Source organism: Adiantum capillus-veneris, chromosome 10, assembly GCF_014529385.1.
Source record: "Adiantum capillus-veneris isolate H3 chromosome 10, ASM1452938v2, whole genome shotgun sequence".
Taxonomy (NCBI): Eukaryota; Viridiplantae; Streptophyta; class Polypodiopsida; order Polypodiales; family Pteridaceae; genus Adiantum; species Adiantum capillus-veneris.
In genome coordinates, this window is record NC_140940.1 from 113,135,003 (window position 1) to 113,207,091 (window position 72,089).

Sequence of the window (72,089 nt, forward strand, 5' to 3'; positions counted from 1 at the left end):
ATTTGTGAATGGATTTGTAGGGAGAGAGCTTCAAGTGTCTCCATTCAGTGACTACTTTGTCTTTGTCCATCGGTGGCCAAAGACTGCTTCGTAATGGAAGCTCTTAAAGCTTTCCATGTTTGTGGAGCTTCACCGTTGGCCCGTAGGCTAGACCACCATTGCCTGGTGGACTTTTGAAATTTCATAGCCACATGGTGTAGCTTAGAGTACTCCGTGAAGCCCTCGTCTCCAAATGCTGCATTGAATTGTTGAATAAAGGCCAAGACTTTTTCCATAGCATCAAAGGTGCCATTCTAGGTAAGGAAAGAGATGCTCTTCCCTCCCTCTTTGAACTTCTTGAGCTTGGATGACCTCTTCCATGTGGCATAGGATTTCCTATGGCCTCTTCTTCTTTATGGTTCAGAGGTTGCACCATCACTTTCTTCAGAAGATGAAGAATTTGAGGAAGATGGAGAACAGGGTGACCTCTTTCTCGCCTTTTTCTTGCCTTGATCTTCTTTGTCGTCACCATCACTTTCATAAGAGAAAGAGGATGAAGAAGATGGAGAAGCCGGTGTCCTATTTCTCTTCTTTTTCTTCTCTTGCTTTTTGTCATCCCTCTTTGAATTATGGTGTGGAGAAGTGTGTGATGGTATTCTCCGTTTTGGAGGTGATGGAGAGCGTTTAGCCCGCCGTCTTTGTGGAGCCATCTCTGCCGAGGTGGTGGGAGACTCTCTTCTTTCTCGTTCCTTCGCTGGAGGCTCTTGAGTTCTCATTTGAGAAGGAGATGCATCATCAATGTGAGGTCCCCTCCCCATCTCACCATGACGGAACTGGAGGACACCTGACGGTTGCTAGATCCTATGCGGAAGCAAACAAAAATTGGCTAAGAAGAAAAAGAAGACCAGTGGATGGTCTCTCGTCACTTAGTGAGTTGAGTCCAAGCCACCAGTGAAAAGGAGTCTAGCTCCGCCCCATAGGGGAAGCGTGATTTCATACTATCGGTCCTATTCTCATCTTCAAGGAGGGGAATTAACCTTAGTTCCTTTTTCATGGGCATGTACACCGAGTTCCTTCCGCTCTGGCGTAATGAGCGATCTAATGACGTACTCTATTGTGCAGAGCAGAGAGTTCCCGACTAATCGAGACCACCCGTCTCGTAGGCTTTGGAAACCTGACCCAAGCCCCCACTTTCCACCCTGCACTCACATAGAGTCTTTGTGTGGCCTAATTACTAACACATTGTTGTTCAACACTTAGGGTTCTTTTTTATATTTCCTCGACACAAGTTCGTTAAGACAGCCCTTCAAACATTGTCAAATCGGCACCAAAACATATATTTCCTAGGAAAATACTCAACAAACAATACTTTATTAAAAATTCCAATGTCCTAGAGTCGTGAGGACCTCCAGCGAGTGTTAACTCCACCCGTTGTCAATTGGATGCCCATACAACCAGTCCATGCTTCCACCCAATTCATGGAGTAACTCTCTAGGTAAAAATCATGTATCCACCACATAGAAACCAAGCCATGGACATATCCACCACATAGAAAGCAAGTCGTGGATTTAGCTTATGCGATAACTTTGCGAGCTACCGCCCTGTGATGGGGTTCAGACTAAATCGACATTGGAATAATGAATGAAACTTGTTTGAGATAGTTTTTCCTACCAACCATTCTTTGCTACTTCCAAGCAGTCTTTCCATAAAGCAATTCTTTCCTATTTACTTCAACTTAAACTTAAATAAAATCTTTAAAAAATACCAATGCCGTTGTCTCAGTTGGATTTCTGACATAGTTTGGGGATTTTAAACATTCCTAAGTTATCGTAATGAAATGTTTATGTAAAATACAAAAACTAAATTCATCCAACCTCATGAATTTCCTCCTCGATGCCTTGTGAGATGGCCGGATTTTCTTCTCTCATCGATGCTTTACCATTGTTCACCATGTTGCTAGTTCCGCCTCGTGGTCATTAGCACCAACAAACAGGGTTCTCTTGGGGGCCATATCTCACTACTAGAATTAGTTCTTTCAGAGAAACCAGAGACTAGGCGTAAATCCCACAACAACCAATGAGAAAACTTGACAAGTAATAACCTTATTCTTACACATAGTGCTAGATTAAATGACAAGCCTTCACAACTGCAAGTATGCAAACTAACTCAAGGATGCAATGAGATGAATATGCCTTAATTACTAATAAACTCATCATAAGATTATCATAACCAAACTTCCCTCGTATGCAACATGAGATCAAGATTAATGTACTAGCTAGATGCATCATTGTAACATACAATGGTAGATTATAACCATGCAAATACCCAATATAATAGATGATTAACTTCCACAAATCATACACAATTTGTTAATGCAACACAATACCCTAGTTGTACATCTTGTTTTGTATGCAAGAAGTCTCATAATCATGTCCTAATTTCATGGACAAATCAAAGGGTTTAATTCTTTTATTACTCCTCAATTTGGGTGCACAAAAAAAAGTATCACCATATCTTAGAGAATCATAGGTGATATGCATAAACTCATGCTTAATTAAAGAAAAACTAACTACCTTTAAGAAGCAAGGTGCTCCTTAACCCAACAATGGAAATACAATGGAAAATTAACTATCTTTAGGAAGCAAGGTTCTCCTTAACCCCACAATGGAAATACAATCAATGGATGGAAACCATTGGCAATACCCCACATATATTAGAGAATAGATTATTTAATGTTGTAGCGAGCTAATATAATTAAGGTCAACATAGGAATCCTCTAAAGAAAAGAGGCTATGGAGCAACTAGAATAATATAAATTGAATTTCTTACCTCGATTAAATCTCCTTGTGTGTGCTAATTGATGTAGGTAAGCTCCTTCAATGGAAGCTCCGATAGCAACACTTTCTTATGAGACTTGGGGATTGTGTGTAAATTTGGGTGGGAATGCTCCTTATAAAGGCTTCTGGGTTGCTTGATGGCCAAGGCATGCCCATACCTCCCTTGCTCGCCCCCTCTTGCCAAAAGAAGAAGTAGAGGTGTCACAAGACTCTCACTAACCCCTAGAGGTGTCCCCTTTTTACCTAATTAAGTGATACACCTCTCTAGTCCATACTTAGCCTCCATGCCACACTCCCATACTTGACCCAACACTTGGCACAAGGCTACCTATACCCATGACCCATGGAAATACTTGATGGGGTTACATGCCCATGCATACCCATGACCATGCATGCACACCCATGACCATGCATACCCATCCATGCACATCCTCATACATGCCATACACATACCTTAGGAAATGCTAACCTTAGGCTAACTTGATCTATACTAACCCAAATTCAATTCTGAAACTTGCTAACTTGAGAATGACCTGCAGGTAACAGATACAGCTACCTGCCATAAATAGCATCTTTCGACGTCCGGACCCTATTTTTAAGGAGACCTGGATCGGTGCATAGTTTGACGAGCCGATCATCCTAGACCATGCAAAAACTTTCTATTTTTGGAAATTTTCACAAAAACTGAATTTGTCAAGAATTAAAAGTCCTACAAGGATCACAACTCAAAAATGACATCTGATCACTGAAACCTGCTAAAACTAGCATCTTTTGTCAAACTGATAATTTAGACTTATAATTTTTCATAGGTAACCCTCTTCTAGGGCAGGTGGAGACCTTACATTCTACCCAATATGAAAGAATTGAGATGCCCTCATCTCAAGGGTAAGTCTAGGTAATCCTTTTGAAGTGTTAGTTGATCTTCCCACATTGCGTCTTCTTCTGAAAAATCCTTCCACTTGACTAGATGTTCGATGTTGTTCGTATTCCTTAGTTTTCTTTCCCGCATCTCAATGATGTAATCAGGTTGGAGCTCGAGAACTCCTTGAGTAGGAATAACAACTTGCTCTACATTGACAAGATGATCGGGATTGGGAATATAGGGTTTAAGAAAACTCACATGAAAAACGTCATGAACTTTAAGGTTTGAGGGTAACTACCCGGTAACTGCAACTTGTAAGCTTGGTCACTTACAACCTTTACAATCTCATAAGGTCCATAGTATCTTGGGCTAAGCTTCTTGAATTTTCCCAATGATAGATTACTCCTCTTGGGTCTAACCCTAAGAAATACTTTATCCCCTAACTTAAAAGTTCTTTCAGATCTTTTCTTGTCTGCATAATGCTTCTGTCTGTCCTGAGGTGCTTGAATATCTTTGCGAATTGCTCTAATCTGTGCTTCCATGTCTTCTAACATTTGCTTTGAGGCCTCCACTTTAATAGTTGGATCAGAAAAGTTCAGTGGATCTATACACTCTTGTCCATAGAGTGCCTTGAATGGTGACATTCCTATGCTTTTATGATCAAAAGAATTATAAGCATATTCTACTAAAGGAAGATATTGAATCCATTTCCTTGGCTCTTGTGAGCAGTAATCTCTAAGAATATCCTTGATTACTTGGTTCACCCTTTCACTCTACCCGTTGGTCTGAGGATGATATGCTCTACTGAAGCATAGTTGAGTTTTAATTGCTTGAAAAAGAGAAGTCCAAAACTTTGAAGTAAACTTCGCATCTCTATCACTGACAATTCTTCTCGGTAAACCGTGAAGTCTAAACATTTCCTTGATGAAAACCTACTGATGTCAAAAGCACAGTAGGTCATCTTGACAGGTATCAAGTGATTCACCTTAGTGAGCATATTGACAACCACAAATACAGAATCGTAGCCTCTGACAGAAGGTAATCCGGTGACAAAATCCATACTGATACACTCCCATTTCATTTGAGGTATATCAAGAGGTTTGAGTTCCCCGGGAAGCTTGATTTGTTCGGCTTTAATTCGTTGACCAGATAAACACTGCTTTATGTAACGAAGAACATCACCTTTCATTGTTGGCCAAAAATAACTTCTTCTGACTGTATTCAAGGTTTTTGCATACCCTGGGTGTCCAGAAGTCGGGCTGTCATGAGCCTCAAATAAAATTTCTTTCTTTAGTGATGGATCCTTAACTATATAAAGTCTTTGACCAAGATAAAGAAATTCCCCTTGAAGAGAGTAGTCTTTAGCCGGTCTAGAAGTTACTTTAGATCCTTCGCCTTGTTAAATTTGTGTTAACAATCTTCGCTGATACTCTGGGTCATTTGAAGAAGGTTCTTTGATCCTTTTCAGAATAGGATTACTGGATATAGAGATAGCATTGAGGAAAGACTTACGACTGAGTCCATCTGCAACTACATTGTCCTTCTGCAACTACATTGTCCTTCCCAGGTTGGTACTTGATATCAAAATCGTACTCTTGAAGAAGTTCAATCCACCTCCTTTGTCTCATGTTGAGGTTGGGTTACGTAAAGATCCACTTTAAGCTCTTGTGGTCGGTAACTAGCTAAAATTTGCGATGTCGGGGGATAAATGTGTGAAAGGTGAGCCGAGAAGGCACCGGGCCCCTGGCTGTGAGAGGTGCGGGAAAAGAGGTGCAGCAGGCACAATTAAGGGCAACACTGCTCAAAACAAACCGTTCTCTTAATTCTAGTTAATCAACTGTAATCATCACTAATCAATCATTAATGGAGGTTTAATTCTCCTTACAAGATGAATCATGGCTTAAACTAGGTGCTAATGAAGACAAGTGATAATGACCTGCTTAACTCTTCCTTCTGCTTCTTCCCGTTATGGCTTAGGAACTTTCTCTTCCAATGGCCATTTGATTTGTCTTAAGGTTTATGGCTTATATCTCTGATTTAAATGGATTTATCATGATCCTCCTTAAGTTCAATTGGGATTTGAATGGCTAAGCAAGGCTAAATGATATCAAAGCTTTGGCTTGGGTGATCTGAGAAGCTTCCCCACAATTAATGAGAGTTTATGAGGTTCCGAGTAGGTTTAGGAATGGCTTAAGAGAAAAATAGGTTAAGCTTGGGAGGTTAGGGAGCTTTAGGGATGACTTCAGGGACAGATTTTCTTAGGCTTTAGAAATTAAAGAGCTTAAGAGCTCAAGAGCTTCAAGATATGTGGAGGAGATTAGGAGGATTAGCATCGAGCTCATGAGGAGGATTAGCATTTAAGAATATCGAGCTTATGAGGAGGATTAGCATAATAATATCGAGCTTATGAGATGGATTCACCAAATGATGAGGTGAAAAGAAAATCCCCCGACATTCTGTTAAGTATGGAGCCTGATTTACCCTTGTAATTTTCTGTGGTAAAAGCGCACATTTGTAAGGCCCCCATTATGCGGACAAGTCATCGTGCGTGAAGGAAAATCACTCACCGGAAACCAAAATTTTCACGGACAAGAATCAGGGACAACTTTAAAGGCCTCGGGGGCGGAGGCCCCCGAGACCTTTTTTTCGCCGGAATATTATGGCCGGCCGACGGCCGGAAAGTGGTCGGAAAACAACCGGTTGGTTGGCCGGTGGCCGTCAATGGCCGACGGCCAGTGGTCGGAAGTCAATGGCCGGTGGCCGGTGGTCGGAAGTCAATGGCCGGTGGCCGGTGGCCGAATTCAATGGCCGGTGGCCGAATTCAAAAGCGGACTTGTCTTCTCAAGGGCGGCCACACATGGGCGGATTGGAGGGTCCGATTTGGACTTATTCGCACAAGGGCGGCTACACATGGCTGTGTCTCATAAGAGAGGGAAGCCTTTTGGCCTATAACAGGAGGCCATTTCTACACACATTTCATAGTGTGAAGTTGATGCAACAAGGTGAGTGTGAGGTGGTGAGAGTGAAGCAAGGCGGGAGCTCCATTAAGGGTATAATCCCTTTGTAAACTACTTCTTGTTTTGAAGTACTAAAGCCATTGAGTGGCTGCTTTCCCGTGGACGTAGCCCACATTGGGTGAACCACGTATATCGTGTGTACTCTCTCTCTCTCTCTCTCTACTCTATAATATCGTGTATATAAATCTGTCTCTCTCCATTAAGTAATCTACTCAATTATCTATTTAGCTACGTCTTATTTCCTAACAACTGGTATCAGAGCAAGGTTTGCTCGTAGCTAAATTATCTCAAGGAAATGATTCCTTGAATTGAGTGGGAGTTATGGCGGAGGAAGGGAAGCTCAAGATTGAGAAGTTCAACGGCAAAAACTACCAACATTGGAAGATGCAGATTGAAGACTATCTCTAACAGAAGGACCTCTATTTGCCACTAGGCGGTCTTGCGAAGAACCCCGCAACAATGGCAAATGAAGCATGGATTGTCCTTGATCGAAAGGCACTGGGAACAATCCGGTTAAGCTTGGCATCAACGGTGGCCTTCAATGTTTCGGAGATGAAGACCACGGAGGACTTGATGAAGTCACTTGACGATTTCTACGAGAAACCATCGGCATCCAATAAGGTATTTCTTATGAAGCGCTTGTTCAATCTAAAGATGTCAGAGAATGGTTCAGTTGCAGAACACCTAAATGACTTTAACACAAACATAAGTCAACTTCGATCAGTGAAAATCAATTTCGATGACGAAGTGCGAGCTCTCCTTATACTATTATCTCTACCGGATAGTTGGGACAGCCTTGTGATGGCTGTAAGTAATTCTATCTCTGGCACAAATACTCTTAAGTGTGATGATGTTGTGGGTGTTCTCCTAAGCGAGGAAATGCGAAGGAGAAGCACAAGAGAATCATCAAGTGTTGCACTATCAGTGGAAACAAGAGGAAGGCTTAAGGAGAGGTTCAAAAACCAAAAGGGTCGTGATCGCTCAAGGCGGAGCAAGTCACGCACAAAGTCAGTTCTTGAATGTTGGAACTGCGGCAAGAAGGGCCACGTCAAGAAGGATTGCTGGTTCAAGAAGAAGAAGGAGACAGAGTCTCAAGACAACAAGACAACATCGGAGGCCAATGTGGCAGGTAAAGTAGAGCAAGATGCTCTAATTCTCTCATTAGACAATGTGTCTAATTCCTGGATAGTAGATTCCGGGGCTTCATTCCATGCGACACCACACAAGCAACATTTCCAAGACTACACCAAAGGTAATTTTGGGTATGTATACTTGGGAGATGATGAAGCTTGTGAGATTGTCGGCAAAGGTACAGTTTCTGTCAAAACTGCTAACGGAAATGAATGGAAGCTTAAAGATGTTAGGCATGTTCCTTCTCTTCGCAAAAATTTTATCTCTACAGGACAATTGGACGATGAAGGTCACAACATTGCATTCGGAAACAAACGGTGGAAGATCTCAAAGGGATCTTTGGTGGTTGCCAAGGGTGAAAAAGTCGGTACACTTTACTTGTGTACGGTTAGTACGCAACCTTCAGCTTGTGCAGCAACTACAGAAGTTGACAGTGCGGTGTGGCACTACCGACTTGGGCATATGAGTGCCAAAGGAATGCAAATCCTTCAAACAAAGAAGCTTCTACCAGGTTTGAAAGAAGTGGACTTAGAGTTCTGTGAAGATTGTGTTTATGGTAAACAAAAGAGGGTAAAATTTCAAAAATCAGGAAATGAAAGAAAAAATAAAAAACTTGAGTTGGTTCATTCTGATGTTTGGGGTCCTGTAAGTACACCATCACTTGGTGGCTCATTGTACTATGTAACATTCATAGACGATGTGGCTAGAAAAACATGGGTTTATGTCATGAAGAATAAATCCGATGTATTTTTCATATTTGAAAGGTGGAAAGTCTTTGTGGAGAATGAAACAGGTACCAAGGTTAAATGCCTCAGATCCGACAATGGAGGCGAATATTGCAGCCAAGCTTTTGAAAGCTTTTGTGCTAGCAATGTCATTCGGAGGCAAAGGACAACCCCAAGGACACCTCAACAAAATGGGATTTTGGAAAGGATGAACAGGACAATCATGGAACGAGCACGAAGCATGCGGCTACATGTAGGCCTACTGCTTGAGCTTTGGGCGGAAGCTGTAAGTATGTCTGTGTACTTAATCAATCGGTCACCCTCAACGGCATTGGATGGGGGAGTTCCAAAAGAGGCATGGACATGTAAACCGGTGAATTATGCATTTCTCAAAGTGTTTGGGTGTGAGGCTTTCATGCACATAGATAGAAGCCTAAGATCAAAGTTAGATGCAAAGTCCAAAAAGTGTTTCTTCATTGGCTATGGAGAAGGAGACTTTGGGTATCGCCTATGGAATCCTGAAGATGGTAAAATCTTAAGGAGTAGGGATGTAATTTTTAACGAACAAATATGTACAAAGATTACTTGGAAAGAAAACAAACAAAAGAAACAGGTGATGAGTACATGGAGCTTGAGGACGGTGAAGACTCAAGGACTGCAAACGGTGACAATGTGCAACAACGTCAACCAAATGAGGAGCCTCAACCTATTCCCCGAAGATCTACAAGAGCAAGTAGACCTCCAGAAAGGTTTGTTCCTTCCTTCAACCATTTCTTGATCTCAAAATCAGGAGATCCGGAATCATATGAAGAAGCTATGCAACATGAATCCAAAGAAGAATGGACGAAGAGCATGCAAGTGGAGATGGACTCACTACAATGCAACCAAACATGGGAGTTGGTTGAGTTGCCTAAAGGTAAGCGGGCACTTCAAAACAAATGGGTGTACAAGCTAAAGGAAGAAGAAGGTGGAAAGAAAAGGTACAAGTCTAGGCTTGTGGTAAAAGGTTTTTCTCAAAAGAAAGGTATTGACCTCAATGAAATATTTTCTCCTGTTGTAAAAATGAACTCAATTAGGCTTGTCTTAAGCCTTGTGGCTGCTCATGATCTAAATCTCGAGCAAATGGATGTAAATACGGCATTCTCTGACAGTGACTTAGAGCAGGAAATCTACATGCTTCAACCAAAGGGGTATGAAGTAAAAGGTAAGGAGAAAATGGTTTGCAGATTAAAGAAGAGCTTGTATGGTTTAAAGCAAGCATCAAGACAATGGTACTTGAAGTTTGATCGATGGATGTTGGATCGATGGATGTTGGATCATGGATTCACAAGAGGAAACTCGGATCACTGCGTCTACACGGAGAATTTGGGAGATGGGAAATTCATCATCCTAATGTTGTATGTTGATGACATGTTGATTGCAAGTGCTAACATGCAGGACATCAAAGACCTAAAAGAGGAGCTGTCCAAATCTTTTTCAATGAAAGATTTAGGTGTTGCAAAGAGGATACTTGGTATGAAAATATCAAGGGACAGGACGAAGAAGACAATAAAGCTATCTCAAGAAGATTACATCAAGAAGATACTAGAAAGGTTTGCAATGCAAAATGCAAAACCAGTTTCTACACCTTTGGCTGGTCATTTTAAACTAACGAAGGATATGTGTCGAAAGACACAAGAGGAGATAGCCTATATGTCTAAAGCTCCATATGCTGCAGCGGTAGGTTATCTAATGTATGCTATGGTCTGGACAAGGCCAGACATTGCACATGCAGTGGGAGTTGTGAGTAGGTTCATGGACAACCCAGGTAAAGAGCATTGGCAAGCTGTGAAGTGGATACTTAGGTATCTAAAAGGGACAACAACAAATGCTTTGTATTTTGGAAGAACTGATATCTTTCTAGAAGGGTATGCTGATGCAGATATGGCAAGTGACAAAGATACTCGAAGGAGCACTACTGGCTATGTGTTCACGGTTGGAGGCACAGCAGTAAGCTGGGCTTCAAAGCTGCAGAAAGTGGTTTCACTTTCTACCACGGAAGCAGAGTATGTAGCAATGACGGAGGCAAGCAAAGAAATTATGTGGCTTCACAGATTCTTAGAAGAGCTTGGATTCAAACAAGACAATTGTGTCTTGTACAGTGATAGCCAAAGCGCTATCCATCTTGCGAAGAACTCAGCCTTTCATTCAAGGACAAAGCACATTGAGGTGAGATATCACTTCATACGCACTCTTTTGGAAGAGGGACAACTAAAGCTAGGAAAGGTGCATACAAGTGAAAATCCTGCAGACATGTTTACAAAGGTGGTCAACAAGGAGAAGTTAAGCTTTTGCTCATCTTCAATAGGCATTCAAGGATAAGAATCCAGAATGGAAAGCAGTCACTGGTTTGGTTTGGAGATCAGTCTCCAAGTGGGAGATTGTTAAGTATGGAGCCTGATTTACCCTTGTAATTTTTTGTGGTAAAAGCGCAAATTTGTAAGGCCCCCATTATGAGGAGAAGTCATCGTGCGTGAAGGAAAATCACTCACCGGAAACCAAAATTTTCACGGACAAGAATCAGGGGCAACTTTAAAGGCCTCGGGGGCAGAGGCCCTCGAGACTTTTTTTTTCGCCGGAATATTATGGCCGGACGGCGGCCGGAAAGTGGTCAGAAAACAACCGGTCGGTTGGCCGGTGGCCGGTGGTCGAAAGTCAATGGCCGGTGGCCGGTGGCCGAATTCAATGGCCGGTGGCCGAATTCAAAAGCGGACTTGTCTTCTCAAGGGCGGCCACATATGGCCGGATTGGAGGGTCCGATTTGGACTTATTCGCACAAGGGTGGCTACACATGGCTGTCTCTCATAAGAGAGGGAAGCCTTTTGGCCTATAAAAGAAGGCCATTTCTACACACATTTCATAGTGTGAAGTTGATGCAACAAGGTGAGTGTGAGGTGGTGAGAGTGAAGCAAGGTGGGAGCTCCATTAAGGGTATAATCCCTTTGTAAACTACTTCTTGTTTTGAAGTACTAAAGCCATTGAGTGGCTGCTTTCCCGTGGACGTAGCCCACATTGGGTGAACCACGTATATCGTGTGTACTCTCTCTCTCTCTCTCTCTACTCTATAATCTCGTGTATATAAATCTGTCTCTCTCCATTAAGTAATCTACTCAATTATCTATTTAGCTACGTCTTATTTCCTAACACATTCTTGGTGAACCTGACGCGAAACGAGCCGGGGTGGGAGATGCAGATGGAGATTGCAGAGGAGGTAAAGAGATTATTTGAAGAATTCATCACCCATGTTTCTGATGGCGAGTCAGGAGTTCCAATTTTTTCAAAGATGATCAAGTGATGCAAGGATCACTGCTTGATGTAGAAGCCATGATGACGAAGGAGCAGATGAAAGAAGGTTTGAATGCATCATTGGATGTAGTATACGATGAGAGATCAATCTTTGATGGTGAATATGATCCAAAAGGTTACCTAGAGTGTTACAATCAGCAGATGAAGCGTCAAAAAATGCCAGATGTTCAGATGATTGCAGAATTTGAACAGCTTAAGGATCAAATTCAAGTTCTTGCAAGAACTCATGCAGACAATTGGGATTCTTTTGCAGAAGCAATTATACAGGAGTTCTTATTGAGTGAAGACCTAGAGCTTCAGCAGATTGAAAGCATACAAGATGAGGAGCCATCTATTTTAATGCAAAAAGCCGATCATGCAGGTGGTCAGAGTTCTATCCGAGCTAAGCTAGAAGCTGTTATCGATGCATGTCTTTTGGAAGACAAATCATTGTTGTATGCAGATGATGATTTCATAGTGGATACAGTTTATGTTCAATTGAGATTGAGTTCTTTATTTCAAAGAAAATGTGACTTTGTGGATGTAGTCATACCCCCTCAAAGTGACATAAATGAGAAAAGAGGTTTCTCAGAGCCAGTGCATGCTATGCAAGCATAGCCTCTAACAGTGATCAAGCAACATAGCCTCTAACAGTGATCATGCAAGCATAGCCTCTAACAGTGATCAAGCAACATGTTCCTCAGAGTCAATATGTGATGTAGATGCCCATTTGGAGTGCTCTTTGGGTGTAGACCATGAAGAGAATGCTTATGCAACAGTACATGCAAAAGCAACTATTTTGGCTAATGCTATGCAAGAGGGTTTTATGTCTATGGCTACATTTCAGCACATCGGTGATGATGCATATGTATTTGATGCTAATCCATATGTATTTGATGTAAACCCAAACAAATATTATGATTATGGAGATGCGTATTTAGAAGGGGTGCATCATGATAATCAGTCTATGCCTGCTACATGTGACAGGGTTTGCTATGATGACTCTATGGAAAAAGAAATTGATGCTATCTTTGTAATGCATGCTGAGACTTGTTCTATTGAAGTGGAAAGATAATTGAATGGGAGTTTGAAGCTGCCAGAACAATTTGTGCCTATGTATGAAACAAGCCATGAGGTTTCCTATGATAATACTCACAAACTAGGTGGTTCCTTCAAGGAGGAAGATATGGAGCTTATGGATCTACTTGATGATGCGCTAGAGGAATTTCGAGTTCCTTGTGACAAGAGTAGTGAAGAACATCCTGCAACATATGAGGAAGAGCTTCTGTTTCTTTTGGACGAGGCTCTAGAGGAGTTTTTGTCTACTAGAGAAGGCAACCATGCAGCATTTGTGGTATCAAATGAAGTGATGGCATTCAATGACTCACAAATGCAAATTGATATTTTAGAAACCTTAGTGATTGAATTCATTTTGCCTCTGGGTTCTGCTATGCTGGGAATTTGGGACTTTTTGTTGCTATGCTATGGAAAGTTTGTGGAGATGCAATATACTTGAAATTTGATTTTCTACTAACTTATGACCCAGGAGGCTATCATGCTAGTTATGATTCTTGCCAGTTACTATATATGCCTAATGACCCAGGAGGTTATCATGCTAGCTATGATTGCTGTGAGTTACTTTATAAGCCTTTTGATCCTGGAGGATGGTGCAAAATTTTTAAAGGAATGCTCACAGTGGGACAGATGATTAGTTTCCCATTTGATCCTGGGGGACCACTAAAGTCTAAAGTTGCTGATTTGAAGAGTACCAGTTATCAGTTGTAGCAGGTTGCATGGTACAAGATTTTATTTTCTAGCTTATGCCGAGTCAGAATAGTTTTTGTTATGCGGTCAATAAGCTTACATGGTTGGATTCCAGCTGACTTCTTTGGACAATTGTTGAAGTCTCTTTACATATTTTGAGTTTTTCTGCTACCAGAACTTGAGGTAAAGGACTTGACCTCCATTTCGTGTGCAGACAGAGTAAGGCATACTTGAGCTTGACAGGGTTCCTTAACAAGAGCTTAATGGTCAAGCCGTGTGCATCATTAACTGGAGCACTTGAGTCTGGAGGAGTTCACTAACAAATTATCCATGATTGAATTGGAGATACAGCAGATACAGTTCAAAGATTTTTGATGGACAGCTACCTAATGATTAAGATAGAACAGTGATGATAGGGTATAATCCTTATTTCATTTTTTTATATGTTTACCACTAATGTGAGTCTGATGATGGCAAAGAGCTTAAGGTACCTAAAGAAGATGCAAATTGAAGTGCAGTTGGCACAGACCGGAGGCTGTGCAGGATCAGAGGGGATGGATGTCATGCAACTGCGTTTCCATGAACAGAAAAAGAGCATAGAAATGCAAGCTAAGCTTCTTTGAAGCCTACACATTTAGTGAGAAATGATCAAGGCTTGCTAACAGATCAAGTTTAATGATTAATGTATGCCAGATGCGGCTTAAAAGGGCCACTTGATGCCTTAATAATGACAAAAATGGACTATGCTTGAAGTGAGCACATATGGGATATTATGGTCTAGAATTGTAGTGATTGAAGTGCTCTACTAGCCTATCTTTACGGCTCATCGATTGGAGCTACGGTGAAGAAGTTATGGCAGTTTAAAGTTCAAGTCGATTGCAGATCCGTATCGGATTGGGCAACTGCAGCTGAGGTGACTGCACGGGCTTGAAGTGCTAACTTTGTGGAGCGCGTCGGTCTTTTCATATCAGCGATCAGATTTACGGTTGCGAAGATATTGGCCGTTAAAGATTCACCGGGGGCCGGTTCCGCACCAGTCCGATATGCTCAGTCGGTGTGCCATCTGTGAATTTTGCAACCTCAGCAGGGTTTGTATGCATTTTATGCAGTTTGAGAAGCCTAAAGGGATTTATGGCTTGGCAAGTAGAGTCCGGTGTCAGTTGTCGACATTGCTAAGCTGGGTAACTCTGGCATTATTCAAGATGATAATATGGGCAGTAAAACTCACGATGATATTGTCAGTTCAGGGCTAATGAGAGCCTTGATGAGGATGGCTAGCGTGTATGCCTAATATGGTGCCATTATGAAAGCACAAAAAGTTTGTTGAGCTCTTTGTCCAGAATGTCGTCACCTAGAGCATGTTGATTGCGGGATTTACCCCAAGGTGAGAGAATCCCTGATGAGATTGTTGGACGGGGCTTCTGGAGAAAGTTGTGGAGCTTGGTGATGCTTTAGTCGAAGTGTAAGCCAAATAGGGTGACCTTGAGGAAACCGACCGCCCACTTATGGCCGCCCACTTGGTGAATTAAAAGGGGCTACTGTATATGTTTTAAAAGAAGTGTAAAGCCAATAGGAAAAGAGCAATGGCATCAAGCAGGCAGCGAGCAACTGCTGCGCAAGGGGAGGGCACGGTCATGGAGGCCACAAGACAGCTTGAACGAGCACGATGAAGAAACGGTGGTTGCTCAGGAGGCGATTGCGAAGATTTTTGGCCCAGCCTCCACAACATTTGGTGTTGTCGGATGCCCCGGGTGCCACGTAATCAAGGACCCATTTTTGCACTCCCTAGCAACGACGGCGCCGTCGTTGCTAAGGGAGGCAAAAAGGCTATTAATAGGTTTATTTTTTTTTGGCATGAGGGCAAGCCATTACATGCGAGGAGCTTGAGGAGGAAGCAAGCAAGGCGAGAAGAAGCAAGCGAGGGAGAAGAGCTTGAGGCAAGCAAACCAGAAAAGCTTGGTTAAGGCAAGCAAGCAAGGCGAGAAACCTCAGGTGAAGAAATCTATCTCTCTCTCTCTTGTCCTCGGCTCGTCCTCAGCATGAAAAAGGGAGAAGCTTTCTCTTGTTCTAATCCTCGACAAGCAAAGCTCCCTCTCTCTTGCTCTCATCATCAGCTAGCAAAACGAGCAAAGCTTGGAGGGAGGAGGAGGTGAAGAAAAGCACTAAGGAAAGGCTCTCTCTCTCTCTCTCTCTCTCTCTCTCTCTCTCTCTCTCTCAAGAGAAGCAAAAAGCAAGAAGGATAGGAGAAAACGAGGGCAAGAAGAAGTAGGGTAACGAAGGACTCCAACCGAAGCAAAGGGGGGCAGGGCGTGACAAAGGAAGAGGAGAGAAGGCAAGGGAACTAGAGAGCTTGGCTCTCACTCTCTTCGCCCTTGTCGTGGGCTAGAAAACAAGCAAATCTTGCTCTCTCTCACTTTCATCCTCGGCTAACAAAGGAGAAAGGGAGAAGAGGGAAGCGGAAAAAAAGGAGAACAAAGAGGCAAGCTTGGGCAAGGAGCTTGAGCAAGAAACTATCGAAGCTTGAGCAAGCCGAGGCAAGAGGACATTCCAAGCAAGGTCGAGATTAAAGAAGCAACCAAAGGCGAGAAGCTCGAGTCGAGGTCAAGGAGGGAAATATCTCTCTCTCTCTCTCTTTCGAGCTTGGACAAGAGAATCTCTCGTTCTTGAGCTAAAGAAGGGGCAAGAAGGGATTTGAAGACAGTAATTGAAGACATATCAAGCAGTAGAACAACCGATCTAAGAAAACCAGCACATAAGGATTTTGTTCGTCACAGGTAACTTAAATTAGTTATTTCTTTTTTATGAATTGCGGAGCCGTTAACGGCCCGAGTAATTGTAAAAGGAGCCTAAACTCCTTGATTTTAGTGAACGTAAGTGTCGGTGTTGTTAATAGCCCGACTTGGCTATTGCAGCAGAATGTACTCAGAGCTTAAATTGATTAATTGAAGGTTACGGTGATTGACAAATCCTTTTTCACCTGTTGTTCTTTTTCTCTTGACACCTCCCACAGTGAGAGGCCCGATGCCTGCCCGGCTCATGTTTCGAACGGATATCCCCCGACATCTTTGGTGAACACATATCCAAAAGATGTCGGGGGATATGTGTTCGAAACATGAGCTGGGGCGCCGGGCCTCTCGCTGTGGGAGGTGTCAAGAGAACAAGAACAACAGGTGACATTAGGAAAATTTTGAACTCATTTTTGGGCCTTTTAAGAGTTCCACATCATCAAAGTTGTACAAAAGAAAGCAACCCGGTAGACCCCTCTAAATATTGCTTAGAACCCCATGATATGACCTATCATTGGAAAGTTCTTGAAAAATGGATTCTAAAGAGCCAAGGTCCGAAAAGTTTGGATGACTTCTATGAAAGTTATGCCATTTTTTTCAATCAGCCAGGTTTTGTTACCGTTACGGTAATCTAAAATCACCTTTTTCTAGATCTACATGAAGGCAATGTCCGATACATGCATGCTATATATCAATAGATAGCATTTGAAGAGTAGATTCTAAATATCCAACCTCCAACAAGTTTGGATCTTATTTGCAAAAAATTTACCGATCCCCACTTTTTCAAAGCTATGCCACATCACAATTCTTACAAGGCCCATTTTTGAGTCAATCACCGTAACCTTCAAGTAATCAATTTAAGCTCTGAGTACATTCTGCTGGCAATAGCCCAGTAGGGCTGTTAACAACACCGACACTTAGGTTCACTGAAATCAAGGAGTTTAGACTCCCGTTACAATTACCCGCGCCGTTAACGGCTCCACGATTCATAAAAAAGAAATAGCTAATTTAAGTTGCCGGTGAGACGAACAAAATCCTTCTGTGCTGGTTTTCTTAGATCGGTTGTTCTACTGCTTGATATGTCTTCAATTACTGTCTTCAAATCCCTTCTTGCCCCTTCTTTAGCTCAAGAATGAGAGATTCTCTTGTCCAAGCTCAGAAGAGAGAGAGAGAGAGAGAGAGAGAGAGAGAGAGAGAGAGAGAGAGAGAGAGAGAGAGAGAGAGAGAGAGAGAGAGAGAGAGAGAGAGAGATTTCCCTCCTTGACCTCGACTCGAGCTTCTCTCCTTTGATTGCTTTGACCCTGGTTGCTTCTTTAATCTCGACCTTGCTTGGAATGTCCTCTTGCCTCAGCTTGCTCAAGCTTCAAGATTCTTGCTTAAGCTCCTTGCCCAAGCTTGCCTCTTTGTTCTCCTTTTTTTCCGCGTCCCTCTTCTCCCTTCCTCCTTTGTTAGCCGAGGATGAGAGCGAGAGAGAGCAAGATTTGCTTGATTGCTAGCCCACGACAAGAGCGAAGAGAGTGAGAGCCAAGCTCTCTAGTTCCCTTGCCTTCTCTCCTCTTCCTTCGTCATGCCTTGCCCCCCTTTGCTTTGCTTGGAGTCCTTCGTTACCCTACTTCTTCTTGCCCTCATTTTTCTCCTATCCTTCTTGCTTTTTGCTTCTCTTTCTCGAGAGAGAGAGAGCCTTTCCTTAGTGATTTTCTTCACCTCCTCCTCCCTCCAAGATTTGCTCGTTTTGTTAGCTGATGATGAGAGCAAGAGAGAGGGAGCTTTGCTTGGCGAGGATTAGAACAAGAGAAAGATTCTCCCTTTTTCATGCTGAGCACGAGCCGAGGACAAGAGAGAGAGAGATGGCTTTCTTCACCTGAGGTTGCTCGCCTTGCTTGCTTGCCTTAACCAAGATTTTCTCGTTTGCTTGCCTCAAGCTCTTCTCCCTCCCTTGCTTCTTCTCGCCTTGCTTGCTTCCTCCTCAAGCTCCTCGCATGTAATGGCCTGCCCTCATGCCAAAAAAAAATAAACCTATTAATAGCCTTTTTTCCTCCCTTAGAGAGGACGGCACCGTCTGTGCTAGGGAGCGCAAAAACGGGTCCTTGATGATGTGGCAGCCCGGGCATCCGACAACACCAAATGTCGTGGAAGCTGGGCCGAAAATCTTAGCAATCCCCTCCTGAGCAACCCCCATTTCTTCATCACGCTCGTTGGAGCTGTCCTCTGGCCTCCATGACCGTGCCCTCCCCTTGCGCAGCAGTTGCTCGCTGCCTCCTCGACGCCATTCCTCTTTTCCTGTTGGCTTCACACTTCTTTTAAAACATATAGGGTGGCCCCTTTTAATTCACTAAGTGGGCGGCCATAAGTGGACGGCCGGTTCCCTCAAGGTCACCCTATTTGGCTTACACTTCGACTAAAGCATCACCAAGCTCCACAACTTTCTCCAGAAGCCCCGTCCAACAATCTCATCAGGGATTCTCTCACCTTGGGGTAAATCCCGCAATCAACATGCTCTAGGAGATGACATTCCGGACAAAGAGCTCAGCAAACTTTTTGTGCTTTTATAAAGGCACCATATTGGGTATACACACCATCCATCCTCGTCAAGGCTCTCATTAGCCCTGAACTGACAATATCATCGTGAATTTTACTACCCATATCAGCATCTCAAATAATGCCAAAATTACCCATCTCATCAATGCCGACAACTGACACCGGACTCTGCTTGCCAAGCCATAAATCCCTTTAGACTTCTCAAACTGCATAAACATACAAACCGTGCTGAGGCTGCAAAATTCCGAGATGGCACACCCATCGAGCAGATCGGACTAGTACGGAACCGATCCCCGGTGAATCTTTAACGGCCAATATCTTCGCAACCGTAAATCCGATCGCTGATCTGAAAAGACCGACGCGCTCCACAAAGTGAGCACGTCAGGCCCGTGCATTCATTTCATCTTTGTCACCTTAGGTGCAGTTGCCCAATGCGATATGGATCTGCAATCGACTTGAACTTTAAACTGCCATAACTTCTTCACCGTAGCTCCAATCGACGAGCCGTAAAGACAGGCCAGTAGAGCACTTCAAGCAAGTCTACAGTTCTAGACCATAATATCGCATCTATTCTCACTTCAATCATATTCCATTTTTGGCATCATTAAGGCATTAGTTGGCCCTTTTAAGCCGCATCTAGCATACATTAATCATTAAACTTGACCTCTTATCAAGCCCTGATCACTACTCACTAAATGTGTAGGCTTCAAAGAAGCTTAGCTTGCATTTCTCTAGTCTTTTTCTCTTCATGGCAGCACAGCTGTACGACAGCGACTCAAAAGATAATGTCTCCATAGCTTCATTGCATGGATGAGAGCAAGAAGATCTAGATCGTGAGTCGGATAGCTCTTCTCATGGTCTCTGAGCTTGCGAGAGGTAAAAGCTATTGGTCTCCCTTCTTGAGTAAAAACTCCTCCTAAGGCAAGACTGTTGGCGTTGGTCACAACTTCAAAATCCTTACTGAAATCTGGAAGCTTTAGAATAGGAGAAGACACCAAATATCTTTTTAACTCAGCAAAACTAGCTTCATGTTCTGCTTTCCAATCAATTCGCATTCCTTTCTTCAGAAGTCCTGTCAAAGGTGCTGTAATAAGAGCATAATCTTTGACAAAAATCCTGCACCACCCTAAAATTCCAAGAAATCCTTTGACTTCAGTGACAGAAGAAGGTTGAGGCCAATCCACTATATCCTTGATCTTCTTGGGATCTACTGAAATTCCATCAACAGATATAATAAAACCTAAATAACTAACTTGGGGGGTACAGAAAGTACACTTACTTTCCTTAGCATAAAGCTGATGCTGACGTAGAATTTCCAACACTTTCCTGACATGTCCTTCATGCTCTGATTCGTCTTTAGAGTAAACCAAAATATCATCAAAAAATACGAGCACAAAAGTTATCCAAGTAAGGTCTATAGATATCCTACATTAGTCGATTGAAGCTTGCAGGTGCATTAGTAAGACCAAAGGACGTAACTGTGAATTCATAATGCCCATACCTAATATTAAAAGTTGTCTTTGGTATGTCTGATTCTTTGATTCTAATCTGATAATATCCTGACCGAAGATCAATCTTTGAAAAGATCCTGGATCCATGGAGTCTATCCAACAATTCATCAATTCTCAGAATCGGATACTTGTTCTTGACAGTCACTTGGTTAAGTCCACGATAATCTATGCATAGCCGCAAATATACATCCTTCTTCTTTTGAAAAATAACTAGTGCACCCCAAGGAGAAGTAATGAACCCTTGTTCAATCAGTTGCCTAAGTTGTTCTTTAAGTTCTATAGCTTTGGGTAACAAAATTTTGTATGGTCTCTTAGAAACAGGTTCACATCCTGGCATAGTTCTATCTCATGGTCTACTTCATGATATGGTGACAGATTGGTCAAGTCTTCTGGGAAAACATCGGGATATTCCTTCAACCATTCTAGGTGAAAGTTTGAATCTGATTGACCCACCTTGTTAAGCTTCACAACATAAATCTGTTGTCCCTTCTTAAGTCCCTTTAGAAGTCTACTGGCTTGAACTAAATGAGCCTTGGGTATTCTATTTTTCCCTTGAACTAGAACTTCATTCCCAAGGTTATCTGTGAGCATAATGTTTCCCTGAGGACAATGAATGTGGGATTGGTTCGTTTTCAATGAGTCCATTCCTAAAATTCCGTCATAAATTCCTAAAGGTAAGGTACGGAATTGCGCAGAAGTAGCATAACCCCCTAATTCAAAATCTATCAAGCCTGCGGAATGTTGAGATAACACTTCCTTCCCATTAGCTAGTTCTACTACTAGTCTATTCGCAGGATACTGGTTTAGCTTTAACTTTCTCATGCATCTAGGAGATAGAAATGAATGCGTACTTCCACAGTCTATGAGGAATTCAACTTTATCACCTTGGCGCATTCCAGGAGCTTGAATTACAGCGAACTATTGACAAGCATGAGGATTATCTATGGCAGCATGCAGCACTACCCTTTCATCTGCTTCATCACCTACAGTTGGTTGTCCAACTGCAGCATTAGCCCTAGCAACTGCACCATGTCCTCGTCCTCCACCTCCTCTTCCTCGTGCTCCATGATTGTTCGATTGACCTCTTCCGTTGGCATTGAGAGGTACTGCATTTGCACTGGATGCACGAGTCTTCTTGGGACATCTGTTCCTATAAATGGTCGTACTCTTGGAAATCATAACATCGCACATTGGGAAATTCGATAGCGGTTGAAGTAGCTACCACAGGACGATCCTGATAAGCAAGGTTTGCCGATTTGTTATCCCAATTATTTGGTTTGGCCCTCTTCGCTAAGTAATTTCTTCTGCCTTGAGCAACTTTCATGATTTCCATAGCTAACGGCTTAGCTCTTAACAAAGCATCTTGCAATGTTGTTAGTCTAAGAGCTTCCAAACTACTGTTCAATGGTTCAATGAGGCCTTGACCGAACCTAGCCACTTGTTGTTCCAAGGTCATCTTCGGCGCATATCTCTTCAGAGTCACAAACTTGGAGTAATATCCTTCTACAGTCAAGGATAGCTGCTTGAGTGAGAAAAACTTGCTCATTTTGATGGCCCTATGAGCTGGTGGTAAGTAGCGTTTGGTCATTGCAGTCTTAATCTCTTCCCATGGCTGAGAAGATCCAACAATGTCGGAGTCTCTGCAATGTTGTTTCCACCATATTTTGGCATCTCCGGTAAGTTGGAACATGGCAAGCATAGTTTGATTCTGCGGATGAGTTCTTGCAGCTTCAAAATAATCCTCCATGGCTTTTATCAACACCTTTGCATCTTGTTCCACGTTAACCCCTTCACCTTTGAAGTTGGGGGGTTGCGCTTGCTTGAGAATAAGTTTTTTCTCCTGAACCGCGGTATAAAGAGCAGAAGCAGATACCTACATGACTCATAAGATCGATAGACTGACAAATTTAAAGACTTATCACACGGCTAAGATTCAACTTCAAAATAGACACAAGATCAAGATACTCAATTCAAAAGACTGGATTCTTTATTCACAAAGTGAATATTTACAAGGATGGCCTTACAAAAGAGGCTTAGGGTATCTCATCCTAACTTATTGTAAATTTTTGCAGCCTCTAAAGAATCTGCATAGCTGGATGACTTGGAATATGGTGATACAAAAGATGGGTGTTTGTAGTCACATTTTTACAATCTTCTAACTAATTGGTATAATACTTCTTATACTCATTGGAAATCGGAAAGTAAATTACAAGATCCAAATTCTTAGGGGTATTCTAAGAAAAAGTTCTGATTCTTTGATATGGTATTATCTCCACCACTTTATCCCATACCCATTCGTTCAGGGGTTTCCCCGTTGTTGTGCAGTTCCGCTTCCATGAAAGGAAAAAGAGCAGAGAAATGTAAGCTAAGCTTCTTTGAAGCCTACACATTAAGTGAGCAGTGATGATCAGGGCTTGATAACAGGTCAAGTTTAATGATTAATGTATGCCAGATGCGGCTTAAAAGGGCCAACTCATGCCTTAATGATGCTAAAAAGGAGTATGCTTGAAGTGAGCACATATATGGGTTTATGATCCACAATTGCAGTGCTTGAAGTGCTCTACCGGCTTGTCTTTACGGCTCGTCGATTGGAGCTACAGTGAAGAAGTTATGGCAGTTTGAAGTTTGAGTCGATTGCAGATCCGTACCGGATTGGGCAACTGCAGTTGAGGTGATAGAAATATAATGAATGCACGGGCCTGAAGTGCTAACTTTGTGGAGCGCGTCGGTCTTTTGAGATCAGTGATCGGAGTCTTGGTCGCCTAGATATTGGCCGATGAAGATTCACCGGGGGCTAGCTCTGTATTAGTCCGTTCGGCTCGGACGGGGTACCATCTGGGAAATTTTGGCTCTCGATCGGATTTCGAAATGCAACAGAGTAAGTGCTCGACGAGAATCTTGTTTGAAATGTTATCTCATGTAGTGCATTGATAGTAGGGTATATTGTCAGCAGCAGTACTATGATAGTCTACATGTAAGTCAAATGTGGTGTACGTCTCATAAAGTACAAAAAAATGCTTGAAGAGCTTCGTCTCTCTTCGAATGCAATGATTGCGGGATAACTCCAACAGAGGCAAGGCCAGGAAGCTAGACAAATGCAATCACGTACCCTTATATCTTGAAGGCAAGCATCACCATGCAAAATGATGCGGGCATCAAAATTCATGAAGATATTGTTAGTCAAGGACTGCTGAAAGGAGTTGTGCTTGGCAATGCTTCGGCCGATAGGTATGCCAAATGTGATGCCCTTCAATGGTGTCCAAAGACAACCAAGCAAAGGCTGCCCAAGGGCTAGTGGCCACCCAAGGCCTGGAGGCCACCCAATAAATAATAGGCACTATGGCCGCCCGAAGATATAGGATGGTCGCCCGCCAATTAAACCCTTAAGGGTGTGTGAAAATCAAAGGAAAGAAAAAGCATGGCGTGTGACGAGAGACAGCGAGACGAGTGCAACATGGAGGAAATGAGCTCGCGCTGAGCAGCAGAGGGCTCGAATGAGGACGAAGCAGGAGAGAAAATTGCTCCCCGTGCCACAGTGCATAAATGCGGCACCACGAGTGGCGGATTTCGCGCTGGTCGGTTTTGGACTTGCCACGTCATGGAAGTCTCTCCCATGCCACGTCAGTCATGGCGCTGTGACTGCGTGGTGGGGCAAAACTAAGGAGGGCTATTATAAGGGGGGCATCAACGAAAAGAGATATAGAAGACAAGACGAGAACGAAGGGAGAGAAGGGAGGAACCTCGAGCATAGCAAGCTCTCTCTCTCGAAGTGGGGGAGATGAGGTGTGCTCTCTCTCTCTCTCTCTCTCTCAAATCTTGGAGAGACGGCGTGCTCTCTCTCTCTCTCGGGCTTTTGCATGAGAAGGAGAGACGGCTCGATCTCTCTCTTGTCCTCATACAATCAAGATGCTCTTTCTCTCGTGCTTGAGAGAGCAAAGAGCCCAAGAAAGCAAAGCATTCGGGAGGAAGACAAGATCACCAAGCTATCTCTCTCTCGTACTCGGTTAGTAAAGGAAAGGAAACAACGTATCCCTCCCTCTCAAGCTTGAACTAGAAGCTTGAGCAAGCTGAGCATGAAGGAAAATTGGGAAGTCTAGAGCACGATGAGGCGAGCAGAACTAAGAAGCAAGCATAAGCTTTAAGCCTACATAAGTCGAGATTGAGCAAGTATAATACAAGGGAGCATAAGAAAAGGGATTCGAGTTGAAAAGGAATCGACCTAATTAAAGAAGCAGAAGGAAAGCACGAGGCAAGCCCAGCAAGGGTTAAGGAAATCGGAGCAATTGAAGAGCATGAGGAAGTTAAAGCCTGTGTGCGGCAATTAAGCCAGTGCAAAGCATAAGGAGCAGAAAGCTACGGAATAATTGTTGGTAATTGAAGCATGAAAACTAAGGCATCGAAGTGAATTGAAGCTTGCAGAATCTGCGAGGTATTTGAAGCAGATAAAGCGCCATGAGGAAATTTCCATAATCGTCATCAACTAGAATTTGATTTAACATTTTGTTAAGTCCGATGTTGTTAACGGCCCGGTTAATCCTGGAAACGGGATCTTAAACTCCTAGTTAGAAGATGATCCAAGTGACGGTGCTGTTAACAGCCCGCCTTCGCTAAGGACTAAGTAGTACTCAAAGTAATATGCAATTAATTGATGATTGCGGTGATTTCTAGATTCAGTTACATCTGTTGTTCTTGTTCTCTCTCTTTCACACCTCCCACAACCAAAGGCCCAACTCCTGCCCGACTCACTTAGGGAACACATATCCCCTGACATCTTTGGTGAACCCGACGTGAAACGAGCCGCGATGGGAGGTAAAGATGGAGAATTTAGAGCAGATGATGAAGATGATTGCAGAGTTAAGTGCGAATGGTTTTGATGATAAGTCAACAATTCCAGATTTTTTGAAGATGCCTCAATTGGTTCAAGGATCTCTGCTTGAAATGGAGACCATAAAGAAGAAAATTCAAATGGATGAAGCTTTGCATGCAGCTTTAGATGCAGTATACGACGAGAGAAGACTCTTTGATGGATACGATCCAGAGGGCTACCTTGAGTGCTATGAAGTGGAGACCAAGGTAAGAGTGATACCAGAAGAATTGATGATCAAATCTTTTGAGCAGTTAGTGAGTTCAGATGTGAAGGAGTAGATTCAAGAAGTTACCAAAGCTTGCAACGATGACTGGGAGTATTTCAAAGAAGCTATTGTGCAAGTACGTTATGAGAAGTATGAAAACTATCAAGAACACAGTTCAAGTCTACCAGACTACGTAGATATTCGAGGACAAATACGATCAAAGTTAGAAGCTGTGATTGATGGGTTTATTGTGCAGGATGCTACCTTCTTACAGGCTAATGATGAAGACATAGTTCAAGCTGTGTATGCAAAGTTGGGTTTTGCAGATGTTGTGCATGAAGTAGAAGTCTTTGAGGGTGAGGCTTTACATCTTTGGGATACACAGAATGAATTTTGCAAAGAGACTATGCATGCAGTACATGAAGAAAAGAAATCAGGGGATTAAAATAGTGAAGTGGCTAAAGCTCAAGAAGAAATTTTGCAGGTAAATGAGTGCAACCAAATTCAAGTAGACATGCAAGAAGATTCAATTACAACTGATACTTTTGCTATTGAACCAGAATTAGAGCAAAATTTTTCTGGTGAAAATTCTACCATAGAGGTGATTGAAGATACTGGTACAGGTTTTGCCAAAGAGTTGATTGATGATACAGATGTCATAGGTCAAAGCAGGGCTATTGTTGAAAGCAGCAAGACCATGGTTTGTGGTATACCAGATTTGCCGAATTTGGATGTACCAGATTTTGAGGACTTGGCTAAGCAAGAGTATGTGCTTGATTCAGAGGGGGTCGAACTCCTTCATTGACAAGTTTTTGTGAAGCACAACTACAGAAGTGGGAAATTGGTCTTGAATGTGATGATAATGAATCAGAGGGGGTGTAGACTCCTTCTTTGAAAAGTTTCTATGACCTTGAGCTACCGATTTGGCATATTGGTCCTGAATTTGTTGATGGTGATTTAGAGAGGGAGCAAACTTCTTCTCTATCGAGAATTTGTGACACAGGGCTCACACTATGGCATAATGATCATGAACTTGATGATGCTGATTCAGAGGGGGTGCATAGTGAAGTGCAATCTCTTGTTGTTAAATATGATTGGTTTCATTGTGCCGATGATACAGACAGGGCAGTAGATGAAATTTTTAATGTGCATGCAGAACTTTGTGCTATAGAAGTGCAAAGATATCTGGTTGAGGGTGAAAGACTTGAAGAGCAGTTTACTGCAGATGCGTTTAGTATGCATGTCATATGTGAAAATGCTCGTTTATTGCAACAACCTAGGGTGTACATGATTGAGGAACCTTCTCAAGTGGTGGACCTAGATCTTATGTTCTTATTGGATGAAGCTTTGGAAGGGTTCTCAAATACAGATGCTAAGGATACCAATCAATCTATAATCATGCATGAGCAAGTTTGTTCAGATGCAGCTGATGATGAACTTATGCAACTGTTGGATGATGCTCTACTTGATTTTAAGCCTCTACAAGATAGAGAATTGTTTTCTGATGCATCTTTTGAGCCTAATAAAGAAAGTTTTTCCAGAGACTTGATGTATTCAAATATGCATGATTGGGATTCTAATACTAGTGAGAGTGAAGGTGAACTGCCAATGCTTTTACCTATGATTGATGATCGACAATTGGATGAGACAATTGCACAGGGGATATGGCAGTATCTGATGCTATATGGAATCTGATGTTACCTTATGATGTAGGGGATTTTGAGCTAGATTTTGACCCAGGAGGTGATAGATATATGCATGATCCTAGGCAATTGACTTATATGTCATATGATCCAAGCGGTTTGTATAAAGATTTGTGGGCTAATTTATATTTATGCTTTATTGAGTGGAAATTCTTGTACTTTCCCTATGATCCTGGAGGATGGTGCACTTCTTTTAAAGGAATGCTCACAGTGGGACAAATGATCGGGTTTTCGTTTGATCTCGGGGGCTACTGAAGTGCAAGTTCCAAATTTGAAGAGTACCAGTTATCTGTTGTAGCAGGTTGCATGGTACAAGTTGTCTAGATTTATGCTGAGTCAGGAGAGTTTTGGTTAGGCATTCAATAAGATTACATGGCTGGCTTCCGATTGACTTCTTTGAACAATTGCTGAAGTATCTTTACATCTTTTGAGTTGGTTCTGCTACCAGAACTTGAGGTAAAGAACTTGACGGCCATTCTGTGTGCAGACAGAGTAAGGCATACTTGAGCTTGACAGGGTTCCTTAAAGAGAGCTTAATGGTCAATCCGTGTGCATCATTAACTGGAGCACTTGAGTCTGGAGGGGTATTAAACTGGTTTTTCATAATTAAATGCTTTGAAGATACGGCAGATACAGTTCAGAGATTTTTGATGGACAGCTACCTAATGATTAAGCTAAAACATTGATGATAGGGTATAAGCCTTATTTTATTTTTCATATGTTTACTAGTTACGTGAGTCTAATGATGGGAAAGAGCATAGGGTACCCATAGCAGATGCAGATTGAAGTGCTATTGGCACAGATCGGAGGTTGTGCAGGTTCAGACGGGGTGGATGTCGTGCAGTTTCGCTTCCATGAAAGGAAAAAGAGCAGAGAAATGTAATCTAAGCTTCTTTGAAGCCTACACATTAAGTGAGCAATGATCAGGGCTTGATAACAGATCAAGTTTAATGATTAATGTATGCCAGATGCGGCTTAAAAGGTCCAACTCATGCCTTAATGATGCTAAAAAGGAGTATGCTTGAAGTGAGCACATACATGACTTTATGATCCACAATTGCAGTGCTTGAAGTGCTCTACCGTCCTGCCTTTACGGCTTGTCGATTGGAGCTACAGTGAAGAAGTTATGGCAGTTTGAAGTTTGAGTCGATTGCAGATCCATACTGGATTGGGCAACTGCAGCTGAGGTGACAGAAATATAATGAATGCACGGGCCTGAAGTGCTAACTTTGTGGAGCGCGTCAATCTTTTCAGATCAGTGATGATCGACGTCTCGGTCGCCAAGATATTGGCCGATGAAGATTCACCGGGGGCCGGCTCCGTATCAGTCAGGTCGGCTCGGACGGGGTGCCATATGGGAGATTTTGGCTCTCGACCGGATTTTGAAATGCAACAGAGTAAGTGCGCGATGAGAATGTTGTCCGAAATGTTATCTTCTGCAGTGAATTGATAGTAGGGTATATTGTCAGCAGCAGTGTACTATGATAGTCTACATGTAAGTCAAATGTGGTGTAGGTCTCATAAAGTACAAAAAAATGCTTGAAGAGCTTCGTGTTCGGAATTTCATCTCTTGGAATGCAATGATTACGGGATAACTCCAACAGAGGCAGGGCCAGGAAGCTGGACAAATGCAATCGCGTACGCTTATATCTTGAAGGCAAGCATCACCATGCAAAATGATGTGGGGATCGAAATTCATGAAGATATTGTTAGTCAAGGACTGCGAAAGGAGTTGTGCTTGGTAATGCTTCGGCCGATAGGTATGCCAAATGTAATGCCCTTCAATGGTGTCCAAAGACAACCAAGCAAAGGCCGCCCAAGGGCTGGAGGCCGCCTAATAAATAATTGGCACTATGGCCGCCCGAAGATATAGGATGGTCGCCCACCAATTAAACCCTTAAGGGTGTGTGAAAAGCAAAGGAAAGAAAAAGCATGGAGTGTGGCGAGAGACAGCGAGACTGCTAGGAAATAAGACGTAGCTAAATAGATATTTGAGTAGATTACTTAATGGAGAGAGATAGATTTCACAAACAGAAGATTATAGAGTAGAGAGAGAGAGAGTACACACGATATACGTGGTTCACCCAATCTGGGTTATGTCCACGGGAAAGCAGCCACTCAATGGCTTTAGTACTTCAAAACAAGAAGTAGTTTACAAAGGGATTATACCCTTAATGGAGCTCCTGCCTTGCTTCACTCTCACCACCTCACACTCACCTTGTTGCATCAACTTTACACTATAAAATGTGTGTAGAAATGGCCTCCTTTTATAGGCCAAAAGGGCTGCCCTCTCTCATGAGAGGCAGCCATGTGTAGCCGCCCTTATGTAGATAAGTCCAAATCCGACCCTCCAATCCGCCCATGTGTGGCCGCCCTTGAGAAGACAAGTCCGCTTTTGAATTCGGCCATCGGCCACCGGCCATTTACTTCCGACCACCATCCACCGTCCATTGACTACTGGCCACCGGCCAACCGACGGTTGTTTTCCGACCACTTTCTGACCGCGCCGTCCGGCCATAATATTCCGACGAGGGGGAAAAAAAGTCTCGGGGGCTTCCGTCCCCGAGGCCCCTAAAGTTGCCCCTGATTTTTGGCCGTGAATTTTGGTTTCCTCCGAGTGATTTTCCTTCACGCACGATGGCTTCTCCTCAAAATGGGGGCCTTACAAATGTGCGCTTTTACCACAGAAAATTACAAGGGTAAATTAGGCTCCATACTTAACAATCTCCCACTTGGAGACTGATCTCCAAACCAAACCTGTGACTGCTTTCCATTCTGGCTTCTTATCCTTGAATGCCCATTGAAGATTTGAAAAAGCTCAACTTCTCCTTGTTGACCACCTTTGTAAACATGTCTGTAGGATTTTCACTTGTATGCACCTTTCCTAGCTTTAGCTATCCCTCTTCCAAAAGAGTGCGTATGAAGTGATATCTCACCTCAATGTGCTTTGTCCTTGAATGAAAGGCTGAGTTCTTCGCAAGATTGATAGCGCTTTGGCTATCACTGTACAAGACACAATTGTCTTGTTTGAATCCAAGCTCTTCTAAGAATCTGTGAAGCCACAGAATTTCTTTGCTTGCCTCCGTCATTGCTACATACTCTGCTTCCGTGGTAGAAAGTGAAACCACTTTCTGCAGCTTTGAAGCCCAGCTTACTGTTGTGCCTCCAACTGTGAACACATAGCCAGTAGTGCTCCTTCGAGTATCTTTGTCACCTGCCATATCTGCATCAGCATACCCTTCTAGAAAAATATCAGTTCCTCCAAAATACAACGCATTTGTTGTTGTCCCTTTTAGATACCTAAGTATCCACTTCACATCTTGCCAATGCTCTTCACCTGGGTTGTCCATGAGCCTACTCATAACACCCTGTCTGGCCTTGTCTACACCATAACATACATTAGAGAACCTACCGCTGCAGCATATGGAACTTTAGAAATATAGGCTATCTCCTCTTGTGTCTTTGGACACATATCCTTTGTTAGTTTAAAGTGACCAGCCAAAGGTGTAGAAAGTGGTTTTTCATTTTGCATTGCAAACCTTTCTAGTACCTTCTTGATGTAATCTTCTTGAGATAGCTTTATTGTCTTCTTCGTCCTATCCCTTGATATTTTCATACCAAGCATCCTCTTTGCAGCACCTAAATCTTTCATTGAAAAAGATTTAGATAGCTCCTCTTTTAGGTCTTTGATGTCCTGCATGTTAGCACTTGCAATCAACATGTCATCAACATACAACATTAGGATGATGAATTTCCCATCTCCCAAATTCTTCGTGTAGACGCAGTGATCCGAGTTGCATCTTGTGAATCCATGATCCAACATCCATCGATCAAACTTCAAGTACCATTGTCTTGATGCTTGCTTTAAACCACACAAGCTCTTCTTTAATCTGCAAACCATTTTCTCTTTACCTTTTACTTCATACCCCTTTGGTTGAAGCATATAGATTTCCTCCTCTAAGTCACCGTGAGGGAATTCCATATTTACATCCATTTTCTCGAGATTTAGATCATGAGCAGCCACAAGGCTTAAGACAAGCCTAATTGAGTTCATTTTTACAACAGGAGAAAATATTTCATTGAAGTCAATACCTTTCTTTTGATAGAACCCTTTTACCACAAGCCTAGACTTGTACCTCTTCTTCCCACCTTCTTCTTCCTTCACCTTGTACACCCATTTGTTTTGAAGTGCCCGCTTACCTTTAGCCAACTCAACCGAATCCCATGTTTGGTTGCGATGTAGTGAGTCCATCTCCATTTGCATGCTCTTCGTCCATTCGTCTTTGGATTCATGTTGCATAGCTTCTTCGTATGATTCCGGCTCTCCAGAATCTGAGATCAAGAGATGGTTGAAGGAAGGAACAAACCTTTCTGGAGGTCTACTTGCTCTTGTAGATCTTCGGGGAATAGGTTAAGGCTCCTCATTTGGTTGACGTTGTTGCACATTTTCACCGTTTGCAGTCCTTGAGTCTTCATCGTCCTCAAGCTCCATGTACTCACCACTTGTTTCTTTTGTTTGTTTTCTTTCCAAGTAATCTTTGTACATATTTTGTTCGTTAAAAATTACATCCCTACTCCTTAAGATTTTACCATCTTCAGGATTCCACAGGCGATACCCAAAGTCACCTTCTCCATAGCCAATGAAGAAACACTTTTTGGACTTTGCATCTAGCTTTGATCTTAGGCTTCTATCTATGTGCATGAAAGCCTCACACCCAAAAAGTTTGAGAAATGCATAATTCACCGGTTTACCCTTCCATGCCTCTTTTGGAACTCCCCCATCCAATGCCGTTGAGGGTGAACGATTGATTAAGTACACAGACGTACTTACAGCTTCCGCCCAAAGCTCAAGCGGTAGGCCTGCATGTAGCCGCATGCTTCGTGCTCGCTCCATGATTGTCATGTTCATCCTTTGCAAAATCCCATTTTGTTGAGGTGTCCTTGGGGTTGTCCTTTGCCTCCGAATGCCATTGCTAGCACAAAAGCTTTCAAAAGCTTGGCTGCAATATTCACCTCCATTGTCGGATCTGAGGCATTTAACCTTGGTACCTGTTTCATTCTCCACAAAGGCTTTCCATCTTTGAAATATGGAAAATACATCGGATTTATTCTTCATGACATAAACCCATGTTTTTCTAGTCGCATCGTCTATGAATGTTACATAGTACATACTACAATCAGCCACCAAGTGATGGTGTACTTATAGGACCCCAAACATCAGAATGAACCAACTCAAGTTTTTTATTTTTTCTTTCATTTCCTAATTTTGAAATTTTACCCTCTTTTGTTTACCATAAACACAGTCTTCACAGAACTCTAAGTCCACTTCTTTCAAACCTGGTAGAAGCTTCTTTGTTTGAAGGATTTGCATTCCTTTGGCACTCATATACCCAAGTCGGTAGTGCCACACCGCACTATCAACTTCTATAGTTGCTGCACAAGCTGAAGGTTGCGTACTAACCGTACACAAGTAAAGTGTACCGACCTTTTCTCCCTTGGCAACCACCAAAGATCCCTTTGAGATCTTCCACCGTTTGTTTCCGAATGCAATGTTGTGACCTTCATCGTCCAATTATCCTGTAGAGATCAAATTTTTGCGAAGAGAAGGAACATGCCTAACATCTTTAAGCTTCCATTCATTTCCGTTAGTAGTTTTGACAGAAACTATACCTTTGCCGACAATCTCACAAGCTTCATCATCTCCCAAGTATACATACCCAAAATTACCTTTGGTGTAGTCTTGGAAATGTTGCTTGTGTGGTGTCGCATGGAATGAAGCCCCGGAATCTAGTATCCATGAATCAGATACATTGTCTAATGAAAGAATTAGAGCATCTTGCTCTACTTTACCTGCCACATTGGCCTCCGATGTTGGCTTGTTGTCTTGAGACTCTATCTCCTTCTTCTTCTTGGACCAGCAATCCTTCTTGACGTGGCCCTTCTTGCCACAGTTCCAACATTCAAGAACTGACTTTGTGTGTGACTTGCTTTGTCTTGATCCATCACGACCCTTTTGGTTTTTGAACCTCTTCTTAGGCCTTCCTCTTGTTTCTACTGACAGTGCAGCACTTGATGACTCTCCGGTGATTCTCCTTCGCATTTCCTCGCTTAGGAGAACACCCACAATATCATCAAACTTAAGAGTATTTGTACCAGATATAGAATTACTTACAGCCATCACAAGGCTGTCCCAACTATTCGGTAGAGATGATAGTATAAGGAGAGCTCGCACTTCATCATCAAAATTTATTTTCACTGATCGAAGTTGACTTATGTTTGTGTTAAAGTCATTTAGGTGTTCTGCAACTGAACCATTATCTATTATCTTTAGATTGAACAAGCGCTTCATAAGAAATACCTTATTGGATGCTGATGGTTTCTCGTACAAGTCGTCAAGTGACTTCATCAAGTCCTCCATGGTCTTCATCTCCGAAACATTGAAGGCCACCGTTCACGCCAAGCTTAACCGGATTGTTCCCAGTGCCTTTCGATCAAGGACAATCCATGCTTCATCTACCATCGTTGTGGGCTTCTTTGCAAGACCGCCTAGTGGCAATGACGGGAGCAAAGCGAACCCCGAACCCTGACGGCCTCTAAAACACCGGGGACCGAATGGCGCGCCTCAAGCATGTCATGGTAAAGCAAACAGGGGCACCACCTAGCTTCAGCGGCTAGGACGCAAACAACACACCACCATAACAAAGTTTTCATCCAAGAGAGATGGATGCTTGGGAGTAATGATGAAGAGGAAAGGGAATGAGATCAAGTGAGAGAGAGAGAGAGAGAGAGAGAGAGAGAGAGTGAGGGAGGGGGTATAGCGGCTTAGTTCTTAGGCACCACAAAAGGATGGCGAATCCGCACACCCTTCACACATACACAAGCTCACTCCAAACACAAGACTAGGTGGCGATTCCGCACACCTCACATGGGCAAAACATTTCAAGAAAACATAATCACAAAACCTCAAGCTTTATTTAGAGAATTAGGCGATGAAATGGGGAGCATAGGGTAGGGGAATGAGAAGGGAGAGAGTGGTAGAGCACATGGCGGATAGGTGGGAGTTAATGGCGAAGACTCGTACGAGGATTATGGCCATCATCCTTCATTTAGTTGCCGTTCATTTTCCATAGCCAAGGGTGTAGAGGTCATGCTCAAGACAAGCATGGTGATTGCGGTGATGGTGATGGTGTGGGTGTGTGTGTGTGCACTAGGCACACACAGTGCATAGTGTGTTCTTTGGTGATGTTGTGTGTATATTTAGTGTGATGGTGACCCCTCTTTATATAGGGGAGGAGGGGGGAGGAATTCTAGAATTTAGAAATGAAGAAATCATTATCTACATAGGCCATGTGACTATGGGCCCCACTCGTCTGGCTGTGTGTATATGTGCCAGAACAGCAGTCTCATGAGAGAGAGACTAAGAGAGAGAGATGGGTTGATGAGAAAAGTGAGAGGTGACATGGAGAATAAAGTAATTAAAAGAGGGGAGAGAGGAGAGTGTGTTCAGAGGTGAATCTGTGTGCAGATGTGTGTGAACACAAGAAAAATCAGGTAACCACCGGGTGGGGATGGGTCTGTGGGCACCTTTTTCAGTGAAACTGAGTGTGTGTGAGTGTGGGGGAGGTTATTTAGCTACAAGACAAGAGACATGGCACCCTTTAGAGAGAGGGGGGGGTATTTGGGTCATGGGATATGATAGGAGAGAGAAAGAGGGGGTGGGGTATAGTATTTTTGGAAGATAGGGTAAGTTGCATGTGAGTTAGGGTGCATTATTGGTGAGTTATAATGCATTATTGGTGAGAGGTGGGGTAGCTTGAGGGGAGAGAGAAAGGAGAAAGGACAAGGGGAAGAGAGAGGGGGTTGACCTTTTGAGTGGAGGAGAGAAAAAGGGACACCCGGCGGGGCAACAATGAGAAAAAAGGAGGCAAGGTGGGGATGGGCTACCCCGCAGGCATGAGGTGGCCTATTTTACCTTTCTTATATATTTACATAATCATACTTTTTTTTTTTTTACTTTTTCCAATGCCTTTTATCACTCCCTCCATAAGAGGGGTTTTCATGGGGTGGGGACGAGAGAAGAGGGGTATGGGAGCTTGGCTTGTGAAAAGCCCCCATCATTAGCCCTCTTCTTTTGGCTAGAGGCATTCATGTCTCTAGCTCATCTGTTTGATCATTATCGTCGGAGGTGGCGGCTGATGGTGTGTCCTCATCTGGAATGTCAATTGGTGGAGCCTGGTCAAATCGAATAAAATAAGGTTTAAGTTGCCAACCATTTACCCTGGTTTTATGAAGTTTTCCATCAGCCTCCATAAGCTGGTAGCTTCCATTGGCATACTTTTTCCTGATGATGAAAGGGCCTTCCAATCGGAGCAGGAGTTTCTTATCCTTGCGCGTGTCGAAGCGATTGTCGTAGCGGAGCACCAACATTCCTTTCTTCAATTCTTTTTCCCGGAGATGCTCGTTAAAGCTAAGCCGTCTATGCTCTGCTTGTGCTGCATAATAATTTATTGCTTCTTCTCTGTCCAGCTGTAGTCTTTCCAAGTTGATGATGTGATCTCTCAAATGCATGTTGGGTTGTTGAAGTTGGCTTGCCATTACTCTGAAACTTTGTAGTTGCACTTCAATGGGCAAGATTGCTTCCTTACCAAATACTAGATGATACGGTGTGAATCCCAAGGATGTACGAAATGAAGTTCTGTAGGCCCATAAAGCTGGTAGTAGATACTTATCCCAGTCTCCGGGATGATTGTTTACCTGCTTGGTAATAATTTTAGAAACCATTCCATTTACCTTTTCAACTAGGCCATTACATTGAGGGTAATATGGTGAAGAGTGCCTCCTTGTAATGCCCAATTTCTGCATTAATTCTCCTACCAAGTCTACTCTGAAACCTGGCCCTCTATCAGAGATGATCTCTAAAGGTGTGCCAAACCTACAGCATATGTGCTCGTAGATAAATTTAGCTACCTCTACCGCTGTGATTCAAGTGGTGGCTGTAGCCTCTCCCCATCTAGTCATGTAGTCGACCCCCATGATAATGTAGAATTTTCCTGAGTTGGCCCTAGGTAATGGCCCAATGGCATCGATACCCCATTTTTCAAATGGGCCATATGAGAGAATAGGTGTCTGTGGTTCATGCATAAGTGACCTAGTGCCGGCCTTTTGACACAACTTACACGTTTTGCACCAATGGTGTACATCACGGTTGAGGCTAGGCCATATGAAGCCTGCCTGCAAGATTTTCCTACTTGTTATGTCTAGGGCAAAGTGACCACCACAATCCCCGTCGTGACAGCTAGCAATTACTCCCGTGATTTCGTGAGAGAGAGGGACCTTCCTGAGTATTTGGTCCTTACCCTTACAGTACAAACCATCATTGATGATTCGATACCTTGTGGCCTTCCACGTCAGCCATTGCTTCTGTCCCTTTGTTAAATCTGATGGGCATTCCCTGTTTCCAAAAAATGCATGATGTCAGGCAAGGCATCACTGCCTTGAAATAGAGGGAGCTTTAGTTTTATTGCTCCAACCACCACTTCCTGTAGTCTTTCACTTGCTAGGGCATCTGCTTCTTGGTTTTGAGCCCTTGGGATATGGTGTATTTGAACTTCTTCAAACTTACCCAACAAGGTTTTTACACCACTTAAGTGAGTCCTTAAACTAGGATTCTTGCATGTCCATGCTCCATTTACTTGCCTTACCAGAAGTAGAGCATCCCCAAATACATTAAGGCGTTGTACACCTTGTGAGACGCACCATTGTAGACCCTTGGTTAGTGCTGCATACTCAGCTTCATTGTTAGAATGTGAATCTAACAATTGGCCCAACGAAAATACCTTTGTCCCTTTGTCATCAAAGACCACTATGCCTGCAGCTGCTTTGTCGGACGCTCGCTTGTAGGCTCCATCAAAGTAGAGAGAGTATGCTCCTTCTACCATCGGTGGTACTGGAGGTAATCAGACTTCTCCTTCCTTAGATTGCTTCTCCTTCCCTTCAAAGACTTGGTAGGTCATGAGTCCCCCCAAACTTGCCCTTGTCGTGCTTTCTACCTATACCGTGTAGTCAAACTCTTGCAGACGAACTAGTCATTTAGTAATTCTAGCAGACACATCCATGTGTTGTACAACATAGGGAAATATTTCATCCATGGTTAGAATCACAAATTTCTTAGGCAGCAAATATGACCTAAACTTTGTAGTTGCAAATCTAAGAGCTAGGACTAAGTGTTCCACATGGGTGAAACCTTTCTCTCCTGCTGTCATCATTCGACTAGAGAAGTAGATTGGCCTCATGAAAGATGTCGTCGTATCCTTTTGGAGTAGCACAGCCCCCAATGAGTCATCACCAACACTTGAGGTGACATAGAATTTTTCATCCCACTTAGGTGGTGAGATAGTTGGCAGAGTGGCTAAGACCTCCTTTACCTTGTTGTAGTGATGTTCGCTTTCCTCGTCCCAAGTGAAAGTTGATCTTTGAGTGAGTTGTTGCAGTGGTAGAACAAGTTGTGATAGTAGATGTATGAATCTACTTAAGTACCTCACCTTCTGTAGAAAAGAGACCAGTTGACGTGCGGTCGTTGGTGAAGGTAGGGCTATGAGTGCGGACACCTTACTTGGATCGGCGTTGATACCTCTTGCTGAAATTTCATGGCCTAGTAGAATGACTTTACTCTCCCCAATGTGACATTTATCCACATTTAATTGCCCACCTAGGCTCTGCAACCTGGCCAAACCTTCAGTTACCATTTCTAAATGTGAAATACGGGAGCTATATATACAAAAATCATCAATGAACACTCTTATGGATGTTCCAAAGAACGGTTGAAAAACATATGTGACATATCTTTGGAATGTGGCAGGTGCATTTGTGAGACCAAATGGCATAACCTTATATGCAAAACAACCCCATGGCGTGATAAAAGTGGTTTTTAGCTGATCTTCCAAGGCTATGCGTATTTGAAAGTATCCAGAATAACCATCACAGACGGTATAGCATTCAAAACCCGCTACTTCATTCAGAATTTCATCCAAGAAAGGGAGAGGAAAGTGGTCTCTCTTTGTAGCTGCATTTAGTGGTTTGTAGTCAACACAGACCCTCCACTTACCATTCTTTTTAGGCTTCACCACTACGGGTGACACCCATTCTGAGTTTTCTACAGGATAGATGAATCCCGCCTCCAGCAGTTTCCTTACCTCGGCCAGGAGTGCCTTTTCTTGTATGACCCCCAGTCGTTGTAGCTTTTGTACAACTGGTTTTACCCCTTCCTTCAGCTTAATATGATGTTCCACCACTGTAATGCCTGTGATTCTTTCATAGTTGTCAATGAACAGGTTAGGAAATCCCATCAACATTTGCAAAAAACTATCTTTCTCCTCAAGTGTTAATTCCGTAGACAACATACCCTTCAACCTACTTCCTCCTAGGCCAGGTGATTTGCTCTCCTCTTCATTGGGTTGCCCTTTTGGTGATGGATCACCAGTTGTGCTTACCCTTTGTGGATCCTTCATAATGATACCCATCACATCAATGGAACTGTCACTTTCGTCGGTGGATGTGGTCTCCTCCTCAGAACTGGAAGATTCGCTAGTGGTTTCATCTGCCAATGTTTCCAGATTCATTTGCTTCTGCTTGCCAATCCTCATGTCGTAGTAGATTTTCTCCCCTTTCTTACCGGTCATGCGTAGAAGGCCAGTACCCCAGTCTTGTTTTGCCTTCATGGCCATCAACCATGGCCTTCCCAAAATTAGTGGATAGCCCTCCCCCTTAGTAGGCATTACAAAAACATCTACCTCTACCTTAGTGTTGAAAGCTTTGATTTTCACGGCACTTACCACACCCACACACTTTACTTTTGCGTTGTTTGCCATCTTTGCCTTGCATGGAGAAGGCCTGTCAACCTCGAGCCCTAATCGAAGCATCATAGCTTCGCTCATTACACAGATTTGTGCACCTCCATCAATGTAGGTGTTTCCAACCCTCTTTCCTTTTATGTTTACGTCGACAATTGGAAGGATGTCATCCATGTTGCATCCCGAAATTGTTCCGGCTACCTTTGTTTTGGAGCGTCTTGTACTTACCATTTTAGACCATTGTCGCCTTACTTTAGGTACAAGATATAGCAGTTGTGGCCATGTAATCTTCGGTCCTTGCTCTGCCACATCCAATGTTAGATCATAGGGCTTTGAACTTTCCCCTAGCTGGAAGTCGGTGATGCCCAATTTCCGTCGTGGCCTGGATGGCCTCTTGCTAGTTTCTCCTCTCATGCTTCTCTCATCATCTGATTGTGTAGCTTTCTCTCTCCTAGCTCTTTTCACAGTCATGGCTTCAAGTGGTTCTAAAAAGGTTACCTTCTCCTTACCCTTGTCCCTCTCCTTTGCTCTGGGTGGATCCACTACTACGGCTTTTCCTTTCTCTTCTAGCCTTATGATGTTTACAGGGCGATCAGGTGGTGGGGCTGGTGGAAGAGGTGGGATGGATGCTTGTAGTGGTGTCTGGGGTGGACGTAGAATTTGTGTTGGTGGGGGTGGTGCTCGGGATGGGGGTGTTCTTTCTCTAGGGGGTGACAATTGGTTCCTCCTACCTCCTTTATTATAGTTTTGTCGTGGTTTGGGACAGTGGTACATACCGTGACCGTCTTCTCCGCAGTTGTAGCAATGATACTCCCTGTTTTGTCGTCATGATCTTCCAGGGTCTTGATCTCTTTCTTGACTCCTCCCTTGCTGTATTAAGTGGACAGACAAATTTTGCAGTTGGTCAGTAATAAGGGCCAACATATCTTGTTGGTCATCTCTTACCCCAAGAGCCGGTGGTGGTGGTATGGTGGTTGTCATAGTTGCTGGTCGACGCAATGTTCCTGCTTCTGTTGACTCGGTTTCTTTGGCTTTCATTTGTAGCTTCTTGTCCTTAAGGCGAGCAATCTCAACGGCTAACTCGTACGTAGCCGGTAATCTACCTTTCACCTTCTCCTTGAGAAGCGGCCATAAGCCATGCGTGAACCGATCTTTTTTTAGGAAATCGGGTGCAGCTTTCCCCCTTGCCAGTGACTCAACCCACCGTTCCCACAAATCCACAAATTTGGACTCATAGGTGGCATATTCTAAAAGACCCTTCTGCTTCAAGTCTCTCAACTTGTCCCACAACTTTTCTGAAGTGGTACCTCCCCCAAAGCGCCTCTTAAAAGCGGTTTTTAAGGGTTCCCAGTCATCCTTGGTTGCTTGTGGAAGTGCATTGTACCATGATCTAGCTTCTAGCTTCATGAGATGCTTAAATATTCTAACCCGGGATTCATCCGTATCTTTGTTGCTCACTACACATGCTACTTCAAAGTCATCTAGGAAGTATGTTACCAAGTCCTTCCCCTTCTTTCCTTTAAATGTTGGAAATGCTACACTTACCATGATTACTGAGAGAGAGAGAGCTAGAAAGACACACTGCTTAACTTGCAAAAGTTTTTTTCTTCTTTACAAGGAGGCGTGTATACCCTCTTATACTAGGACATAGATTAAAACTTCAAACGGTACATTGCCTTGTACCAAAGGTAAGACAAATGGTTGATCTGATGCCAGAACCTCAAAAAATCGCTCCCCACCCAGCATGGTGTCAATGACGTGCTCGTAGTGAGCCTTCAAATCCAGTATTACCTTGATTGAGCGTACACGTGTTGGTATGTGTGATCTGTCTTGAGGTAGGTTGTATTGATTCATGTGAAGCTTAGAGGTGCTTAGTCACTGTCCAAGCTTGTGGGAGAGGGTGGTGTTCTTTCCTAAAACAAACTCAGTAGATCCCTAGTTTCTCTAGTGAGAGTGTGAGCCAATGCTTCCGTTATCTGTGCTGCAGCATCAGGTGCGACTTGAAAACTGACTGTGATAATTACCTCGGTGACTTGAGTTACCCGATTCTCAAAGTAGAATAGTGTTGATTCTCTATTGTGTAAGGCTCCTTCCATTTTGTTGTTGTGGGTTGGTTGTAGGTTGCGGACGTGGTTTCGACCTTCTCCTTCTTCTTCTTGGCACTTGGCCTATGTATATCCACTGGGTTTGGCGTGTTGGTTGACTCTCCCACTGCAAATCGATTACCGTTACGCCTGGCACTCGAGCTTCGATGGAGATGTGGAGTTCGTCTAGTTGTGCTTGGAGCTCTTCTTCTTCTGTCGTCCAATTAGCAAATCCTGCTAGCCATTCATCCATTCACAATAGTTTAGGGGTTTCAGTCTTGTAAACTGAAGGGTTTCATGAAAAGATCCTCAGTGGGGGCACCAAATGACGGGAGCAAAGCGAACCCCGAACCCCGACGGCCTCTAAATCACCGGGGACGGAATGGCGCGCCTCGAGCCTATCATGCTAAAGCAAACAGGGGCACCACCTAGCTTCAGCGGCTAGGACGCAAACAACACACCACCATAACAAATTTTTCATCCAAGAGAGATGGATTCTTGGGAGTAATGATGAAGAGGAAAGGGAATGAGATCAAGTGACAGAGAGAGAGAGAGAGAGAGAGAGAGAGAGAGAGTGAGGGAGGGGGTATAGCGGCTTAGTACTTAGGCACCACAAAAGGATGGCGAATCCGCACACCCTTCACACATACACAAGCTCACTCCAAACACAAGACTAGGTGGCGATTCCGCACACCTCACATGGGCAAAACATTGCAAGAAAACATACTCACAAAACCTCAAGCTTTATTTAGAGAATTAGGCGATGAAATGGGGAGCATAGGGTAGGGGAATGAGAAGGGAGAGAGTGGTAGAGCACATGGCGGATAGGTGGGAGTTGATTGCGAAGACTCGCACGAGGATTATGGCCATCATCCTTCATTTAGTTGCCCTTCATCTTCCATAGCCAAGGGTGTAGAGGTCATGCTCAAGACAAGCATGGTGATTGCGGTGATGGTGATGGTGTGGGTGTATGTGTGTGCACTAGGCACACACAGTGCATAGTGTGTTCTTTGGTGATGTTGTGTGTGTATTTAGTGTGATGGTGACCCCTCTTTATATAGGGGAGGAGGGGGGAGGAATTCTAGAATTTAGAAATGAAGAAATCATTATCTACATAGGCCATGTGACTGTGGGGCCCACTTGTCTGGCTGTGTGTATATGTGCCAGAACAACAGTCTCATGAGAGAGAGACTAAGAGAGAAAGAGATGGGTTGATGAAAAAAGTGAGAGGTGACATGGAGAATAAAGTAATTACAAGAGGGGAGAGAGGAGAGTGTGTTCAGAGGTGAATCTGTGTGCAGATGTGTGTGAACACAAGAAAAATCAGGTAACCACACGGGTGGGGATGGGTCTGTGGGCACCTTTTTCAGTGAAACTGAGTGTGTGTGAGTGTGGGGGAGGTTATTTAGCTACAAGACAAGAGACATGGCGCCCTTTAGAGAGAGAGGGGGGTATTTGGGTCATGGGATATGATAGGAGAGAGAAAGAGGGGGTGGGGTATACTATTTTTGGAAGATAGGGTAAGTTGCATGTGAGTTAGGGTGCATTGTTGGTGAGTTATAATGCATTATTGGTGAGAGGTGGGGTAGCTTGAGGGGAGAGAGAAAGGAGAAAGGACAAGGGGAAGAGAGAGGGGGTTGACCTTTTGAGTGGAGGAGAGGAGAAGGGACACCCGGCGGGGCAACAGTGAAGAAAAAGGAGGCAAGGTGGGGATGGGCTACCCCGCAGGCATGAGGTGGCCTATTTTACCTTTCTTATATATTTACATAATCATACTTTATTTTTTTTCTTACTTTTTCCAATGCCTTTTATCACTCCCTCCATAAGAGGGGTTTTCATGGGGTGGGGATGAGAGAAGAGGGGTATGGGAGCTTGGCTTGTGAAAAGCCCCCATCAGCAAATAGAGGTCCTTGTGGTAGAGATAGTCTTCAATCTGCATCTTCCAATGTTGGTAGTTTTTGCCGTTGAACTTCTCAATCTTGAGCTTCCCTTCCTCCGCCATAACTCCCACTCAATTCAAGGATTCCTTTCCTTGAGATAACTTAGCTACGAGCAAACCTTGCTCTCATACCAGTTGTTAGGAAATAAGACGTAGCTAAATAGATATTTGAGTAGAATACTTAATGGAGAGAGATAGATTTCACACACAAAAGATTATAGAGTAGAGAGAGAGAGAGAGTACACACGATATACATGGTTCACCCAATGTGGGTGACGTCCACGAGAAAGCAGCCACTCAATGGCTTTAGTACTTCAAAACAAGAAGTAGTTTACAAAGGGATTATACCCTTAATGGAGCTCCCGCCTTGCTTCACTCTCACCACCTCACAGTCACCTTGTTGCATCAACTTCACACTATGAAATGTGTGTAGAAATGGCCTCCTTTTATAGGCCAAAAGGGCTGCCCTCTCTCATGAGAGGCAGCCATGTGTAGCCGCCCTTGTGTAGATAAGTCCAAATCCTACCCTCCAATCCGCCCATGTGTGACCGCTCTTCAGAAGACAAGTCCGCTTTTGAATTCGGCCACCGGCCACCGGCCATTGAGTACCAGCCCACCGACCAATCGACAGTTGTTTTCCGACCACTTTCCGGCCGCGCCGTCCGGCCATAATATTCCGGCGAAAAGGAGTATTCTGACGAGGGAAAAAAAAAGTCTCAGGGGCTTCCGTCCCTCAGGCCCCTAAAGTTGCCCCTGATTTTTGGCCGTGAAAATTTTGGTTTCCGGCGAGTGATTTTTCTTCACGCACGATGGCTTCTCCTCATAATGGGGGCCTTTTAAATGTGCGCTTTTACCACTGAAAATTACAAGGGTAAATCAGGCTCCAGACTTAACAGAGACGAGCGCAATAGGGAGGAAATGAGCTCTCGCTGAGCGCCAGAGGGCTTGAATGAGGACGAAGCAGGAGAGAAAATTGCTCGCTGTGCCACAATGCCTAAATGCGGCACCACCAGTGCCGGATTTCACGCTTGTCAGTTTCGGACTTGCCACGTCATGGAAGTTGCTCCCATGCCACGTGAGTCACAGCACCGTGACTGCATGGTGGGGCAAAAACTAAGGAGGGCTATTATAAGGGGGGCATCAACGAAAAGAGATATAGAAGGCAAGACGAGAACGAAGGGAGAGAAGGAAGGAACCTCGAGCATAGCTAGCTCTCTCTCTCGAAGTGGGGGAGACGAGGTGTGCTCTCTCTCTCTCTCTTTCGAAGCTTGGAGAGACGGCGTGCTCTCTCTCTCTATCGGGCTTTTGCATGAGAAGAAGCCAAGCAACGAGAGCAAGAAGGGAGGGCTTTTGTGGCTGAAACGAGTAGGAGGAAAGTGCTTAGGTTGGCAAGCAGGAGGACGAAGAGAAAAGCTGGATGGCAAGAGCGGGTCTATCGCTCTCTCTCGTAAGCAAGAGAGGCTCAATCTCTCTCTCGTCCTTGTACAATCAAGATTCTCTTTCTCTCATGCTTGAGAGAGCAAAGAGCCCAAGAAAGCAAAGCATCCGGGAGGAAGACAATATCACCAAGCTATCTCTCTCTCGTACTCGGTTAGTAAAGGAAAGAAAACAATCTATCGCTCCCTGTCAAGCTCGAACTAGAAGCTTGAGCAAGCTGAGCATGAAGGAAAATTGGGAATTCTAGAGCACGACGAGGCGAGTAGAACTAACAAGCAAGCATAAGCTTTAAGCCTACATAAGCAGAGATTGAGCAAGTATAAGAGAAGGGAGCAGAAGCAAAGGGATTCGAGTTGAAAAGGAATCGACCTAATTAAAGAAGCAGAAGGAAAGCACAAGGCAGGCCCAGTAAGGGTTAAGGAAATCGGAGCAATTGAAGAGCAGGAGGAAGTTAAAGCCTGTGAGCGGCAATTAAGCCAGTGCAAAGCATAAGGAGCAGAAAGCTGCGGAATAATTGTTGGTAATTGAAGCATGAAAACTAAGGCATCGAAGTGAATTGAAGCTTGTAGAATTCGCGAGGTATTTGAAGCAAATAAAGCGGCATGAGGAAATTTCCATAATCGTCATCAGCTAGAATGTGATTTAACATTTTGTTAAGTTCGATGTCGTTAACGGCCCGGTTAATCCTGTAAACGGGAGCTTAAAGTCCTAGTTAGCAGATGATCCAAGTGACGGTGCTGTTAACAGCCCACCTTGACTAAGGACTAAGTTGTACTCAAAGTAATATTCAATTAATTGATGATTGCGGTGATTTCCAGATTCAGTTACATATGTTGTTCTTGTTCTCTCTCTTTCACACCTCCCACAGCCAAAGACCCGGTGCCTGCCCATCTCACGTAGCAAACATATATCCCCCGATACCGTGCCTCCTGGATAAGTGGGAACACTGATACTTAAGTTTGTACCCAAGAAATAGTACAATTGAATCACTCTCAGTTCCTCTGCCCAGCGTAGTTTCTTTAAATCCATGGTAAGACATCCCAGCTTCCAAGCATTAATGTAATAAGTCTCGCCTTCATTGCTCCATTTGAGATCCCAGCCTTTATCTATCCGAGTTGAATGAGGAGTGTGAGCCTTCATCAATAGCTCCATCATGCTCCGTCGGAAAAGATAGTTTGGAGAACGACATGCACTCGTATATATAAGCTCGAAGACTTGGAACTTGCGATACTCAACCACACGATCTTCCTGAAATATCGACGCATAAGCCTTGGATTAGCTAACCAATTTTTCTTGTTTTTAAAATTTTCAGACAGTACGAAATTTTTCCAAACTAACCTAAGCTCTGATACCAGTTGTGAAGTCCCCTCCCCGTCTCACCATGATGGAACTGCAGGACACCTGACGGTCGCTAGATCCTATGCGGAAACAAACAAAAATTGGTTAAGAAGAAAAAGAAGACCAGTGAATGGTCTTTCGTCACTTAGTGAGTTGAGTCCAAGCCACTAGTGAAAAAGAGTCTAGCTTCGCCCTAGAAGGGAAGCGTGATTTCGTACTATCGGTCATATTCTCATCTTCCAAGAGGGGAAGTAGCCTCAATGCCTTTTTTCCCATAATTTTCAGAGGCACGTACATCGAGTTCCTTCCGCTCTGGCGTAATGAGCTATCTAATGACGTACTCTATTGTGCAGCGCAGAGAGTTCTCGACTAATCGCGACCACCCATCTTGTAGGCTTTGGCAACCTAAGCCAAGCCCCCACTTTCCACGCCGCACTTACACAGAGTCTTTGTGTGGCCTAGTTACTAACACATTGGTTTTTAACACTTAGGGTTCTTTTTTATATTTCCTCGACACAAGCTCGTTAAGACAGCCCTTCAAACATTGTCAAATCAGCACCAAAACATATCTGTCCTAGGAAAATACTCAACAAACAATACTTCATTAAAAATTCCAATGTCTTGGAGTCGTGAGGACCTCCAGCCGAGTGTTAACTCCACCCGTTGTCATCTGGACGCCCATACAACCAGTCCATGATTTCACCCAATTCATGGAGTAACTCTTCGGGTAAAAATCATGAATCCACTGCATAGAAAGCAAGTCATGGATTTAGCTCCTGCGATAACTTTGTGAGCTACCGCTCTGTGATCAGTAGGGGATTCATACTAAATCGACATTGAAATAATGAATGAAACTTGTTTGAGATAGTTTTTCCTACCAACCATTCTTTCCTACTTCCAAGCAGTCTTTCCATAAAGCAATTCTTTCCTATTTACTTCAACTCCAACTTAAATAAAATCTTTAAAAAATACCACTACCGTTGTCTCAGTTGGATTTCCAACATAGTTTGGGGATTTTAAACATTCCTAAGTTATCGTAATGCAATGTTTATGTAAAAATACAAACATTAAATACATCCAACCTCATGAATTTCCTCCTCGATGCCTTGTGAGATGTCCGGATTTTCTTCTCTCATCGGTGCTTTGCGGTTGTTCACCATGTTGTAGTTCCCGCCTCGCGGTCATTAGCACCACCAAACCAGGTTATCTTGGGGGCCATATCACTCTACTAGGATTAGTTCTTTCGGAGAAACAAGAGACTAGGCGTAATTCCCATAGCAACCAATGAGAAAACTTGACAAGGAATAACCTTATTCTTACACATAATGCTAGATTAAATGACATGCCTTCACAACTGCAAGTATGCAAACTAACTCATCGATGCAATGAGATGAATATGGCTTATTTACTCATAAACTCATCCTTAGATTATCATAACCAAACTCCCCTCGTATGCAACATGAAATCAAGACTAATGTACTAGCTAAATGCATCATCGTAACATACAATGGTAGATTATAACCATGCTAATACCCAATATAATAGATGATTAACTTCCACACATCATACACAATTTGCTAATGCAACACAATACCCTAGTTGTACATCTTGTTTTGTATGCAAGAAGTCTCATAATCATGTCCTAATTTAATGGACAAATCAAGGGTCTAATTCCTTGATTAATCCTCAATTTGGGTGTACAAAAAAAAATCTCACCATATCTTAGAGAATCATAGGTGAAGAGCTTTACAACACAACATGCATAACTAGGAATGATGATTATATGTATAAACTCATGCTTAATTAAAGGAAAACTAACTATCTTTAAGAACCAAGGTGCTCCTTAACCCAACAGTGGAAATAAAATCAATGGATGGAAACCATTGACAATACCCCACATATAATAGACAATAGATTATTTAATGCTATAGCCAACTAGCATAATTAAGCTTGACATAGGAATCCTCTAGAGAAAAGATGCTATGGATCAACTAGAGTAATATAAATTGAATTGCTCACCTCAATTAAACCTCCTTGTGTGTGCTAATTGATGTAGGTAAGCTCCTCCAATGGAAGCTCCGGTAGCAGCACTTTCTTATGAGACTTGGGGATTGTGTGTAAATTTGGGTGGGAATAATCCTTATAAAGGCTTCTGGGGTTTCTTGATGGCCAAGGCATGACCATACCTCCCTTGCCTGCCCCCTCTTGCCAAAAGAAGAAGTAGAGGTGTCACAACCTTCTCACTAACCCCTAGAGGTGTCCGCTTTTTACCTAATTGAGTGATACACCTCTCTAATCCATACTTAGCCTCCATTCCACACTCCCATACTTGACCCAACACTTGGAACAAGGCTACCTATACACATGACCCATGGCCATACATGATGGGGTTACATGCCCATGCATACCCATCCATGCACATCCTCATACATGCCATACACATACCTTAGGAAATGCTAACCTTATGCTAACTTGATCTATTGAGGCAAGCTTTTCCATGCATGGGAACCCCCCCATATATCTTTGCCTTTTTACCAAAATATTTCCTATTATATAAGTTACTTTTGATTTTTTCTTCCCTTTTTCACAAAAGTTTTAACCTTTATTAAATAAATAAGACTTATGCTAATCAATCACGATGTAGCATAAATAAGTAAGCTTTCTTTGTTGATCTCTCTTTTGACCTTACATATTAAATATATATATTCTAAATTACATTATATATTTTAGTATTTTCTAATATATTTTTCATGTATGTATATTATTCCACCCTACCAAATATTTTATTCACTAGTTTTCATTTTCAAACCTCAACCCCACTTTTAAATTTCAATAATACCTCCATCTAAATGATTTCCAATCTTTTCAAAACTCTAGGTCATGTTTTCATACATATGAAGGAGCTTACACTTGAAGGCAAGAGAGAAGTCCACTCAAAGGGGACCACCAAAAGACTTTTGCAGTCACAAATAATACATTATTTGGCTGAATTTTTTAAGTAAAGAAGAACCCCGAATCTGAAGGAGCGTTCAACATGAAAGATGTAGCTCGTGATCTCAACTTTTAGCTCAAATTTCTTCAGAATTTTTAGAGTTATGAACGCGGAGCTATGATTTTCGTAGTGGACCCCAGTTTTCTCGTGTAATGGTGACACAGGCCATCCCCAATTTTCTTCCCTCTAGAATGGCTATGGTTCTACAAGTCTTCAGGCATCATTACAAGAGACAAGGCTCTTTTAATGAGGTCTTGGCAAGTCTAGAGTGATTCTATCACCATTTTTGGAGGATCCATCCTCATCAACAACTATCCACCTTTGACAATCTCTCTTGTAAATTTCTTACCTCTCTCTTCTCCCCCTAATAAGCTTATGTCTAGCCAAAGCTAGACTATTGTAAATATCTCCTATCCTCTACATCCTACCCACATTCTCTCTTCTTCTCTCTCTATTGACTCTGGTATTTTAAATAATGAGGAGACAAGATGGGAGCCACAGTCACATGCACCCCATTTTCCTAGTCACCAAAGTGGGACACTCACCTCAAATAGAAATATTGCTAAATCCTCCCCTCCTTCCCTATATAAGGAGGCCATGAGAGCTCACTTAAAAGAAAACACACACACACCTATCCATACACACTCTTGTGCTACATTCTTGTAGCATGAACCCTAATCACATAATCACAACACCATCATCATCACCATCACCATGCACAAAAAATGAGCACCACACCTCCACACCACTTGTAATTAAGGGTTGAAGTCACAATTTCAAGAAGAAGAAGGGTGGACACACTCATGATATTCCTCGCCATCAACTCCCATCTCTCCATTATGCCTCCTACGATCTTGTCCCCTTCTCATTTTCCTGCCATACGCTACCTATTGTATTCATCTTTTGCAAGCAATAAACACACTCCATCTTGGTGCCATACTTTGTGTCTCTTTGGATACATCTCATTGTGAGTATGTAATATGCTTGTTCCTTGCCTTTTTTTTCTGCTTATGTAAAGGTGTGCGGATTCGCCACCATACACACACACTCTCTCTCTCCCTCTCATATTCCTATCATCTTACTACTTCCATCTTGAGGTGTGCAGATTCGCCACCTCTTGTATGATAAGTGAGCATACTCGCAAGTTTCCCCTACCTCATTATCTTCCTTACTAACATGCACGAGTAGCAAGCCCATTCTCACTCATTCACCACTCCTCTCACCTTATTCTCCGACCACCCCATTCCACATTTGGGCGTGGATCTTGAAATTTTTTTCCATGGCATGCTTCATTGTGTATATGTATGCGTCCTAACCGTATATCTTGCTAGGTGGTGCCCCTATTGTGTATCCCCCATGATGAGGCCATTGTGCATAGTCTTGGTGTAGAGGCCACCGGGTCTATTTTTCACTTCCGCCTCTCATTTGGTGCCCCCACGGAGGAGGGCTCTTGAAACCTTCAGTTTACAAGGCTGACATGTTTACTTCTCTTCATGGGCGAGTGGCTTCTTGATTTCTCTAATTGGACCACTGAAGAGGAGGAGCTTCAAGCAGGTTTGACACAAGTCATCAAGACACTGTTGCCAGGGTGTTGTATTGTTAGCATAGAAGAAGTGGTAAGACCCTCTTTCCCTACTCAGATTGTTTACATTTCTCATCATCCCCGTAAGCGTAAAAGCAAGGCACAAGCTGCATCATGCTCACATTGTAGCCAAAAACCGCACCTTCGACATGAGTGCAACCCAAAGTGAAGAAAAGGCCATCATTTTCTCCCTCGATATCCGCACAGGTGTTCTCACAATGGTAGGCTTTCAAGTAGCACCAGGCTTCTCTACATCTACGTCCCCATCTTTGCCACCTAGTCCACCTACATCCACAACAAGCCTTCACAACTTGAGGAAGCTACTACGAACGCGTGGTCCTTCCCTCTCCCTTGCACCAAAACATTCAAGGGTTTTCCAGCGCCGACAATCACCCCGTCTCCAAAACAAAAGGGTAAATCCTCCAAAGTCTTTCTATACCTCACTCTCATCTCATGAGCCAAGAACTAGAAACAACAGCATGGATTCTACGTCGTCTACGGAGTGAAGTGGCAGAGCTTGTCATCGACAAGGTCTTTGACACAGGTTTTGCTTGGCGGAAAGACAAGACCCTCCACCTTCAAGGGGTATTGCTTGTGAATCAAGGCTATGATGACGACTTTACAGCTTGCTATGTATCCATCCAACTTGGATTAATACAAGTGGCAAGACTCACCACCTACCTCATCACACCTGTGTATACACTAGATGGCACTCTATCTTGCAGGAAAGTGAAGTTGCTCAAAGAGAGAGAGTTCAAGCTTTTCCAAGAGCTTGCTAGAGGGACAGTCCTAGAGCTAGAAGACGAAGACAACGTTGTCCTCTAGTACTTTAAATTTGACCTCGACTACCAAGAGCTCTACACCTCCGACTATAACCTTCCACCACGAAGGAGAGAGCCTTTCCGAATTATCATGTGATGGACCCAGCGCATCAACCTTTTGCAAGGAACCAAACTTATGCACCACAACGAATTCAATCAATCAAAGTAATCTTGGATCGCAAGATGTTTTATTAGCAGATCATTACAACCATGTTTGGTAGATAACGACTGCAAGAGATAAACACCTCTTCTCTACCCTTTATCCTCCCTATGATTAATCATGAAGTGTCTTTTGAAGTAGTTATTTTCATCCTTGTATAGTATGTTTTCCATCTACGGAACACCCATGTATTGAATCTCTATTTATAAAAAAAATAAAAAAATATTTCTAAGTCGAGTTAATTTTCTCACTCTCACAATGGCAAGTGTAGCATTTCCAACCTTTACTGGTAAGGTGGGTGAGGATGTTGCCGACTTTCTAGACAACTTGGAAATAGCATGTGTCATCTCTGCGAGAGATGATGATGCTTCGCGCTTGCGCATCTTCCCACTTCTAATGAAGGTGGAGGCAAGATCATGGTACAATGCCTTGGCACAAGCAACCAAGGAACGGTGGGACTTATTAAGAGTAGTCTTTGTCAAGCGTTTTGGAGAGGGCACAACATTAGAGAAGCTATGGCAATTGTTGACAGAGTTGAAGCAAGGCAGTATGCTGAAATACGCATCATATGAGTCAAAGTTTGTAGATTTATGGGGGCGATGGGTTGCATCGCTAAGAGAGGATGAGCGGGCACCTGATTTTCTAAAGAAGGATCGGTTTGTGGCTGGGTTATGGCCAACTCTTAAAGAGAAGGTGAAGGGAAGGTTTCCTGCTACGTATGAGCTAGCACTTGAAGTGGCCCGCCTTAAAGACAAGAAGTTGCGTCTACAAGCCAGGAATATCGACGAAGAGGAAGCCGTTAGGACCCGACCACCTCTAGCACCACCTACAACAGCCGCCCAGAGGATTCAACCACAAGAACCAATTGAAGATCAGCAAGACCTGCTCAATCGAATCATCAATCAACTTGAGAATCTCTCAGTCCATTTGATACAACAAGGGCATGCACACAATCGCAACCAAGAGCAAGGAAGAGGACAACGAAGGCAAAACCAAGAATACCACTGCCACAATTGTGGGGAGGATGGTCTTGGCATGTACTACTGTCCACACCCAAGGAGGCAGAATTTCAACAGAGGAGCCAGGCAAAACCAGGTTTCATCACTGAGAGCAAGACCACCACCACCGAGGGCACCACAACAAGCACCACCCATGCAAATCCTACAACCACCCATTTAACCACAACCACTACCACCACCACAACCTCTCATTCCACCCTTACCCCCACCACTAGTTGGCAATCAAACAGTAAGCGTCATCAGTCTTGAAGGTAAAGGAAAGGAATCTAGCAAAAAGCCGTCCAAGTCACGACGTAAAATTGACATTGTAGATTTCTCTTTGGGTGAATGTTCTAAACCATATGATTTGGTTCAAGATGTTTCTGTGCAAGGCCCAAAAATCACCTGGCTCCAATTACTCCACCTAGCACCTAGGGTGAGGAGACAATGGACAAAGATGGTTAGCACAATACGACCAAAGCCAAAGATAGCTGGGGCTATCTCTGGGAGGAATCTAGATGACATACTACAAGTGATGGATGCTTACATCAAAGGGCAACACATCTCCAATATCTACATCGATGGTGGCGCACAAATATGCGTCATGAGTGAAAAAATGATGCACCGTTTGGGCTTAGAGGTGAGTCGGCCGGCACCATGCCGAGCCAAAATGGCAAATAATTTAAAAGTTCAATGTGTTGGTATCATAAATGCAGTTAGGATAAAGGCATTCAACACGGAGGTAGATGTGGACATCTTTGTCATGCCACACAAAGGGGAGGGCTATCCTATCATTCTAGGGAGGCCTTGGCTTATGGCTATGAGAGCTAAGCAGGACTGGGACACCGGCATAATCCAGATGAAGGATGCAAAATGGAGGCCAATACTTTACGACATGAATAAAGGTCGGCAATGCGACATGGATCTAGAAACCTCTATGGATGAGTTTTCTAGTGGTGACTCTTCAACCACTTCAGAGGAGGAGTCAACAGTGAGTGAAGAAAGTGACAGTAGAATTGAGGTGATGGGGATCATTCTCAAGGACCCTAAGAAGATGGAGCAACCTGATTTCTCATCATCAAACCAAGGGGAGACACCAGGTATACAACCTCTGGTAGAAGCACGTAAGCTACATCAAATGCTCTCTAGTGAGTTGTGTGGGAAGGAGCGTGAAGATTATATTTTGATGCTAAGTAATTTTACCACATTGTTCATTGATGAATATGATAAAATCACTGACATCACAGTAGTTCAACATCACATTAAGCTCAAGGAGGGAAGTAAACCTGTAGTGCAGAAGCTCAGGCAGCTAGGAGTAATTCAACAAGACGCCCTGCTCAAAGAGGTGAGGAAATTGCTAGAAGCCGGTTTTATCTATACTGTTGAAGACTCAGAGTGGGTTTCTCCAGTGGTAGTCACACCAAAGAAGAATGGTAAGTGGAGGGTTTGTGTTGATTACAAGCCTCTTAATGCAGCCACAAAGAGGGACCATTTTCCTCTTCCTTTTCAAGAAAAAATTCTCAATGAGGTAGCAGGACATGAGCGCTACACGGTATGTGATGGCTACTCAGGCTACTTCCAAATTAGCATCGCTGAAGAAGATCAAAAGAAGACAACCTTTATCACACCATGGGGATGTTTTGCTTACAGAGTTATGCCTTTTGGTCTCACTAATGCTCCAGCCACTTTTCAGCGATATGTAACATTTGTTTTTCAGCCATTCTTTGGAAAATCAATCCGTATTTTTATTGATGAATTTTTTATCTATAGCTCTCGCTCTCTTCATTTGGAGAAAGTTTATGAAGGTCTAGCTAGGCTACGAGCTTTGGGTGGCCAACTCAATGTGGAGAAATGCCACATTGGTGAAAGCAAGGTTACTCTTCTTGGCCATGTGATCTCGGCCAACGGCATTGAAGCTGACCCAAGCAAGGTTCAAGCCTTGGTGGCTTTGACCTCTCCCACCACAACAAAGCAATTGGTCTCTTTTCTTCAAAAGGTGAGGTATTTGAGTAGGTTCATTCACTTGCTCTCCCAAGTGGTTCTCCCTTTACAACAAGTTACCCATCAAGAGATCTTCACTTGGAGTGAAGAAAATGAACAACAATTCAATGAGGTAAAACAAATTCTAGCTTCACTTCCCACCATAGCACCTCCAAAGTGGGACGAGCCATTTTATGTAAACCCTAGTGTTGGCAATGACACACTTGGGGCTGTATTGATGCAAAAGGATCCTCAAACTTCTTTCATGCGTCCTATCTACTTCTCTAGTCGAATGATGACCCCATCAGAAAAGGGATACACGGCAGTGGAGCACATGGTGCTTGCATTAATGTTTGCTACCACCAAATTTCGCTCTTATTTATTGTCTAGACCATTCATAATCTTAACAATGGAAGAAGTATTTCCTTATGTAATGCAGCACATGGATGTTTCTTCTAGGATTTCCAAATGGCTCACAAGGCTACAAGAGTTTGACTACACAATGCAAGTGGAGAACTCCACAAGGGCCAGTCTAGGAGGTATTCTCACTCATCGCCACTATGAAAAGAAGCTAAAGATAAAGCCAAATGATCAAGATATTACACCCGTACTGGAAGTCCCTAAGGTAGAGGAGGCTCACTCTCTTTTCTTTGATGGAGCCTACAAGAGGAAAGTGGACAAAGCTGTAGCGGGCATTGTCATCTTCAATGAGCATGGGGATAAAGTTTTCTCCATTGGGAATCTCTTGGATTCTCACTCTAACAATGAGGTAGAATATGCAGCCTTAACTCTTGGGTTAGAGTGGTGTGTGACACAGGGCATTCAACGGTTAAATGTATTTGGTGATGCCATGCTTTTAATAAAACAAATACAAGGAACTTGGGCTTGTAAAAATCATAGCTTGCTAGGCCATTTGCGCAAAGTCAAGGAACTTTTAGGGAAATTTCAAGTTGTACAATTAAATCATGTCCCTCGAGCAGAAAATCAAGAAGCAGATGCTCTAGCTAGAGAGAAGTTGCAAGATGTTTCAGTGGTGGGTGCTATCAAGTTGAAGCTTCCTCTCTTCCAAGGTAGCGATTCTATGCTTGACATCATGAGTTTCTTGGACACAGGAGAGTGTCCTAAGGATCTTACTAAGGGCCAAAAGCAGTGGCTTGTGCGCAAGGCAACAAAATACCGCCTTATCAATGACGGCCTCTACTGCAAGGGTAAGGATCAAATTCTTAGGCGTGTACCTCTCTCTAGAGAGATCACTGAAATCATTTCAAGTTGCCATGATGGTGTTTGCGGAGGACACTTTGCACTTGACATCACTAGTAGAAAGATTCTACAAGCCGGGTTTGTATGGCCTAGTCTACATAGGGATGTGCATCATTGGTGTAAAACATGCAAGGAATGTCAAAAGGCAGGGGATAGGAGGCTCACATATGAGCCACAGACTCCTATAATCTCATATGGACCATTCGAGAAATGGGGAATTGATGCTATTGGGCCTTTGCCAAGGAGCCAATCAGGTAAATTTTATATCATCATGGGTGTAGACTACATGACCAGGTGGGCTGAAGCAGTTGCCACCACCTGGATTACAGCTAAGGAAGTGGCTAAGTTCGTATTTGAAAACATTTGTTGCAGTTTTGGCACTCCTCTTGAAATAATTTCTGACAGGGGACCAGGTTTTAGAGGAGACCTTGTAGGCGGGCTAATGGAGAAGTTAGGTATCTCACGACGACACTCAACTCCCTACTACCCACAATGCAATGGTTTGGTGGAAAAGGTAAATGGTATGATCTGCAAGATCATCACTAAACATGTAAACAATCACAAAAGTGATTGGGACAAGCATCTTACGGCTGCACTTTGGGCTTATCGCACTTCATTTCGCACATCCCTTGGGTTCACACCATATCACTTGGTGTTTGGTAAGGAAGCCATTTTACCCATTGAAGTACAATTGGCTAGTCTCAGGGTGCTAGCTGTGCAGGTGGAACGTCCTAATGCTCATCTCCACAACCACATTCTTGATCTAGAGAGGCTTCAACTAGACATAGAAGATACTATCAACTATTATGCAGCACAGGCAGAGCAACGTCGACTTACCTTCAACAAGGGACTTAGGGTAAATGGTCTCAAGAAAGGTATGGTGGTCCTACGGTATGATAACAGGTTTGACACTAGGAAGGATAAAAAATTTTCACCCAGATGGGAGGGGCCATTTGTCATTAGAAAGCGCTACGCCAATGGCAGTTACCGATTGATGGATGCAGATGGTAGGCTCCACAAAACACGTGTCAATGGATGGAGGTTGAAGCAATACTTTTTGAGATTTGATCAAACACCTATGATGGAAATCCCCGAGGAGGGAGACTCCTCCACCTCAATTGAAGAAGAATCAAGTACAACGCTAGAGGCATGAATACCTCTAGCCTTCAAGGGAGCGCTAATAAGGCAAGCTTTTCCATGCATGGGAACCCCCCCATATATCTTTTCCCTTTTACCAAAATATTTCCTATTATATAAGTTACTTTTGATTTTTTCTTCCCTTTTTCACAAAAGTTTTAGCCTTTATTAAATAAATAAGACTTATGCTAATCAATCACGATGTAGCATAAATAAGTAAGATTTCTTTGTTGATCTCTCTTTTGACCTTAAATATTAAATATATATATTCTAAATTACATTATATATTTTAATGTTTTCTAATATATTTTTCATGTATGTATATTATTCCACCCTACCAAATATTTTATTCACTAGTTTTCATTTTCAAACCTCAACCCCACTTTCAAATTTCAATAATACCTCCATCTAAATGATTTCCAATCTTTTAAAAACTCTAGGTCATGTTTTCATACACATGAAGGAGCTTACACTTGAAGGCAAGAGAGAAGTCCACTCAAAGGGGACCACCAAAAGACTTTTGCAGCCACAAGTAATACATTATTTGGCTGAATTTTTTAAGTAAAGAAGAACCCCGAATCTGAAGGAGCGTTCAACATGAAAGATGTAGCTCGTGATCTCAACTTTTAGCTCAAATTTTTTCAGAATTTTTGGAGTTATGAACGCGGAGCTATGATTTTTGTAGTAGACCCCAGTTTTCTCGTGTAATGGTGACACAGGCCATCCCCAATTTTCTTCCCTCTAGAATGGCTATGGTTCTACAAGTCTTCAGGCATCATTACAAGAGACAAGGCTCTTTTAATGAGGTCTTGGCAAGTCTAGAGTGATTCTATCACCATTTTTGGAGGATCCATCCTCATCAACAACTATCCACCTTTGACAATCTCTCTTGTAAATTTCTTACCTCTCTCTTCTCCCCCTAATAAGCTTATGTCTAGCCAAAGCTAGACTATTGTAAATATCTCCTATCCTCTACATCCTACCCACATTCTCTCTTCTTCTCTCTCTATTGACTCTGGTATTTTAAATAATGAGGAGACAAGATGGGAGCCACAGTCACATGCACCCCATTTTCCTAGTCACCAAAGTGGGACACTCACCTCAAATAGAAATATTGCTAAATCCTCCCCTCCTTCCCTATATAAGGAGGCCATGAGAGCTCACTTAAAAGAAAAAACACACACACACACACAAACCTATCCATACACACTCTTGTGCTACATGCTTGTAGCATGAACCCTAATCACATAATCACAACACCATCATCATCACCATCACCATGCACAAAAAATGAGCACCACACCTCCACACCACTTGTAATTAAGGGTTGAAGGCACAATTTCAAGAAGAAGAAGGGTGGACACACTCATGATATTCCTCGCCATCAACTCCCATCTTTCCATTATGCCTCCTACGATCTTGTCCCCTTCTCATTTTCCTGCCATACGCTACCTATTGTATTCATCTTTTGCAAGAAATCAACACACTCCATCTTGGTGCCATACTTTGTGTCTCTTTGGATACATCTCATTGTGAGTATGGTATATGCTTGTTCCTTGCCTTTTTTTTCTGCTTATGTAAAGGTGTGCGGATTCGCCACCATACACACACACTCTCTCTCTCCCTCTCATATTCCTATCATCTTGCTACTTCCATCTTGAGGTGTGCAGATTCGCCACCTCTTGTATGATAAGTGAGCATACTCGCAAGTTTCCCCTACCTCATTATCTTCCTTACTAACATGCACGAGTAGCAAGCCCATTCTCACTCATTCACCACTCCTCTCACCTTATTCTCCGACCACCCCATTCCACATTTGGGCGTGGATCTTGAAATTGTTTTCCATGGCATGCTTCATTGTGTATATGTATGTGTCCTAACCGCATATCTTGCTAGGTGGTGCCCCTATTGTGTATCCCCCATGATGAGTCCATTGTGCATAGTCTTGGTGTAGAGGCCACCGGGTCTATTTTTCACTTCCGCCTCTCACTATACTACCCCAAATTCAATACTGAAACTGGGTAACTCGAGACAGACCTGCAGGTAACAAATACGACTACCTGCCATAAATAGCATCTTCCGGCATCCGGACCCTATTTTTAAGGAAATCCAGGTCGGTGCACAGTTTGACGAGCCTGTCGATCCTAGACCATGTTGGGAATCGAAAACTTTCTATTTTTGGAAATTTTTCACAAAAATTGAATTTGTCCAAAATTAAAAGTTCTACAAGGATCACAACTAAAAAATGACATCTGATCACTTAAACCTGCTAAAAATAGCATCTTTTGCAAACTGATAATTGAGACTTAAAATTTTACATAGGTGACCCTCTTCTAGGGCAAGTGGAGACCTTACAATCAAGAAGCAAATTTTTGAGCCCTTTGTATGGATCCTCTCCTTCTTACCAAATCAGACAGAGGCCTCGTTTGGAAGTCTCACAAGGAGGGTTCCTAGGTGCTCTCTCGTCATGGTGAGGAGCTTGGAGAATCCCATGAGCACGAAGCTGCCACTGTTGCACTTCACTTCGGAAGAATGGATTTCCCATGGCTTGTTGAAGCCTAGAAACAAGGTAGCTAGCAAGCATAGGGGCATCATTAGTAGCCTCCTCATTAGCAATATCAAACTTATCAACAATAATTCACTCTCTTTACTATTGTCAGCCATTCTAACAACTTTTAGGTGTAAACTTTTTAGGTGTAATTTGGCACTTCAAGCCCTAGTTGCAACTCCTCTTTACCCCTTTAGAAAAAGCACTCAAGCTACTGTACCCGTGGCTCAAATACCATTAAATTGCAAGGAATAGAAGAAAGGGTCGTTCAACACACAGCACCGGATCTTGTCAAGCTTCTAGTAGCTCAATAGTGAGTAAGCCGTAGGCCCCGTAGGACTCCACTAATAATACCATAGCTCTCAATGGTGATTCCCCGTTATCTTCACAAAGGCAGGCACACTACAAGATTGAAAAGTCCCAATTTATAGCTAGCTTGAGGACCTCCCTTCTTGAGCAAGAAAAGAGAAACCATGTGCTCTGATACCAATGTAACATTTAATGGCCTAGTAACTTGTGTGTAGCTGAAAATAGCATGAACATAGTGAGCATTTCATTAGAATAGATTCCTAATGAGAATAACAAGAGTGCTTGGGTGGAGAGAGCAACAAAAAGTATAACACCTAGTTAGATAGCATGAACAATACTTAAAAAGAGAGAGAAGTTAAACTATTGACAAAAATTGAGGACCGGATTTACATGGAGCCGGTCCCCCCTCCAAAAGGATTTGTATTATGGTTTCTCCCATCAAGAGAGACATTTTACAATACAATTCTTTGTGTTCCTTCAATACTAGCTAGTGCAATGAAGATGCAAACTTCATGCACTAAGCCAAACACTTATCAAACACAACATAAGTTCCCTCACGGTCTCGGACCCAAGACCTCACACACCTTCGAAGATGGTGAGAGATAGCGGGGTATAAGAGTAGATTGAGAGGAAGAAGGAGTATTTTTATGAGAAAGATGTACATTTCCTCACATAATCACTCATATTAGCATAGCTTAGCTTAATAATTAGCATGGTAGAGGAGATGAGCATGCATTGAATCTTGGCTCTTGGTTGGATTTGCATCACAAAGCTAAGAGTTGTTGGTGTAGGCCTCCCTTCTCACAAGCTTGGAGTAGGTAATAAGCTTTCCATTAAAGCTTGAGTAGGAGAGAGAGAGAGAGAGAGTCTTCTTAGTCCACACATAGACTAGTGTGAATATGTATGCAACAATGCATTTAGAAAATCAGCCCCCTCTCTCTCTTGGTCGACCCCTCTTGCTATTTACTCATGCTCACACCCTATTGAACCTCCCCAGGCTTAGCCAATGGAAATTAAGCAGCACAAGTGATAGCCTTCTGACATGGGTCCCCCTTTACCCTTTTGTGAGAGATTTAGGTAATTAATAAATGCAAGTAAACTCTCATTGGACCCCTTTGTCTCCTGGCCAATAGGAATCAGGCAAGCCATTGGACTATTGAATGCCCATTGGACCCCTTGGGAGGCTGTCCAATAGTCTTCTACAGAGATTAATTCTTATTGGTTCTTTTATTAAGTGTTTTTAAATTAAACTAGATTTACTCTAGCCTAGTTCTCCTTGGTCCACCTCCAAAGCCATCCAATAGGATTTGAACACACCTTGTGGGCATCTGGGCTAGGGAGCTGCCATGCGTCCCTCATTCCCTTTGTATAAAGGTAGCTTGTGTGTGTGTGTGTGTGTGTGTGTGTGTGTGTGTGTGTGTGTGTGTGTGTGTGTGTGTGTGTGTGTGTGTGTGTGTGTGTGTGTGTGTGTGAGTTTCTCTCTCATCGCCTACTTCTTGGGCTCGCCCCCTTCTATGTAGGACTTGAGAAGACTTTTGGCACACACACAAAGCATCCAATTTCTCTAGAGTTTGAACTTTGGACACAACCTTTGAATTTTGGAACCTTAGCATTTTGGAAGTCTTAACACTAGAATGGTAACAGGACACTTTTATGTCCTTGGACACTTTTGTGTCCTATTAAGTGACCATTTTGCTTGAATTATTTGAAGAGTATGAAACTGAATTTCTAGGTGCTATATATCCACAAAGTTGCCTTATGAGCTGAAGAAAACTTAGCATTTTTTTTGGAGTATTGATCTCACCATTAACCTTACTCTTGCACAACATTTTTGAACCTAAACTGTGTGAAAAAACGGGTCCTGTTTTTGTTTTTTTTTCAAATTTTGGCAACTATACTACTCTAAACTTCATGTTTGTGAGGTTTAGATGGCTAGAGGTTAGGCCTTCATAGTTCTCAACATGTTTTGATGCTTGTAGGGAGAGCTAAGTGTTAAAATTGAAAGTTATGACCAATTTACAAGAATTGTATAATCCTGTTTTTTGGCCAAAATTAGCACTTTTAAGATTTTTTTGGTGGCTTTCTTAATATCCAGATTCAATTTTGATTGTGTAAGTGTAATGTATAACATAAATCTAATCTTCCTTGAGTTTTGGGGGACCTAATATGCTATAGAGCATAGTATATGATGATGGTTGAGTTTTTTTTATTGCTGAAGAATACGATACATTTTAGAGTAGCAAGTATAACTTTCTCAATATTGCTAGTTTCTTAGGCCAATTGTGTGTATTTTGTAGGTAGTAACCATATCTAATCATAGACTACAAACTTGGCTAGATATTGAGTAGTTTCTATGGGTTTCTAGAGGTCATAATGCTAAACCCAGTTTTTTCATGTTTGTTGTATTTAGCACTTTATCATTACCCCCAAGGTTCCAATTGTAAGCAATCCATTATCCTTTTGACATGCTCCATGGCTCCTTTTGAATCCAAAGGCCCAAAGGGAACTAAGAAAACATGTATATAGTATCTATATTGAGCGTGACTATAGAAACTTTGATGATAGGTCCGCAGAATGGCAAAAATGCAACTTTTTTTAACCTATTTTTTTTTCCCAAAAAAAAAAGTGAGGTAAAAGCAACCATATGTTTTGGTCACCAGCCCATTGAAGTTAACGGGGCATTTTATCTCATGTCCTACAAAAATCCCCACTCTTATTTATATGCAATCAACCGTAAGAAATTGCTGTTTTGGGCAAAATGCACTGGTCCATCAAATTTGGAGGCTTGTAGTGACCAAGGGATGAGAAAAATTACAAGTTTCTCATTTTTTTCCATATGTAGTAGTTATTGAACTATAAGTTCATGAAAGGATTTTTCAAAATGAGTGGATCTACTTTGGTTTTGGAATTTTTTCCCAAAACCCTAAAAGGACACTTTTATGTCCTGTTAGGTTACCATTATAGTTTTAACGGGCTGAAACTTAAGGTCTTTTAAGCCTATCATTGCACATTGGTCTTTTGCAGATGGCCCCCCCTTTGGATCCCTATATTCCCTCCTTTGGATCCCTACTGTGGTCGTGGTCTGCCTGCTTAACCAATATTCTAGCTTTTTCTCCCCTGGTACTTTCCCATATTAAATTATCATTTTAACATGAGAAAATCATTTAGGAGAATCAGATATTAGTTATTATGACGCATCACAAAGTCTATAATTTTCTCATGTGCATGTGTAATTTTTTTTGTGTTTAATAGTCCTCAAACCACACAATTTGTACATCCATTTCATTGAACAAATGGAGTCCCAATGTCACACAATCTTCCCTTTCAAGTGTGCAGCACAAACATGAAAAGATGAAACCAAAATCCTGGGTTCAAAGTGGTCACAAACTAGCTCGCACCAAAGGTGAGTTTTCAGCCCACTACAATGCATCAAAGCATTATCAAAATCTGAATCTTGTTACCCAAAATCTATGCCTTTTGACACCCAGATTTCAGCCACAAAGAGAGCATTACACGAGCCCAAAGGAAAAATAAGTATTGAATGCTCAACCTTATGTGGCCAAGTATAAACAGGAATGTAGTGAATTGGTGTAAGAGCTATCATGTGCGTCAAATGTATCAAAGACAAATCTGATTGCTAAGCCTATGAGGCATATTGTACGCTATGGATCTTTTGAAACATGGAGTGTAAATGTAATTAGTCCTCTTCTACGAACTAGAAAAGAGAAACACCACATACTTAGTGCAGTGGATTACATGACAAGATTGCTAGAATCAAAGGCTAGTAGAGGAGCTACAAGCAAAGATATATGCAACTTTATCCTTGATTTCATATGTTGTAGATTTGGAGTGCCATTGGAGCTAGTAAAATCAATCAAGGAGAAGAGTTTAGAAATGATTTTCTCACACAGTTGGCGGAGAAAAAATTTGAGATCAAACACATGTATGCTACTCCTTATCATCTACACTGCAATGGATTGGTAGAGGCGTTCAATGGAGTTTTGCAAAGATTTTGTTCAAGCTTGTGGAATATCATCCAAAGAATTGGGAAATGTGTTTGGAGAGGGCATTGTGGGTGTGTAGAGTGAGTAAGAAATCATCCACGAGTTTTACTCCATTCCATTTGTTTTATGGCAAAGAATGTGCTGTGCTAGTTAATGTGATTCTTCCTTCTTTCGTGTTCATTTTGAAGCATAGTTTGGTTGGGAAGGAGCATGTGAAGGAGAGACTGGCATCCATGCATAGCCTCTTTTGGATAGGGAGAGTGCTAATAGGTACTATGAGGACTTGGAGAAGATCTTATGTATTCAATGAAAATATAAAGGAAAAAGGACTCTGAAAGTGCATGTTGGTCATGAGGTAGAATAATACTTTGGACAACACATTTCAAACAAAGTTCAAGGCAAAGTGGGAAGGTCCTTTTATGGTGCATGAGGTATTCGATAATGGAAGCTACTAGCTCAAGTACTTAGATGGAAAGATGAATAAGGCAAGGGTGAATGGGATCATGCTCAAGCCTTACATCACAAGAATCATGTGATGAAGCAAGAAATCTATATGTAACACTTAAAAGTGATCCATGCTTGCTGGGAGGGCAATATGTGACCCGCACCCAAGACTTTTAGAAGTGTTCTTTTATTCTTTTGAGACCCTTGGATGTAAATCAACATTCTTTTACAAAGTGTACAAATGAAGTGTGTGTCAATTGCCTCTACACACGCGGGACAATTGTGTGAGGTACATAGTTTTGATGTTTGATAGATAGAAGTGTCAAGACCTCAAAGAGTAAGTGCTTTAACACTAGTTCGGTACCCGAAAGGATGTTTTAGTGTCCTTTTTTCACGAATTTAAATAAAATGATATATAAAATCTAGAGGAAAACTCAAGAAATGCTTTTGCAAACGTACAAAATGCTAGCTAAAGTACTCATGAAAATCATAATCTCCTACTTTTGTACACAATCTCAATAGTAACTACACTGATAAAAACCACTTGCGCAAAACAAGAGTTGATGTTTCACTACAACTCGTACCCTAGTCTAAGGAAAAATGAGCGGGGTGCATGCAATAACCCTCCGTAGCTACTTACATATGTGCTTGACATTTTTGCAACTCTCATGTGGAAAAAAACTATTTGTGATTAAAATTAAATATAGAAATTCGTGTTGGTCAAACATGCAACATTTTTTAATTCAATTAAGAGCCAAATAAAACATCTAGTTCATCTAAGTTTACATTGTCTTATGCAGAATCTATACTAGATCTACCACTGCATTACTTAAGGTAATACTATTTTGATGGTTATGAAAGCGACATTTTGTGTGCTTGTGAGTTTGAAACCTTGAAAAATGCTTAGTTGATGGGTTTTGGCCTATAGATACATTATAGACCATAAGTTTTTCCCCAAAAACCTCATTATGTAATGAAAGAGGCTCTGAAAGACCAAAATTTTACTCTTTCTCCGCAATTTCAAGTTTTGGTTTTTTTGTCAATAAAAAGTTGGTCAAAGAACTAAGTTATGAAGCTTGAGTTTTTGTTATAGTAAGTTTTTGCCTATACATAAACCTTGAAATCTATAAAAAATCTCATTTTGATGAGAAGTTATATTCAATTTAAGAAAATTTTGTTAAAATTGCATTAAATTTTAATGACTTTTTCATCTCAAAACTTATCACCATGATCTATATGATATTAATTTTGGCAAAATTGAAAATTTTGCTATGTATTTCACCTCATAACTAACCTAAGCCATGAACATGACCTATAAATCTTGTTTCTAGCTTTACCAAATAATTATGACAAGTTGCTAAAAAACCAAGATACTTAAATGTCCAATTACAGAACTAGTGTTCAAAATATGAATAAAAACTAAACTGTTATCAGCTTGTTATTGTGAGTGAAGAGGTGTTTGTAGTTGTGAAGAGAAAATCTCAATGATGTTGTTGTGGTGAGGGGTGGGGAATTTGATGTAGGGATGCCCCTCTCTTGCCTTGCAAGAGCTTGGCGTGGTGAGTTGAGAGTATATCAATCTCCTAAATGGGCTCATAAAACTAGGTGCTTAGCTCTCCATATTGACCTTTCGTTATCCTAGTTTGAGATATAAAATCTATGTTGTGTGCAGTTTCTTGTGGTGCAACTAGGGGAGGGTAGACTATGCGCTACTATTCCTTGTTTGTACATATGAAGAAGAGCAAGGTTTTCCCCAAGTTTTCCATCAATTTTAAGATTTTTTAAAAGAAATTTTTGGTTTTTTAATTAAGCTTAATTTGGATGGGTTTTGGTCAAGGTATGTGTATATATGGAAGTGCCTATGGAATCTCTCTATGGAATCTCTATTAGCACATGGAAGGGTGTTTGAAAAGAAGTGAATCCCTTGGTTTTATCGAAAAAAGTGCAAAAATTTTCAAAGAAATCCACCTAAGCAGTCAGGAGTGTAGAATAACTTGCAATCATCCCTAAAAGTGGTAAGAAATCACTCTCCACAACTACAGATCCTCAAATCAAGTACTCTTTGTCACATTTTAATATTGTAACCACTCCCCATAACTCCCTTTTTATCTGTGAATATGCTCTTTGGCAAGGAGCTTAGAACCTTGGCCCCAAACCTCACCACCTACCTTTGCTCTTCTTCATTGTCTTATACTATTGTCCCTTCTAGCCCTGTTGTCCACTGTCACAATCACTGGTCTTCCACACTCATAGTTGACCTTCCTTAAAGTTGGTGAAGATAGCAACAATTGCTTCAATTTTATCAGGTTATGTGAAAGTGAGAGAGAGTAAGAGGTAAAAGTAAAGCTGGACCCACCAAGTGGGTAAAATGTGGAAAAATGCCAAGTTGGGTTCAAAAGTGAACGATCAAGACTTGCTAAAAATGATGTGTCCTCTCCAAAAACGGGACTTTTTTCTAAATTGAGGGGCTTTTCTCTTGCACGTCGAGCGAAGAGAGAGAGAGAGAGAGAGAGAGAGAGAGAGAGAGAGAGAGAGAGAGAGAGAGAGAGAGAGTGGCCATGGAAATCTTGGTGCGAGGAGCTAGAGAGAGCTCGCCCATGCGTGTGATTTTTTATGCATTGGTATGCAACCATAGTTGTATTAGATTTTTGTTGTTGAATGCAAAAAGTCCCCCCATTTTGAACCATGCGATCTCATCATGCCAGGTTCCCCTTCCCCTTCTTCGCTGCTCTACTGTGAGTGGATTCAGGTGTGTGCCGACATCGTTGCCCCCCTGAAAATGTGTGGTCAAACAGGGAGAGATTGTGTGTGGTGTTGTGTGCAAAGGGCGCGAGCGTTGGTACATTTTTTATCGGTGTGGGTTTTGTTATGCTCTGTGTGGGCTCGGATGAGTCTATGTGACCAAGTGTGCACGTGTGGTCTTGGAGATTGTGTTGTTTGGAGGTGCTTTTCAAGTGGGCACGGGTGATGTGTATGCCTTGAGCTATAGAGGATTTCTTTTTAATGCACTGGGTGTGTTTCCCATCCCCCTCCCCAGCGTCTGTGACAAAGCAGTCACAAACCTTGTATCCTATCGTGCTTGGAATCTACTTGTTTTTGGAAGCGTGTTCGTGATGAAAGGATCACCAATTCACATCCAATTTTATTTAAAAATATAAATTAAAAACACTAAATTTTTCAACCATGAAACTTCAACTCTCATACAAGCACAAATCCCACTCAAAGCCCAAACCTCTTCCATTGAATCAAGTAGCCTCACCCCCAATTACATAGTCACAACTTCAACCAGTTGAAAGGAATACACAAGGTTCCACCCTCACGGGGCAACCATTTTCTGATTTTGTAGACAATTAAGAGATTTTAAATAGAATTCCACACACCATTTTGATAAAGGAAAACCCTAATTCACTCCCTCACAAGCTCAAATACAAGATTACGAAAAGACGGGGCTGCACTACACATAGATTGAACAACCATGAAGGGAATTTCATAGTAATGGAAAATTGTAGGTTTTCTCACTAAAAATAAGACCTCTCTTTCTATTTCCCACGACAGCTGATGTGTCAATATTTTGACCATTTTTCCACTTTGGACGAATACTATGTCATTTTCATTTTTGACCCAAAAAAGGCCAATTTTGATGTAAAAAATCCCAAACGGAGTCAGAAAAAATCATAAGTTTTTGGGACCACTTGCATAAGAATAAAAAGCATAGATATTCATCATTTTTTGTCAATATTCCATTTTGGGTCACTTTCCATGCAATTTTACGACGTCGCTCTTCAGCTGCTATTTTTGGCAATTTTTGTTTGCATAGAACTTGTAGGTGATGTATGTACACTGCAACAATCCAAACACACTTTCCATATTCTAAATATGTATTATACATATTCTAGAAGCATTTAGCATATACGGCACTCTATCGAGGGCTCCAACTCCCTAGTAAGATATGTTCATGTAACGGCTACTGCGTAGAAATATATATATATATATCAAGAACTGTGTGGCACTTGGTCCCATGCATCTAAATCTGTGCTAAATGAGATCATACACATCATTTCACATCATGGATGTGCTATAGCACAGTAGCGTAAGAAGGGAGGGTAGGAGGAGACGACACCTGTCACTCTCTCCACGAGCCTTAGAGAAGTATATCGATAAGAGTCGCTCCCCTTAGAGGTTTCTCATAGAAATCAAACTCAAAAGTTTAATATGATCAAGAAGACCCAAAATTCCAAGACCATGAGCTATGGCTAAAAATCATTTTAGGTGAGTTTATTCAAAGGCTTGTAATTGCAACCTATAGTTTGCCTTAGCCCTGCCTATGGAAGGTGAAATTTCACCAGGATTATTTTGCAACTTTTTCTTTTTTTGGTTGTCCGCAACTTTTGAGGGCTATGAAGGCCTCTCTAGTGTTTCATTTTCAGGCTCGAGGGTGAGCTTCAATTATATCAAAAAACACTAAAGTTTCATTGTTGAAAAGTTGGGATGTCCAGAAAAGTTTCTTACATAAACTGATGCATTATCGAGCTTAGGGAAGGTGAAAACATGGTATGGCTTACCAACATTTTGTATAGAGAATCCCACAAGATTGATACTTTTGGCAAGAGTATAGAATCTAGCAACAAAAGGAAAAGAGTGTAAACAAGATTAGCTAATGTGCACCGAAAAATTGTTCAATTTCCCAGCAAGTGAGGAAAAGAACAGAATCAGAGTTTTCCCAATCTTTTTGTCAAAAAGTTGATGATGTCGCCAATTTATACACTAAAATGTTGAGTTTTTCTTGGGATTTTTTCAAGAAAAGCTTGGAATATAACCAAGACTATTCAATATTAAAGATAGTCAAAACTACATTAGAGGTCAAGTTTTTTTTGGAAACATGGTTAAACATGGTGTAAGAAATTAGTAAAAGTGGATAGAAGCTGCAATAATAGATGATAGTTACAAATGGGATTTATTGACGGCTATTTCTTTTAGCTCTTGCTATGCGAACGCTCTACCCCGTAGATCCTCCATGTGGTTGTTGGTCATGGGTACATGCTTGATCAATGGCATGATGTTCTTCAACAAAAACATTGAGGATTGGATAAACATGGGCATAACAAGAAAGGGAACTCGCTTGGATGTTGGTATATAAAATCTAGAGTCGCAGTGGAATTCTAACAGAGCTCTTGCCCTAAGATCCGGGGCGTCCACTAGGAAATATGTAAGATAGCACATGCGAACCATATAAGGGATTTATAAAAAGGTACATTTATAAAAAAATGTACTTACGTAAAAGGTTTTTTAATTGAGAAAGTGAAAATTTTCATACATAAGGGTTAGTTTTTATTTTACAAAAAAGAGTACATAAGAGGTACATATAATACTGGTAAATATATGGGCAAGAGATTGTTTAAATACCTCTTGTTTGCACATGCTATATGCAATTTTTACATAGTGGAATCCCCGAGCTTTGAGAACACTCTGCCCCGTAGATCCTCCATGTGATTGTTGGTCATGGGTACATTCTTGATCAAATGCATGATGTTCTTCAACAAAAACATTAAGGATTGGATAAACATGGGCATAACAAGAAAGAGAACACACTCGGATATTGGCATCTAAATCTCCCACTGGAATACTAGGAAACCTAACTATATGGTATAGTCCCTGCATATTTCCACATGGTGGGACTGGGGAGAGTAAACATGCCTTGAAAATTTAGTAAGAAAATTGATGCTGGGTGAATGTGTCTTAGCTTGAAGGAGTAAATACATGCAGTATCAAACTTGGACCTATACACCATGGTCTAACTTGGCTTGTACAAAATGAGCTTTGCCTTCGCTCTACAAGTCAGAGAGGATTTAGGATGTGATTTAGTTGGATATAACCAGTGCAACTATGCCAAAATCTATGGCTTAGATATAATTGGTGCAATCTATGCTGGAATTGGCGCGCAGAGTTACATAAAAACTAGTAAAGTCATGTGCAAACAATTAACTGTTGCAGGACGTGTGACCATACATTAGGTAGAAAACCTAATCAACTCAGTGGCTTATGTAAAAAACGGGGGAAATTACAAGAAAGGTGTTGGTGGGGAACTTAAGTGGCTCATTTGGGGACGCATATAACGCAGGCGCAAGAGAAGAGGAGGCTGCGTGTGATGTGGCCCCTTGGGTGGCCAGGCATGTACTGGCCATGTTTTTTGGGAGGTGGATGAATATGTTGGCCATTGTTTGGCTTGCCTGTAGCTCTCATCTGCTGCTCACTACTGCTTGCAAGTGCTATGCTGCTGCTACCAGCATTCTCCATGGAAAACAATAGTATAAAAGACTGCTTGATTTGGGCTGCTTGCGTCTATTTTTTTAGCAACGCTTCGCTTGCAGGCAGCTAGCCTCCTGATAAGAATATATAGATGAATGAGATAAGTGGTCTCTCTCTCTCTCTCTCTCTCTCATCGATCACGTCTTGAGCTTTGAGGTCATTGTGTCCTACGCACACAATGACTCATTTCATCGACACCTTTCCAAGCGAACCTTTCTTTGAGCGTGATCCTAGTTTTCAAACTAACCAGTTGTTTCACTTCTTGTGGGGAAAATTATAGTCTCCCCACAATTCTACTCTTTGCGTTGTTGTCGTAACTCCCGTTTTCCATCCACAACTCCCTAAAATAATATTACATACAAAGAGGAGTAGAAGTAACGTATTGTATCATTAGGATCTGATCCATATCTTTTGAGATTACCATGTACTAAGAGTCATCATTTCATTTGAGAGCATTTCTACGCCTTGCCTGAACCATTTTTTAGGCCTTCATTTGAAGGTCAAAACATGCACACCCCTTGTATTTGGTGGTAATTTGTGGTTGGCTCATTACTGGACCTTGAAGATTAGGTCCCAATAAATTATAAATTTGACACTTGTCATTTGGCAACTAGAAGATGTCCACTACAAGTTGACATTTGTGAGCATTGTTTCTAAGAATTCTTTTTTAAAGGGAATTAATATAGGACTTCCTCATTATAGCTAGCTCAATTGTCAGATTTGAATACTTCCAAGGTGAGATGTGTCCTTTAACACTACAAAACGTTACACCCCATGGAGCTAGACAAATAAGTATCTACATCGAATGTACAGTTGAAATAAGGTTATCATATACCCTATGCTCCAAGAGAAACTATCAAGACAACTACTATGATGGAGTAAAAGACGTGGACAATATTAGCTTGTCTCGGTTGCACTTACAATGTATACATTAGCTCGTTTGTCCAAACACAATAGCAGTGATAGGTTCTTTACCTATCAAATTGCCTCCACTATAGTAACTGCCTACTTAACCACAATCGGCCGAATATGTATAAGCAAGAAAGGTTAGCAATCTTTGTTCTACAGAAATGAAACACTATCCTATCCTTACAAAAGAAATGCAACATGATGCTATCTTTACAAAAGAAATGACCCAGCCACAAGTAGAGGGTGAAAAAGTTTGTTTGCAAGGAATCAAGGGAGATTCCCCTTTGTGATCAAAGACCTTAAATACAAAGTGAATATTGGAGTCGTGCAGGGAGACGATGACATTTGGCGAGTGGAGGTGGCAAACAGGAGGGCACAAAGATGGCCCACAGGACAAGAGATGACAGAAAATTGTTGTTTTTTTAACGGTATGACATCGCAAGAGAGACGCTCGAAGACATGGGCTTGGCTAGTCAAACCCGAATGACTTTTGCAAATGTTGACATTGTAGGCTCGATACCTTTGAACAAATCTTTGATCTTTCAGTGGATGGTTTAAATGACCGTGAAATCTATGGAGATTCCACCTAATGGGAGAAGAGTAGAGCAAATAGGATGGCACATGGTTTTTAGTACTAAAATATAATGATATTCTCACAAGAGGTTTGAATGAATGGGAAATGAAAAGAAAGGAGGGGGGCAGGCGGTGGGCTAGGGAGAAAGGGAGTGTGGAAAAGGGAAAGA

General features: G+C 42.2%; 1 protein-coding gene across 1 annotated transcript; it reads right to left on the reverse strand.

Moving 5' to 3' along the window:
- Positions 1 to 19,709: 19,709 nt before the first annotated feature.
- On the reverse strand, positions 19,710 to 45,713 carry LOC147449471 (uncharacterized). The gene is made up of 6 exons (XM_086521575.1): positions 45,480 to 45,713; positions 21,697 to 22,347; positions 21,462 to 21,580; positions 20,465 to 20,551; positions 20,243 to 20,388; positions 19,710 to 20,173 (listed from the first exon to the last, which is right to left on the reverse strand). Exons 1-6 carry the CDS (start codon positions 45,711 to 45,713, stop codon positions 19,710 to 19,712), a joined length of 1,701 nt encoding a protein of 566 aa, XP_086377701.1.
- Positions 45,714 to 72,089: the final 26,376 nt, after the last annotated feature.

Excerpts from the sequence above, each read along its gene's own strand:
- LOC147449471 (XM_086521575.1), bottom strand. The coding sequence starts at position 45,713 with ATGATGGAGCTATTGATGAAGGCTCACACTCCTCATTCAACTCGGATA. Across the intron at positions 21,581-21,696 it reads CTTATCAGGATCGTCCTGTG|TACCTCTCAATGCCAACGGA; the intron begins GTAGCTACTTCA and ends GTGCAAATGCAG. Across the intron at positions 20,552-21,461 it reads CTGCAGTTGGACAACCAACT|GATCTTTTCAAAGATTGATC; the intron begins GTAGGTGATGAA and ends CCATGGATCCAG.